General features: G+C 52.7%; 3 protein-coding genes across 7 annotated transcripts in view; 1 reads left to right on the top strand and 2 right to left on the bottom strand.

Moving 5' to 3' along the window:
- Positions 1-9,373, bottom strand: part of LOC147110911 (uncharacterized) — a 22,876-nt gene extending 13,503 nt beyond the window's left edge. Inside the window, exons 1-3 of one of the 3 annotated variants that reach the window (XM_086001317.1) lie at positions 9,327-9,373; positions 5,912-6,263; positions 5,057-5,113 (exon numbers count right to left, since the gene is read on the bottom strand). In XM_086001317.1, coding sequence (XP_085857443.1) covers positions 5,057-5,113; positions 5,912-6,159 — 305 coding nt within the window. In that variant the 5' untranslated portion in view covers positions 6,160-6,263; positions 9,327-9,373. The other 2 variants (XM_086001315.1, XM_086001316.1) reach the window with 2 other exon arrangements.
- A 4,870-nt stretch (positions 9,374-14,243) lies between these two features.
- thoc6 (THO complex 6) lies at positions 14,244-45,607 on the bottom strand. Of its 3 annotated transcripts, none has more exons than XM_086001311.1 (13): positions 45,501-45,607; positions 41,152-41,267; positions 40,778-40,842; positions 39,095-39,198; positions 38,397-38,434; positions 35,679-35,727; positions 34,863-34,934; positions 32,070-32,172; positions 28,681-28,730; positions 27,300-27,362; positions 18,722-18,832; positions 15,708-15,836; positions 14,244-14,745 (listed from the first exon to the last, which is right to left on the bottom strand). In XM_086001311.1, the coding sequence occupies exons 1-13, from the start codon at positions 45,513-45,515 to the stop codon at positions 14,662-14,664; spliced, it is 999 nt and encodes a 332-aa protein (XP_085857437.1). In that variant the 5' UTR covers positions 45,516-45,607; the 3' UTR covers positions 14,244-14,661. The 3 variants fall into 3 exon arrangements, with proteins under 3 accessions (XP_085857437.1, XP_085857438.1, XP_085857439.1); XM_086001312.1 differs by having other exon boundaries at positions 45,454-45,535; XM_086001313.1 differs by lacking the exons at positions 40,778-40,842; positions 41,152-41,267 and having other exon boundaries at positions 45,501-45,595.
- Positions 45,608-46,006: 399 nt separating this feature from the next.
- On the top strand, positions 46,007-60,462 carry mmgt1 (membrane magnesium transporter 1). The gene is made up of 5 exons (XM_086001314.1): positions 46,007-46,191; positions 52,067-52,193; positions 52,925-52,977; positions 57,882-57,985; positions 58,913-60,462. The coding sequence occupies exons 2-5, from the start codon at positions 52,115-52,117 to the stop codon at positions 59,064-59,066; spliced, it is 390 nt and encodes a 129-aa protein (XP_085857440.1). The 5' UTR covers positions 46,007-46,191; positions 52,067-52,114; the 3' UTR covers positions 59,067-60,462.
- The last annotated feature ends 10,497 nt before the right edge of the window (positions 60,463-70,959 follow it).

Below are 70,959 nucleotides of genomic sequence, written 5' to 3'. Positions count from 1 at the left end.
ATGCGGGATGGTTTCCTGGACCAATATGTCGAGGAACCAACTACAGATCAGGCCATCTTAGACTGGGTATTATGTAATGAGAAAGGGTTAATTAGCAATCTTGTTGCGCGAGGCCCCTTGGGGAAGAGCGATCATAATATGATAGAATTCTTCATTAAGATGGAGAGTGAAGTAGTTGACTCAGAGACTAGGGTCCTGAATTTAAATAAAGGAAACTACGACGGTATGAGGCGCGAGTTGGCTGGGATGGATTGGGGAACGTTACTTAAAGGGTAGACGGTAGATAGGCAATGGCAAAGGTTTAAAGATCGCATGGATGAACTACAGAATTTGTTCATCCCTGTTTGGCATAAAAATAAAACAAAAAAGGTGACTCAACCATGGCTAACAAGGGAAATTAGGGATAGCATAAGATCCAAGGAGAGGGCATATAAATTGGCCAGAAAAAGCAGCAAACCTGAGGATTGGGAGCAGTTTAGGATTCAGCAAAGGAGGACAAATGGATTAATTAAGAGGGGGAAAATAGAATATGAGAGTAAGCTTTCAGGGAACATAAAAACTGACTGTAAAAGCTTCTATAGATATGTGAAGAAAAAAAGATTGGTGAAGTCAAGCGTAGGTCCCTTGCAGTCAGAATCAGGGGAATTTATAATGGGGAACAAAGAAATGGCAGACCAATTAGATACATACTTTGGTTCTGTCTTCGCAAAGGAGGACACAAATAACCTCCCAGAGATGTCAGGGAGCATAATGAGAGGGAGGAATTGAATGAAATCAGTATTTGTAGGGAAATGGTGTTAGGGAAATTGACGGCATTGAAGGCCGATAAATCCCCAGGGCCTGATAATCTACATCCTAGGGTACTTAAGGAAGTGGCCCTAGAAATAGTAGATGCATTGCTGGTCATCTTCCAAAATTCTATAGACTCTGGAATAGTTCCCATGGATTGGAGGGTAGCTAATGTAACCCCACTATTTAAAAAGGTGGTAGAGGGAAAACGGGGAATTAAGCCTGACATCGGTAGTGGGGAAAATGCTAGAGTCCATTATAAAAGATTTAATAGCAGAGCACTTGGAAAACAGTGACAGGATTGGACAGGATTGGACAAAGTCAACATGGATTTACAAAAGGTAAATCGTGCTTGACTAATCTACTGGAATTTTTTGAGGATGTAACTGGTAGAATAGATAAGGGAGAACCAGTGGATGTGGTGTATTTGGACTTTCAGAAGGCTTTCGATAAGGTCCCGCATAAGAGATTGACGTGCAAAGTTAAAGCACATGGGATTGGGGGTAAGGTACTGACTTGGATAGAGAACTGGTTGGCAGACAGGAAGCAAAGAGTTGGAATAAATGGGTCTTTTTCCGAGTGGCAGGCAATGACTCGTGGGGTGCCGCATCCTGTCACTGTTTTCCAAGTGCTCTGCTATTACATCTTTTATAATGGATTCTAGCATTTTCCCCACTACCGATGTCAGGCTTACCGGTCTATAATTCCCTGTTTTCTCTCTACCACCTTTTTTGAATAGTGGGGTAACATTAGCTACCCTCCAATCCATGGGAACTGTTCGAGTCTATCGAATTTTGGAAGATGACTAGCAATGCATCTACTATTTCTAGGGCCACTTCCTTAGTGGATGTAGATTATCAGGCCCTGGGGATTTATCAGCCTTCAATCCCATCAATTTCCCTAACACCATTTCCCTACAAATATTGCTTTCTTTCAGTTCCTCTCTCATCATCCTTGTAAATCTTTATTGCAAATTCTCCAGTACCTTTTTTGTAATATGGAGACCAGAACTGTGCACAGTGCTCCAAGTGTGGTCTAACCAAGGTACAGGAAACTTTGTGCTATCCGGCACCGACGGGACCGAGCTGCTGCCGTTCCCTCAAAACTGCCGGACACTCCAGAGCTAATGTTCCGTATGAATCAACAAACCCTGTTGCTTAGCAACAGCCTCTAACAGTCGGCAAGCGTCTCTGTAGCGTCTCTAGCTGAAGCTGTGGCTTAGCTACAGACCTTGCAGAGCTTGACTGTTCAAAAAAAGCAAAGAAAAGAAACGAAAAGAATAAAAAACGGCTCCTGATGTTTGCCGGCGGCTCCAGCTTGCCAGACGGTTCGCCTCCGGATAACACAAAGTTTCCTGTATATGGAGACCAGAACTGTGCACAGTACTCCAAGTGTGATCTAACCAAGGTATTTGCAGACCAGAACTGTGCACAGTGCACCAAGTGTGGTCTAACCAAGGTATATGGAGACCAGAACTGTACACAGTACTCCAAGTGTGGTCTAACCAAGGTATATGGAGACCAGAACTGTACACAGTACTCCAAGCTTGGTCTAACCAAGGTATCTGGAGACCAGAACTGTGCACAGTACTCCACGAAAAGTTAGCATGCAGGTACAGCAAGTAATTAGGAAGGCTAATGGAATATTGGCCTTTATTGCAAGGGGTATGGAGTATAAAAGTAGGGAAGTTTTGATGCAACTGTACAGGGTATTGGTGAGACCGCACCTGGAGTACTGTGTACAGTTTTGGTCGCCATATTTAAGGAAGGATATACTTGCATTGGAGGCAGTGCAGAGAAGGTTCACGAGGTTGATTCCTGGGATGAAGGGGTTGACGTAAGACAAAAGGTTGAGCAGGTTGGGCCTATACTCATTGGAGTTTAGAAGAATGAGAGGTGATCTTATTGAAACATATAAGATTCTGAGGGGGTTGGACAGGGTAGATGCTGAGAGGATGTTTCCCCTCGTGGGGGAATCTAGAACTAGGGGGCATAGTTTCAGAATAAGGGGTCGCCCATTTAAGACGGAGATGAGGAGGAATTTCTTCTCTGAGGGTCGTGAATCTTTGGAATTCTCTGCCCCAGAGAGCTGTGGAGGCTGGGTCATTGAATATATTCAAGGAGGAGATTGACAGACATTTGAGCTACAGGGGAGTCGAGGGGTATGGGGAGCGAGCGGGAAAGTGGTGTTGAGGCCAAGATTGGATCAGCCATGATCTTATTGAATGGCGGAGCAGGCTCGAGGGGCCGATTGGCCTCCTCCTGCTTCTTATGTTCTTATGTAACCAAGGTATGCTCCAAGTGTGGTCTAACCAAGGTATCTGGAGACCAGAACTGTGCACAGTGCTCCAAGTGTGGTCTAACCAAGGTATATGGAGACCAGAACTGTGTACAGTGCTCCAAGTGTGGTCTAACCAAGGTATATGGAGACCAGAACTGTGCACAGTGCTTCAAGTGTGGTCTAACCAAGGTATATGGAGACCAGAACTGTGCACATTGCTCCAAGTGTGGTCTAACCAAGGTATATGGAGACCAGAACTGTGCACAGTGCTCCAAGTGTGGTCTAACCAAGGTATATGGAGACCAGAACTGTGCACAGTGCTTCAAGTGTGGTCTAACCAAGGTATATGGAGACCAGAACTGTGCACAATGCTCCAAGTGTGGTCTAACCAAGGTATATGGAGACCAGAACTGTGCACAGTGCGCCAAGTGTGGTCTAACCAAGGTATATGGAGACCAGAACTGTGCACAGTGCTCCAAGTGTGGTCTAACCAAGGTATATGGAGACCAGAACTGTGCACAATGCTCCAAGTGTGGTCTAACCAAGGTATATGGAGACCAGAACTGTGCACAGTGCGCCAAGTGTGGTCTAACCAAGGTATATGGAGACCAGAACTGTGCACAGTGCTCCAAGTGTGGTCTAACCAAGGTATATGGAGACCAGAACTGTGCATAATGCTCCAAGTGTGGTCTAACCAAGGTATATGGAGACCAGAACTGTGTACAGTGCGCCAAGTGTGGTCTAACCAAGGTATATGGAGACCAGAACTGTGCACAATGCTCCAAGTGTGGTCTAACCAAGGTATATGGAGACCAGAACTGTGCACAATGCTCCAAGTGTGGTCTAACCAAGGTATATGGAGACCAAAACTGTGCACAGTGCTCCAAGTGTGGTCTAACCAAGGTATCTGGAGACCAGAATGGTGCACAATGCTCCAAGTGTGGTCTAACCAAGGTATCTGGAGACCAGAACTGTGCACAGTGCGCCAAGCGTGGTCTAACCAAGGTATATGGAGACCAGAATGGTGCACAATGCTCCAAGTGTGGTCTAACCAAGGTATATGGAGACCAGAACTGTGCACAGTGCTCCAAGCGTGGTCTAACCAAGGTATCTGGAGACCAGAACTGTGCACAGTGCTCCAAGTGTGGTCTAACCAAGGTATATGGAGACCAGAACTGTGCACAGTGCTCCAAGTGTGGTCTAACCAAGGTTCTATACAAGTTTAACATAACTTCTCTACTTTTCAATTCTAGAAATGGACCCCAGTGTTTTGTTTGCTTTTTTATGCCCTTACTAACCCTGCATCGATACATTTAGTGATTTGTGTATCTGAACCCCTTAGATCTCTCGGGTCCTCTACCCAACTTGGATTCTTATTTTCCAAGGAATATGGGGCCGCCTTATTCTTCCTATCACACTGTGCCACCTTACACTTGCCTATATTGATAGGCCCCAGGGAGCGCTGGGTAGAACATGTCAAGGGAGACTGGTCACGTGGAAAGGAATACGAGGGGCTGAAGCAAGATCAGAAGTGAGTGAATCCATCGGGCCGGTTCATCGCTGCGGAGCCGAGGGGCAGGAATTCAGCTGGAGTAGTCACCCCCACGCCCGTGGGCCCCGAGCAGTCAACGGGAGACGGAGCGCGATCCCCACTGGTGCCAGCTCCCGCCAGGGTGTGTCTTTGACGGGGACTTCTGCCCGCCAATCAGCCCGGAGACGCCCTTGTTTCAGATCGCTCGCTCAACCCGTTCAGACATTTCACCGGGAGCAGGGGCTCTGGAAGGTCTCCGCGACACGCCCTCACGAACGCCACTCCAACCAGGGGCTCTGAGGCCAATTGTAGCACCCCCTCCACATCAGCTCCGATTAGAGAACTCAGCACAGGCCGGGGATGGAGCCCGGGCCTTTCCTGCAGTGCGTGTGGGGGCTCAGGTGGGGTATTTACTGAGAGCGACCCTGGGAAGCTGACTGAAGGCTCGATACTCACTCTCCCTCTTTCTCGTTGCGTCGCTTAACCTTCATCACTCCGGGGAGGTCACTCCTTCTGCAAGACAGTAACAGGGACTGATGTCAGAGCTGCTCCATGATACCATCTAAACCACTGTCCCATCAAACACTCCCAGGGCAGGTACAGCACGAGTTAGATACAGAGTAAAGCTCCCTCTACACTGTCCCATCAAACACTCCCAGGGCAGGTACAGCACGGGTTAGATACAGAGTAAAGCTCCCTCTACACTGTCCCATCAAACACTCCCAGGGCAGGTACAGCACGGGTTAGATACAGAGTAAAGCTCCCTCTACACTGTCCCCATCAAACACTCCCAGGGCAGGTACAGCACGGGTTAGATACAGAGTAAAGCTCCCTCTACACTGTCCCATCAAACACTCCCAGGGCAGGTACAGTACGGGTTAGATACAGAGTAAAGCTCCCTCTACACTGTCCCATCAAACACTCCCAGGGCAGGTACAGTACGGGTTAGATACAGGGTAAAGCTCCCTCGACACTGTCCCATCAAACACTCCCAGCGCAGGTACAGCATGGGTTAGATACAGAGTAAAGCTCCCTCTACACTGTCCCGTCAAACACTCCCAGGGCAGGTACAGCACGGGTTAGATACAGAGTAAAGCTCCCTCTACACTGTCCCATCAAACACTCCCAGGGCAGGTACAGCACGGGTTAGATACAGAGTAAAGCTCCCTCTACACTGTCCCATCAAACACTCCCAGGGCAGGTACAGCACGGGTTAGATACAGAGTAAAGCTCCCTCTACACTGACCAATCAAACACTCCCAGGGTCAGGAGATTGCAGCGTGATGGGACGTCCATCCCTGGGATACTCACTCTGCCGATGAGGGCATCACTAATCCCGTGAAGGTCACGAACCCTCCGCTGGAGCAGGACCAGGGCATGGACACGGGCACGTCCTGTCTCCAGGGCAATGAGGCGGCGTTCCACTCCGGAAGTCCCGCTCTTCCGCCGGGGTCCCGGGCAGGGGGGTCCGGGATGCCAGGAGTCCCCCGGAAGGAGAGCTCCGTCAGGGAGATCTGCATGGGCGGGTCCCCCAGGAAGGGCGGGCGGTCCTTCGTCATAATGCCCGTGCGACCGGGGCCGTCGCGCGCGGACCAGCTTCCCGTTCCCGCCGGTGGAGACGGCTTCCCGATCAGGCTGCTCTCGGAGTGAGGGTCTGTGCGTCCTGAACGGGGAGGAGAAGAGGGGGTTATAGAGTGAAAGGTCTGCGTCCCTCCGCCCCACTACTCCTCGGTCCCCCTCCCTCCGCACCCCCTCCGCCTCCCTCCCACTCTGCCCTCGGTTACCCACTCTCTCCTCGGTCACACTCCCTCCGCACCCCCCTCGGTCTCCCTCCCTCTCTGCCCTCGGTTCCCCACTCTCCCTTCGGTCACACTCCCTCCGCCTCCCCTCGGTCCCCCTCCCTCCCTGCCCTCGGTCTCCCCCCCCTGCCCTCGGTCCCCGACTCGCCCCCTCCCTCCGCCTCCCTCCCTGCCCTCGGTCCCCCACTCTCCCCTCGGTCTCCGCCCCTGCCCTCGGTCCCTGACTCTCCCCCTCCATCCACCTCCCCTCGGTCTCCCGCCCTGCCCTCGGTCCCCCATTCTCCCCTCGGTCTCCCTCCCTCCGCCTCCCCTCGGGCCCCAACTCTCCCCTCGGTCTCCCTCCCTCTGCCTCCCCTCGGGCCCCAACTCTCCCCTCGGTCCCACTCCCTCCGCACCCCCCCCCCCCTCGGTCTCCCTCCCTGCCCTCGGTCCCCCACTCTCCCCTCCTCTCCCCTCGGTCTCCTTCTCTCCGCCTCCCCTCGGTCTCCCCCACTCTCCTCTCTGCCTCCCCTCGGTCCCCCCCACTCTCCCCTCGGTCCCCCCCCCACTCTCCCCTCGGTCCCCCCCCCACTCTCCCCTCGGTCCCCCCCCCACTCTCCCCTCGGTCCCCCCCACTCTCCCCTCGGTCCCCCCCCCACTCTCCCCTCGGTCCCCCCCCCACTCTCCCCTCGGTCCCCCCCCCACTCTCCCCTCGGTCCCCCCCCCAACTCTCCCCTCGGCCCCCCCCCCCACTCTCCCCTCGGTCCCCCCCCCCACTCTCCCCTCGGTCCCCCCCTCGGTCCCCCCCCCCACTCTCCCCTCGGTCCCCCCCCCACTCTCCCCTCGGTCCCCCCCCCCACTCGCCCCTCGGTCCCCCCCCCCACTCGCCCCTCGGTCCCCCCCCCCCCACTCTCCCCTCGGTCCCCCCCCCCACTCTCCCCTCGGTCCCCCCCCCCACTCTCCGCCTCCCCTCGGTCCCCCACTCCTGGGTCAGTGACTGCACTTCAAACGTACTTCATTGGCTGGGAAGCACTTTGGGGCGTTCTGAGGCCGTGAAAGGCACTATAGAAATGCAAGTCTTTCTTTCTCTTGCAAGGCAGCTCATCTCATGACTTGCTGCTGCGACCACAGGGAGACGTGATTGTGAACAAGTAATAACTACTGACTAATAGACTAACAGTACACCTGAATACAGGAGGTCACATTCTAGGGGGTCACGCACGGAAAACAATCTTAAATTATAAAGTGCGTGGCGAGGAGCGACGGGACATTTCGGGGCGTCACAAGGTGCGACGAGGAGGGACAGGGAGTCACAAGGTGCGACGAGGAGGGACGGGGCGTCACAAGGTGCGACGAGGAGGGACGGGGCGTCACAAGGTGCGACGAGGAGGGACGGGGCGTCACAAGGTGCGACGAGGAGGGACGGGGTGCGATGAGGGGGGACGGGGCGTCACGAGGAGCGACGGGGCATCACAAGGTGCGACGAGGAGTGAAGGGGTGTCACAAGGTGCGACGGGGCGTCACAAGGTGCGACGAGGAGGGACAGGGAGTCACAAGGTGCGACGAGGAGGGACGGGGAGTCACAAGATGCGACGAGGAGGGACGGGGCGTCACAAGGTGCGACGAGGAGGGACGGGGAGTCACAAGGTGCGACGAGGAGGGACGGGGCGTCACAAGGTGCGACGAGGAGGGACGGGGCGTCACAAGGTGCGACGAGGAGGGACGGGGAGTCACAAGGTGCGACGAAGAGGGACAGGGAGTCACAAGGTGCGACGAGGAGGGACGGGGCGTCACAAGATGCGACAAGGAGGGACGGGGCGTCACAAGGTGCGGCGAGGAGGGACGGGGCGTCACAAGATGCGACGAGGAGGGACGGGGCGTCACAAGGTGCGACGAGGAGGGACGGGGCGTCACAAGGTGCGACGAGGAGGGACGGGGCGTCACAAGGTGCGACGAGGAGGGACGGGGCGTCACAAGGTGCGACGAGGAGGGACGGGGCGTCACAAGGTGCGACGAGGAGGGACGGGGCGTCACAAGGTGCGACGAGGAGGGACGGGGCGTCACAAGGTGCGACGAGGAGGGACGGGGCGTCACAAGGTGCGACGAGGAGGGACGGGGCGTCACAAGGTGCGACGAGGAGGGACGGGGCGTCACAAGGTGCGACGAGGAGGGACGGGGCGTCACAAGGTGCGACGAGGAGGGACGGGGCGTCACAAGGTGCGACGAGGAGGGACGGGGCGTCACAAGGTGCGACGAGGAGGGACGGGGCGTCACAAGGTGCGACGAGGAGGGACGGGGCGTCACAAGGTGCGACGAGGAGGGACGGGGCGTCACAAGGTGCGACGAGGAGGGACGGGGCGTCACAAGGTGCGACGAGGAGGGACGGGGCGTCACAAGGTGCGACGAGGAGGGACGGGGCGTCACAAGGTGCGACGAGGAGGGACGGGGCGTCACAAGGTGCGACGAGGAGTGACGGGGCGTCACAAGGTGCGACGAGGAGGGACGGGGTGTCATAAGGTGCGATGAGATGCGGCGTGGGGTGGTGACTAGACGCGGTGTGACTGCGAGTCTTTCGGGCGAGTCCAGGCGGTTGGGAGCCTGTTGGAAATAAAAGCCACAATAAATGTGAGAAGGGTTCAAAAACAATTCGCAGCAATGAATTGGCCCCAGGCCCAAACACCAGCCTCAGGCCCCCCGCCTCCGCCTCCTCCTCCTCCTCCTCCTCTCTCTCCCCCGGCCCAGCCCCTCACTCGAAACCCGAGGATGTGCGGCCCACCCCCGCGGGGGCCCGGTTCCCGCTCACCCCAGGCCCCGGATCCGGGGGTCTGGCTCCAATCGGGCCGCCGTTTGTTGATGGCCTCTCCGGAGGACCGAGTCCTACTCCTCCCGGCCGCCCATCTTGCCCCCCGCTGCCGCGCTAGACCCTCCTTGGCGCCGATCTTGCCCACCTGCTGCACCCTCCTTGGCACTCCCAAACAACACCAGACTGGCCTCCGGCTACAGCGTACGGGAGGACTCAGTGGCTGTACCCTGCAACTGCACCCAGCTGCCCATTGAGTAGATGCCAAGGGCTTCAGAAAGCATGGACATACATTTCTATAGCGCCTTTCATATCCGCAGGCCCAAATTCCAGCCAAAGAAGGACTTTTTTTTTCTTGAAATGCAGTCATTGCGTAATGCAGGAAAAGCACCCAACTAATTTGCGCACAGGAAGATCCCACAAACACCAAATAATATTGCCAGCTCATACTAGAATGATGCCGCACCGAAGGAGGCCATTCAGACCATCGTGCCTGTGCCGGCTCTTTGAGGGAACTGTCCAATTAGTCCCACTCTCCCTCCTGCGCTTTCCCCATAGCCCTGTACATTTTCTCCCCTATAAGTATTTATCCAATTCCCCTTTTGAAAGTTATTATTGAATCTGTTTCCACCACCCTTTCAGGCAGCACATTCCAGATCAAAACATTGTAGTTGGTGATGTTGGTCGAGGGATAAATATTTGCCCCAGGACACCAGGGAAAACGCTCCCTTCCCCAACTCTGCTTCCAATAGTGGCCATGGGGTCTTTTACGTCCACCTGAGAGGGCAGACGGGGCTCTCGGGTTTAATGTCTCATCCCGAAAGACGGCACCTCCACCACTGCGGCGCTCCCTCAGTACTGACCCTCCGACAGTGCAGTGCTCCCTCAGTACTGCCCCTCCGACAGTGCAGTGCTCCCTCAGTACTGACCCTCTGACAGTGCGGCGCTCCCTCAGTACTGACCCTCCGACAGTGCGGCGCTCCCTCAGTACTGACCCTCCGACAGTGCGGCGCTCCCTCAGTACTGACCCTCCGACAGTGCGGCGCTCCCTCAGTACTGTCCCTCCGACAGTGCGGTGCTCCCTCAGTACTGACCCTCCGACAGTGCGGCGCTCCCTCAGTACTGCCCCTCCGACAGTGCAGCGCTCCCTCAGTACTGCCCCTCCGACAGTGCAGTGCTTCCTTCGTACTGCCCCTCCGACAGTGCAGTGCTCCCTCAGTACTGCCCCTCCGACAGTGCGGTACTCCCTCAGTACTGCCCCTCCAACAGTGCAGCGCTCCCTCAGTACTGCCCCTCCGACAGTGCAGCGCTCCCTCTGCACTGCCCCTCCGACAGTGCGGTACTCCCTCAGTACTGCCCCTCCGACAGTGCGGCGCTCCCTCAGTAATGACCCTCCGACAGTGCAGTGCTACCTTGGTACTGCCCCTCCGACAGTGCAGTGCTTCCTCGGTACTGCCCCTCCGACAGTGCAGCGCTCCCTCAGTACTGCCCCTCCGACAGTGCATCGCTCCCTCAGTACTGCCCCTCCGACAGTGCAGCGCTCCCTCAGTACTGCCCCTCCGACAGTGCAGTGCTTCCTTGGTACTGCCCCTCCGACCGTGCAGTGCTCCCTCAGTACTGCCCCTCCGACAGTGCAGCACTCCCTCAGTACTGCCCCTCCGACAGTGCAGCGCTCCCTCTGCACTGCCCCTCCGACAGTGCGGTACTCCCTCACTACTGCCCCTCCGACAGTGCGGCGCTCCCTCAGTAATGACCCTCCGACAGTGCAGTGCTACCTTGGTACTGCCCCTCCGACAGTGCAGTGCTTCCTCGGTACTGCCCCTCCGACAGTGCAGCGCTCCCTCAGTACTGCCCCTCCGACAGTGCAGTGCTTCCTCGGTACTGCCCCTCCGACAGTGCAGCGCTCCCTCAGTACTGCCCCTCCGACAGTGCAGCGCTCCCTCAGTACTGCCCCTCCGACAGTGCAGCGCTCCCTCGGTACTGCCCCTCCGACAGTGCGGCGCTTCCTCTGCACTGCCCCTCCGACAGTGCAGCGCTCCCTCGGTACTGCCCCTCCGACAGTGCGGCGCTTCCTCTGCACTGCCCCTCCGACAGTGCAGTGCTCCCTTGGTACTGCCCCTCTAACAGTGCAGCGCTCCCTCGGTACTGCCCTCCGACATGCAGCGCTCCCTCAGTACTGCCCCTCCGACAGTGCAGCGCTCCCTCAGTACTGCCCCTCCGACAGTGCAGCGCTCCCTCAGTACTAACCCTCCAACAGTGCAGCACTCCCTCAGTACTAACCCTCCGACAGTGCAGCGCTCACTCAGTACTGCCCCTCCGACAGCGCAGCGCTCCCTCAGTACTGCCCTTCCAACTGTGCAGCTCGCCCTCAGTACTGCCCCTCCGACAATGCAGCGCTCCCTCAGCACTGCCCCTCTGACAGCGCAGCGTTCCCTCAGTACTGCCCCTCCGACAGTGCAGCTCGCCCTCAGTACTGCCCCTCCAACAGTGCGGCGCCCCCTCAGTACTGCCCCTCCGACAGCGCGGCGCTCCCTCAGTACTGGCAACTGGGGAGTGTCGGGCACCTGGATTATGGTGGATTGAAAGAGCGCAGACACCTGAGGGTTGCAGGGCTGAAGCAGGGAGTGGGGTGAGGCCATGGATGGATTTGAAATCAAGGATGACAATCTTAAATTTGAGGCGTTGCCGGACTGGGAGCCAATGTAGGTCAGGGGAGTTCTCCCCCCGGTGTCCTGGGAACCAATATTTATACCTCAACCAACATCACTAAAAATCTGATGATCTGGTCGTTATTGCATTGCCGTTTGTGGGAGCTTACTGTGCGCAAATTGGCTGCTGCTTTACCCTATATTACAACAGCGACGACACTTCAAAAGTAGTTCATGGGCTGTGATGCGCATTGGCAGGTCCCGAGGTTGTGAAAGGTGCTATAGAAATGCAAGTTCTTTCTTCCTCAGGGTTGTCACAGCTGCACCGATCCAGGTGAGTGGCGAGTCTTCCATCAGACTCCTGGCACATGCCCTTGGAGATGACGGAGAGGTATCACGAGGTCAGCCATTCATCGCAGAGTAACCCAGCCTCCATTCTGCTCTTGCAGTCTCGGTGTTGATCTGGCTGGTACAGTTGACCTTCTGGCCAATGGTGACCTTCCCGGGAGATTGATGGTAGGGGACCTCAGAGATGGAGGTGCCTTTGATGGTCAGGAGGAGTTAACTGGGATTCCTCCCATTCCAGATGGTCACGACCTGGCACTCGTGTGGTTCGAAGGTCACCCGCCCCCTTGTCAACCCAACTCTGGATCTTTCTCAAGGTTCTGGTGTAGGCCCCGGGGCAATGGGCTGCTTCGTTATCTGAGGAACTGTGAACGGAGTGGAACACTGTGCAATCGCCAATGACCTTATGACAGAGAGGTGGTCATTCATGAAGCATCTGGAAATAGTTGGGCCCATGACTGCGGCAACTATATCCTGGGAGTGTTTGATGGGACAGTGTAGAGGGACCTTTGCTCTGTATCTAACCCGTACTGTACCTGCCCTGGGAGTGTTTGATGGGACAGTGTAGAGGGAGCTTTACTCTGTATCTAACCCGTGCTGTACCTGCCCTGGGAGTGTTTGATGGGACAGTGTAGAGGGAGTTTTACTCTGTATCTAACCCGTGCTGTACCTGCCCTGGGAGTGTTTGATGGGACAATGTAGAAGGAGCTTTACTCTGTATCTAAACCGTGCTGTACCTGCCCTGGGAGTGTTTGATGGGACAGTGTAGAGGGAACTTTACTCTGTATCTAACCCGTGCTGTACCTGCCCTGGGAATGTTTGATGGGACAGTGTAGAGGGAGCTTTACTCTGTATCTAACCCATGCTGTACCTGCCCTGGGAGTGTTTGATGGGACAGTGTAGAGGGAGCTTTACTCTGTATCTAACCCGTACTGTACCTGCCCTGGGAGTGTTTGATGGGACAGTGTAGAGGGAGCTTTACTCTGTATCTAACCCGTGCTGTACCTGCCCTGGGAGAGTTTGATGAGGCGGTGTAGAGGGAGCTTTACTCTGTATCTAACCCGTACTGTACCTGCCCTGGGAATGTTTGATGGGACAGTGTAGAGGGAGCTTTACTCTGTATCTAACCCATGCTGTACCTGCCCTGGGAGTGTTTGATGGGACAGTGTAGAGGGAGCTTTACTCTGTATCTAACCTGTGCTGTACCTGCCCTGGGAGTGTTTGATGGGACAGTGTAGAGGGAGCTTTACTCTGTATCTAACCCGTACTGTACCTGCTCTGGGAGTGTTTGATGGGACAGTGTAGAGAGAGCTTTACTCTGTATCTAACCCGTACTGTACCTGCTCTGGGAGTGTTTGATGGGACAGTGTAGAGGGAGTTTTAATCTGTATCTAACCCGTCTGAGAAAAAGTTGATGCCTGCAGGGGATGTGGGAGGAAGCATTGGAGAGAAATTAATAAATGTGCTGATAACCCAAGGCAGTGCTCATGTTAAGAGCAATGAAGGACAGGATGTGCACTTTAAGTGCCGTAACCTACAAGGCAACGGACCAAGTGCTGGAAAGTGGGAAAAAGGCTCGGTAGCCTTTTGTTGGCCGGCACAGACAAGATGGGCCGAATGGCTTCCTTCTGTGCTGGAAGTTTCTATGATTCTCTGAGGACTGTTAGACCATGTCACGCACAATGTATTATCCCGCTGCCAAGGTGGAGCAGTGTGTAATCAGTCCTGCCCCTTCAAACACTCCAAGGCCTGGGACACAGCACGACGACAGTCAAGAGTTCAGCTGCGTCTGCTGAGGGTGAGTTTCACAGACGTGCAGCTCCGGGGAGGTATGGAAGAGTACCAAGACCGGCTTTCTTCCAGACCCAGCCACCCACCACCCTCGTATCGCTGAAACCGTGCCGGAAACTGCTTTCAGCAGGCGGTACGTTCCCTAAAGAGCTGCAAGGCAAAATGGAGGATAGTCCACTCCCCAGGATTGGATAACCCGAACCCCCCGCCGCCGGAACCTGCTCCCAAGTGAACACGACATCAATTTGTCACATCTGAAAGCAACGTCACCACACGGGATGTAGAAAAACAGCCTGACATTTATTCCTGAAACTAAGTTCTGCACAAAAGGTGATATCAGAAACGCTCGAGGACCCGTCAGTATCCCGAGGCGAGGCCGATGGGAGGCTCGGAGAAGGCCACTCGTTTCCTCGTTGCACGCGATTCAGGAAAGTCCCAGGCTCCTTCCCCGGCCTGTGCGGAGTTAGCTGATCGGGGCGGGACAAGGGGTTAAAACCGTGCCCCTACCGCCCCGCCCCCCCACCTTGCGTCAGGGAGTGGATGGTTTGAGCGATTCCTCCCCTGACCGAGTGGCCCAGCTGACACGCACCCTTGAGATTTCCAGCTGCAAGAGAAGGCCACTGGAGGGCGGGGACCAGAGGGCGTGCCAGGGAGGAGCAGACCCAGCTCACCACCTGTGGCCCCCATAGCCGGCACCAATCAGGAGAACTTGAGAGAGAAGGCCCTGTATCCAAAGTTGGTGAACACGTCGATGGAGCTGCTGCTTCCGGCAGCGGTCAGTACCTGCGGAGAGAGACGGAGAGTCAGGAGAGCGCACAACCGTTAATAACCAACTGCCCTTTCCCCCTCTGGGACCGGGTGTCACAGTGCGTTAGATACACTGTCCTTTCCCCCTCTGGGACCGGGTGTCACAGTGTGTTAGATACACTGTCCTTTCCCCCTCTGGGGCCGGATGTCACAGTGCGTTAGATACACTGTCCTTTCCCCCTCTGGGACCGGGTGTCACAGTGTGTTAGATACACTGTCCTTTCCCCCTCTGGGACCGGGTGTCACAGTGCGTTAGATACACTGTCCTTTCCCCCTCTGGGACCGGGTGTCACAGTGCGTTAGATACACTGTCCTTTCCCCCTCTGGGACCAGGTGTCACAGTGCGTTAGATACACTGTCCTTTCCCCCTCTGGGACCGGGTGTCACAGTGTGTTAGATACACTGTCCTTTCCCCCTCTGGGACCGGGTGTCACAGTGTGTTAGATACACTGTCCTTTCCCCCTCTGGGACCGGGTGTCACAGTGTGTTAGATACACTGTCCTTTCCCCCTCTGGGACCGGGTGTCACAGTGTGTTAGATACACTGTCCTTTCCCCCTCTGGGACCAGGTGTCACAGTGCATTAGATACACTGTCCTTTCCCCCTCTGGGACCGGGTGTCACAGTGTGTTAGATACACTGTCCTTTCCCCCTCTGGGACCAGGTGTCACAGTGTGTTAGATACACTGTCCATTCCCCCTCTGGGACCGGGTATCACAGTGTGTTAGATACACTGTCCATTCCCCCTCTGGGACCGGGTGTCACAGTGTGTTAGATACACTGTCATTCCCACTCTGGGACCGGGTGTCACAGTGTGTTAGATACACTGTCATTCCCACTCTGGGACCGGGTGTCACAGTGTGTTAGATACACTGTCCTTTCCCCCTCTGGGACCGGGTGTCACAGTGCGTTAGATACAATAACCTTCGCTCTCTCCTACCTTGTGCTCTGGGGAGCACTCGTTGATAAGTAAGGAGTAGACAGAGGGCGGGGTGCAGGGGATTTGCGTCTTCACGCCGCCGCTGATTTGGCAGTGACTGATGAGCGGACCATCGCCGGCCGCCAGGATCTGGGAACAAAGGGGGAGGGAGGGCGAAGAGAGAAACAGAGGATATCAATTGGTCAATCCCTCCCCTCCCCAGACACCCCCCCCACCCCGCTCGCTCCCTCACTTCCACCCTCCCCCGCCCCCGACCACCCCCCTCGCTCGGTCCCTCGCCTCCCTCGACGCCCCCCCCCCTCCTCGCTCGCTCCCTCGCCTTCCCCGCTCCCCCCCCTCGCTCGCTCATTCCCTCGCCTCCCCCGCTCCCCCCCCCTCGCTCGCTCCCTTCCTCGCCTCCCCCGCTCCCCCCCCTCGCTCACTCCCTCGCCTCCCCCCTCGCTCGCTCCCTCGCCTCCCCCGCCTCCCCCCTCGCTCGCTCCCTCGCCTCCCCCCTCGCTCGCTCCCTCGCCTCCCCCCCCCCTCGCTCGCCTCCCCACCTCGCTCATTCCCTCGCCTCCCCCGCTCCCCCCCTCGCTCGCTCCCTCGCCTCCCCCCTCGCTCGCTCCCTCGCCTCCCCCCTCGCTCGCTCCCTCGCCTCCCCACCTCGCTCGCTCCCTCGCCTCCCCCGCTCCCCCCTCGCTCGCTCCCTCGCCTCCCCCGCTCCCCCCCTCCCCCGCTCCCCCCCTCGCTCGCTCCCTCGCCTCCCCCGCTCGCTCCCTCGCCTCCCCCCTCGCTCGCCTCCCCCGCTCCCCCCTCGCTCGCTCCCTCGCCTCCCCCGCTCCCCCCTCCCCCCTCTCTCGCTCCCTCGCCTCCCCCGCTCCCCCCTCGCTCGCTCCCTCGCCTCCCCCGCTCCCCCCTCGCTCGCTCCCTCGCCTCCCCCGCTCCCCCCTCGCTCGCTCCCTCGCTCCCCCCTCGCTCGCTCCCTCGCCCCCCCCGCTCCCCCCCTCGCCTCCCCCGCTCCCCCCTCGCTCGCTCCCTCGCCTCCCCCGCTCCCCCCTCGCTCGCTCCCTCGCCTCCCCCCTCGCCCCCCCCTCGCCTCCCCCGCTCCCCCCTCGCTCGCTCCCTCGCCTCCCCCGCTCGCTCCCTCGCCTCCCCCCTCGCTCGCCTCCCCCGCTGCCCCCCTCGCTCGCTCCCTCGCCTCCCCCGCTCCCCCCTCCCCCCTCGCTCGCTCCCTCGCCTCCCCCGCTCCCCCCTCGCTCGCTCCCTCGCCTCCCCCGCTCCCCCCTCGCTCGCTCCCTCGCCTCCCCCGCTCCCCCCTCGCTCGCTCCCTCGCCTCCCCCGCTCCCCCCTCGCTCGCTCCCTCGCCTCCCCCGCTCCCCCCTCGCTCGCTCCCTCGCCCCCCCCCGCTCCCCCCCTCGCCTCCCCCGCTCCCCCCTCGCTCGCTCCCTCGCCTCCCCCGCTCCCCCCTCGCTCGCTCCCTCGCCTCCCCCCTCGCCCCCCCCCTCGCTCGCTCCCTCGCCTCCCCCGCTCCCCCCCCGCTCCCCCCCTCGCTCGCTCGCCTCCCCCGCTCGCTCCCTCCCTCGCCTCCCCCGCTCCCCCCTCGCTCGCTCCCTCCCTCGCCTCCCCCGCTCCCCCCCTCCCTCGCCTCCCCCGCTCGCTCGCTCCCTCCCTCGCCTCCCCCGCTCCCCCCTCGCCTCCCCCGCTCCCCCCCCTCGCCTCCCCCGCTCCCCCCCCGCCCGCTCCCTCGCCTCCCCCGCTCCCCCCCCCCCCGCTCCCCCCCCCTCGCTCGCTCCCTCGCCTCCCCCGCTCCCCCCCCCGCCCGCTCCCTCGCCTCCCCCGCTCCCCCCTCGCTCGCTCCCTCGCCTCCCCCCTCGCTCGCTCCCTCGCCTCCCCACCTCGCTCGCTCCCTCGCCTCCCCCGCTCCCCCCTCGCTCGCTCCCTCGCCTCCCCCGCTCCCCCCTCGCTCGCTCCCTCGCCTCCCCCGCTCGCTCCCTCGCCTCCCCCCTCGCTCGCCTCCCCCGCTCCCCCCTCGCTCGCTCCCTCGCCTCCCCCGCTCCCCCCTCCCCCCTCGCTCGCTCCCTCGCCTCCCCCGCTCCCCCCTCGCTCGCTCCCTCGCCTCCCCCGCTCCCCCCTCGCTCGCTCCCTCGCCTCCCCCGCTCCCCCCTCGCTCGCTCCCTCGCCTCCCCCGCTCCCCCCTCGCTCGCTCCCTCGCCTCCCCCGCTCCCCCCTCGCTCGCTCCCTCGCCCCCCCCGCTCCCCCCTCGCCTCCCCCGCTCCCCCCTCGCTCGCTCCCTCGCCTCCCCCGCTCCCCCCTCGCTCGCTCCCTCGCCTCCCCCCTCGCCCCCCCCCTCGCTCGCTCCCTCGCCTCCCCCGCTCCCCCCCCCGCTCCCCCCTCGCTCGCTCGCCTCCCCCGCTCCCCCCTCGCTCGCTCCCTCCCTCGCCTCCCCCGCTCCCCCCTCGCTCGCTCCCTCCCTCGCCTCCCCCGCTCCCCCCCTCCCTCGCCTCCCCCGCTCGCTCGCTCCCTCCCTCGCCTCCCCCGCTCCCCCCCTCGCCTCCCCCGCTCCCCCCCCTCGCCTCCCCCGCTCCCCCCCCTCGCTCGCTCCCTCGCCTCCCCCGCTCCCCCCCCCGCCCGCTCCCTCGCCTCCCCCGCTCCCCCCCGCCCGCTCCCTCGCCTCCCCCGCTTCCCCCCCGCCCGCTCCCTCGCCTCCCCCGCTTCCCCCCCTCGCTCGCTCGCCTCCCCCGCTTCCCCCCCTCGCTCGCTCCCGCGCCTCCCCCGCTCCCCCCCTCGCTCGCTCCCTCGCCTCCCCCCCTCGCTCGCCTCCCCCCCTCCCTCGCCTCCCTCGCCTCCCCCCGCTCGCTCCCTCGCCTCCCCCGCTCGCTCCCTCACCTCCCCTGCACCCCCCTGGCTCTGCCCCCCCTCACTCGGTCCCTCCCCCGGCCCCTCCCCCGATCCCCCTCCCCTCCCCCGATCAGCCCCTCCCCTCCCCCGATCAGTCCCTCCCGTTCTCGCTCCTCTCCTGATGGGGTACGTACCAGGTCCTGGTAGAACATGGCCTGTTGCTGGCAGCCGCGCAGTGGGTACACGGTTGTCGGAGTCACGGAGCGCAGGTGCCAGAGTGTCAGCGCTGGACCTCCCCCACACACCTGGGAGAGAGGGGGGAAATTACCAGAGTCTATAATTAAGGATAGGGAATCTGAACAATTCAAAAATTTTCAGTTGATCAGAGGGAGCCGGCATGGATTTGTGAAAGGCAGGTCATGCCTGACAAACCTGTTTGAAATTTTTTGAAGAAGTAACTCAAGTCGTGGACAGGGGAATGTCTATGGATGTTATTTACATGGACTTCCAGAAGTCCTAGAGAATGTTAACTAAGGTTGAAGCTTACGGAATTGAGGGCAAATTATTGACCTGGTTCAGAGATTGGCTGAGTGGCAGGAGACAGAGAGTAGGGATAATGGGCAGGTCCTCTAATGGGCAGGATGTGAGTAGTGGTGTCCCACAGGGATCTGTGTTGGGGCCTCAACTATTCACAGTATTTATTAACCACTTAGATGATGGCATAGAAAATCATATATCTAAATTTGTCGATGACAAAGATAGACAGCATTGTAAGCAGTGTAGATGGAAGCATAAAATTACAAAGAGATATTGATAGATTCAGTGAATGGGCAAAACTGTGGCAAATGGATTTCAATGTAGGCAAATGTGAGGTCATCCACTTTGGACCTAGAAAGGATCGAACAGGTGAAATGGTGAAAAGCTAAAAACAGTGGAGGTCTAAAGAGACTTGGGGGGTGCTGGTACACAGATCATTAAAATGTCATGGACAGATACAGAAAATAATCAAAAAGGCTAATGGAATGCTGGCCTTTATATCTAGAGGACTAGAGTACAGAGGGGTAGAAATTATGCTGCAGCGATACAAAGCCCTGGTTAGACCACACCTGGAGCACTGTGAGCAGTTCTGGGCACCACACCTTAGGAAGGATATATTGGACTTGGAGGGAGTGCAGCGTAGGTATAGCATAAGATCCAAGGAGAGGACATATAAATTGGCCAGAAAAAGCAGTAAACCTGAGGCTTGGGAGCAGTTTAGGATTCAACAAAAGAGGACAAAGGGATTAATTAAGAAAGGGAAAATAGAATGTGACAGTAAGCTTTCAGGGAAACATAGAAGATAGGAGCAGGAGGAGGCCATTCGGCCCCTCGAGCCTGCTCCGCCATTCAATGAGATCATGGCTGATCATCCAAATTCAGTACCCTGTTCCTGCCTTCTCCCCATATCCCTTGATCCTTTTAGCCTTAAGAAATATATCCAACTCCTCCTTGAATGTATTTAATGAACTGGCCTCCACCGCCTTCTGTGGTAGAGAATTCCACAGGTTCACCACTCTCTGGGTGAAGAAATTCCTCCTCATTTCTGTCCTAAATGGCCTACCCTTTATCCTTAGACTGTGTCCCCTGGTTCTGGAACATAAAAACTGACTGTAAAAGCTTTTATAGATATGTGAAGAGAAAAAGGTTGGTGAAGTCAAGCGTAGGTCCCTTGTAGTCAGAATCAGGGGAATTAATAATGGGGAACAAAGAAATGGCAGACCAACTAAATACATATTTTGGTTCTGTCTTCACAAAGGAAAACACAAATAACCTCCCAGAGATGTCAGGGAACATAGGATCTGATGAAAGGGAGGAACTGAAAGAAATCAGTATTTGTAGGGAAATGGTGTTAGGGAAATTGATGGGATTTAAGGCCGATAAATCCCCAGGGCCTGATAATCTACATCCTAGGTGTGGTAAACCACTGTTATACCTGTCTGTGTCTGTATGTGTATTCCACTAGGTACAGGTCTGGACATGCCTCGGCTGACTCCTCCCACTATTCCAGGTATATAAGTGACTATCTCCCAGTCCCTTAGTATTCTGGACGGGTCGACCACTCGAGACTAGGCCTTCATTCTTTAGTTAATAAAAGCCTGGTTGTTACTCGCTTAACCTCAGTCTTTTGAGTAATTGATGGCGCATCAATTTTATTAACTAAATTTTTATAATGGAGAAGATCCTCACACCAGCATGCCTGGACCTGGACAGTCGGGAAGCGGACGCTTCCACCAAGTTTGCTCACTAGCTCATGTGCTTCGAGGCATTCCTGACTGCCTCCACAGCGGTCGTAACGGATGCGAACAAACTGTCTGTCCTGATCTCCAAGGTGAACCACCGAGTGTACTCAGTCATCCGGGACGCGACCTCGTACACAGCCGCCCTCCAGCTCCTCAAGACCCAGTACACGCGCCCTGTGAACGAAGTTTACGCCAGGCACCTCCTGGGGAGTCGCAAGCAACAACCTGGGGAATCGACTGAGGAATACCTCCAAGCACTGTCCGTGCTTGGCCGGGCCTGTGGGTGTAAGGCGGTAACGTCCACTAAGTATACGGAGGAACTGATCCGGGATGCCTTCGTAGCGGGCCACAGGTCCAACTACACCCGACAGCGACTGCTGGAGCAGAGTGACCTCACCCTCGACAAAGCCTCCGAAATCGCACTAACGCTGGGCACAGCCTACCGGGGCATGGATGCCTACTCCTCTGCACCGTGGACGCCGCGGGGAACGACAACCTGGGACACGGTAGGACAGCCCCATAGCACCGTGCCACCCCAGCCACAGCCCAACAACGGCCCCACCACCGCAGCAGTGTCCCAAAGCCAGACAGCAGTATCCCAAGGCCAGAAATGCTACTTCTGTGGCCAGGCCAAACACCCCAGAGCGCGCTGCCCGGCGAAGAATGCGACCTGCTCGGGCTGCGGGAAAAAGGGACACTACGCTAGCGTCTGCAAGGCCAAAGCCACCCCGAACGCCAGCAGCGCCGCGTGTGGGCCGTGCGAGCCGCCATCTTGGGCCCCCAACAGCGCCGCGTGTGGGCCGCCATCTTGGGCCTCCCCAGCCATGTGCGAACCACCGCAGCAGCAGCCATCTTGGACGACTCCAGCCACACGGGAATCATGGACGCCGCCATCTTGGACACCAGCCGGGACGCAGCAGGCCGCCAACCCCCCCCCATCTGATACCCGCAGCGACACACCGACCCCTACGCTGGCCTCTGTTACGCTGGACCAAACGAGACCGCACCAACTAGCTCGGTCCAAAATGGACGTTAAGGTAAACGGCCATGCAATAAACTGCCTTTTTGACTCCGGGAGCACAGAGAGCTTCATCCACCCCGACACGGTGCGGCGTTGCTCTCTCCCAGTCCTGCCTGCGCACCAGCGGATTTCTATGGCCGCCGAGTCCCAGTCAGCGGACATTGGCGGCTACTGCGTGGTGACACTAGTAGTAGACGGGACTGTGTTCAATAATTTTAAACTCCTGGTCCTGCCCCAACTTTGCGCTGCCGTTCTACTGGGGTTGGATTTCCAGTGCCACCTCAAAAGCGTTACGATGGCGTACGGTGGCCCCCTCCCCCCACTCACAGTCCACAGCCAGCAGCCTCCAAATTGCCCGCCGCGCACCAGATGCAACCTCTCCACACTCAGAGTCCCACCCCCCCCACTGTTTGCTAACCTCACCCCCGACTGTAAGCCCATCACCACAAAGAGCAGGCGATACAGTGCCGGGGACAGGGTTTTCATCAAAACCGAAGTGGAGCGGCTCCTGAAGGAGGGGATTATTGAGGGCAGCTCCAGCCCCTGGCGAGCCCAGGTTGTGGTCGTTAAGACCGGCGAGAAACAACGCCTGGTCATCGACTACAGCCAAACAATAAACCGCTACACCCTGCTGGACGCCTACCCACTCCCCCGCATAGCTGACATGGTCAACCAGATCGCGCAGTACCGCGTCTTTTCGACCATTGACCTGAAATCAGCGTACCACCAGCTCCCCATCCGCCCCAAAGACCGCCAGTATACTGCTTTTGAGGCAAACGGCCGCCTCTATCACTTCCTTAGGGTTCCCTTTGGCGTTACCAACGGGGTCTCCGTCTTCCAAAGGGAGATGGACCGGATGGTCGATCAAAACGCGCTGCAGGCCACTTTCCCTTACCTAGACAATGTGACCATCTGCGGCCATGACTTGCAGGACCATGACGCAAACCTCGAGAAATTCCTCCGCACCGCCCAACTCCTGAACCTGACATATAACAAGGAGAAGTGCATATTCCGCACAGACCGCCTCGCCATCCTTGGCTGTGTTGTGGAACACGGGGTCATCGGTCCCGACCCGGACCGGATGCGTCCCCTTATGGAACTCCCACTGCCCCACTGCCTAAAAGCTCTGAAGAGGTGCCTAGGGTTTTTTTCCTACTACGCCCAGTGGGTCCCCTACTATGCAGACAAAGCCCGTCCGCTGATCAAATCCACCTCTTTTCCCCTGATGGCAGCGGCTCGCTCGGCCTTCCACCGTATCAAGGAGGACATTGCCAAAGCCACCATGCACGCAGTGGACGAATCCATCCCCTTCCAGGTGGAAAGCGATGCGTCCGACTTCGCTCTGGCCGCCACCCTTAATCAGGCGGGGAGACCTGTGGCATTCTTCTCACGAACCCTCCAGGGCCCGGAGACCAGACACTCCGCGGTCGAGAAGGAGGCCCAGGCTATTGTGGAGGCTGTGCGTCATTGGAGGCACTACCTGGCCGGAAAACGATTTACCCTGCTCACTGACCAGCGTTCAGTTGCTTTTATGTTCAACAACAAGCAGAGGGGCAAAATCAAAAATGACAAGATCTTGAGGTGGAGAATCGAACTTTCCACCTACAATTACGAGATCTTGTACCGGCCTGGGAAGCGCAATGAACCCCGAGATGCCCTATCGCGTGGCACCTGCGCCAGCGCGCAGATCGATAGGCTAAGGGCCCTCCACAATGACCTCTGCCACCCAGGGGTCACCAGGTTCTTCCACTTCATCAAGGCCCGCAACCTGCCTTACTCCATTGAGGAGGTCAGGACCATGACCAAGAACTGCCAAGTCTGCGCTGAGTGCAAACCGCACTTTTATAGACCAGACAGAGCCCACCTGATAAAAGCCACTCGCCCTTTCGAACACCTGAGCGTCGATTTTAAAGGGCCTCTCCCCTCCTCCAACCGCAATGTGTACTTCCTCAACATCATTGACGAGTACTCCCGTTTCCCGTTCGCTATCCCCTGCCCGGACATGACCAGTGCCACGGTCATTAAATCTCTGAACAGCCTCTTCACCCTGTTCGGTTTCCCCAGCTATATCCATAGCGACCGGGGCTCATCGTTTATGAGCGACGAACTCCGCCAGTACCTGCTCGCTAGGGGTATAGCCACAAGCAGGACCACCAGTTACAACCCCCGGGGGAACGGACAGGTGGAAAGAGAGAATGCAACAGTTTGGAAGGCCGCCCTACTAGCCTTAAAGTCTAGGGGCCTTCCGACCTCCCGCTGGCAGGAGGTGCTCCCCGATGCGCTCCACTCGATTCGGTCACTGCTCTGCACTGCCACCAATGCCACCCCTCACGAGAAAATGTTTGTCTTCCCAAGGAAGTCCACATCGGGGACAGCGTTACCGCCATGGCTGACGTCCCCAGGGCCGGTACTACTGAGAAGACACGTGAGGACCAATAAAACGGGCCCCCTGGTCGAGAGGGTCGACCTCCTCCACGCCAACCCCCAGTACGCTTACATTGCGTACCCGGACGGGCGGGAGGACACAGTCTCCATGAGACCTCGCACCCTCGGGGACCGCTGTAACCCACTACCCATTACCACCCCCCCCCACGACACCCTCGGGGACCGCTGTAACCCACTACCCATTACCACCACCACCCCCCCCCCACAACCTGATATCCAACCCCAGCAGCCGGCTCGCCTTGGACCGTCACCCACGAGGACTACACTCCAGTGCCCCAGCCTACACGGGATGTGACGCCGGAAGCTCCACCACCCCTGCCGTCGCCACGTCGATCACAGCGGCAGACAAGACCTCCGGAGAGACTCCAATACACGAACTTTTAAATACACTTCACCCCGCCGGACTCATTTTTAAACAAGGGGTGAATGTGGTAAACCACTGTTATACCTGTCTGTATGTGTATGTGTATTCCACTAGGTACAGGTCTGGACATGCCTCGGCTGACTCCTCCCACTATTCCAGGTATATAAGTGACTACCTCTGATGCGCCATCAATTACTCAAAAGACTGAGGTTGAGCGAGTAACAACCAGGCTTTTATTAACTAAAGAATGAAGGTCTTGTCTCGAGTGGTCGACCCGTCCAGAATACTAAGGGACTGGGAGGTAGTCACTTATATACCTGGAATAGTGGGAGGAGTCAGCCGAGGCATGTCCAGACCTGTACCTAGTGGAATACACATACAGACACAGACAGGTTATAACAGTGGTTTACCACAACCTCCCAGTCCCTTAGTATTCTGGACGGGTCAACCACTCGAGACTAGACCTTCATTCTTTAGTTAATAAAAGCCTGGTTGTTACTCGCTTAACCTCAGTCTTTGGAGTAATTGATGGCGCATCACTAGGGTACTTAAGGAAGTGGCCCTAGAAATAGTAGATGCATTGCTGATCATCTTCCAACATTCAATGGGATCTGGCACAGTTCCCATGGATTGGAGGGTAGCTAATGTTACCCCACTATTCAAAAAAGGTGAGAGAGAGAAAACGGGGAATTACAGACCAGTAAGCCTGACATCGGTGGTGGGGAAAATGCTAGAGTCCATTATAAAAGATGTAATAGCAGAGCACTTGGAAAACAGTGACAGGATCGGACAAAGTCAACATGGATTTACAAAAGGTAAATCGTGCTTGACTAATCTACTGGAATTTTTTTGAGGATGTAACTAGTAAAATAGATAAGGGAGAACCACTGGATGTGGTGTATTTGGACTTTCAAAAGGCTCTCGATAAGGTCCCGCATAAGAGATTAGCGTGTAAAGTAAAGGCACATTGGGATTGGGGGCAAGGTATTGACTTGGATAGAGAACAGGTTGGCAAACAGAAAGCAAAGAGTTGGAATAAACAGGTCTTTTTCCGAGTGGCAGGCAGTGACTAGTGGGGTACCGCAGGGATCGGTCCTTGGACCCCAGCTATTCACAATATATATTAATGATCTAGACAAGGGAACTAGATGTAATATCTCCAAATTTGCAGATGACACAAAGCTGGGTGGGCGTGTGTGCTGTGAGGAGGATGCCGAGAAACTACAGGATGATTTGGACAGGTTGGGTGATTGGGCAGAAGCATGGCAGATGCAATATAACGTGGATAAATGTGAGGTTATCCACTTTGGTGGCAAAAACAGGAAGACAGATTATTATCTGAATGGCAATAGATTAGGAGAAGGGGAAGTGCAACGAGACCTGGGTGTCCTTGTGCACCAGTCGCTGAAGGTAAGCATGCAGGTGCAGCAGGCGGTTAAGAAGGCAAATGGTATGTTGGCCTTCGTAGTGAGAGGGTTCGAGTACAGGAACAAGGATGTCTTGCTGCAGTTGTACAGGGCTTTGGCGAGACCACAGCTTGAGTAGTGTTTTCAGTTTTGGTCGCCTTAACTGAGGAAGGATGTTCTTGCCATGGAAGGAGTGCAGCGAAGAATCACCAGGCTGATACCTGAGATGGCAGGAATGACGTATGAGGAGAGATTGGGTCGATTGGGCATGTACTCACTGGAGTTTAGAAGAATGAGAGGGGCTCTCATCGAAACTTTTAAAATTCTGACAGGACTGGACAGACTAGATGCAGGAAGGATGTTCCCGATGGTCGGGGAGTCCAGAACCAGGGGTCATAGTCTAAGGATAAGGGGTAGGCCATTTAGGACAGAAATGAGGAGGAATTTCTTCACCCACAGAATTCTCTACCACAGAAGGCAGTAGAGGCCAATACATTAAATATATTCAAGAAGGAGTTGGATATATTTCTTAAGGCTAAAGGGATCAAGGGATATGGGGAGAAGGCAGGGACAGGATACTGAATTTGGATGATCAGCCATGATCTCATTGAATGGCGGAGCAGGCTCGAGGGGCCGAATGGCCTACTCCTGCTCCTATCTTCTATGTTTCTATGTTTCTATACTAGAATGATACCCGGACTCCAAGGGTTAAGTTACAAGGAGAGATTACACAAACTAGGGTTGTATTCCCTAGAATTTAGACAGTTAAGGGCTGATCTGATCGAAGTTTTCAGGATATTAAAAGGGGATCAGAAAGGGTAAATAGAGGGTAGAGAGAGAAAAACTATTTCCACTAGTTGAGGATTCTAGGACTGGGGGGCAGAGTCTAAAAATTAGAGCCAGACCTTTCAGGAGTGAAATTAGGAAACACTTCTACACACAGAGGGAGCATGGGGGACGAAGGGGGTCGGGGACAAGGGGAAGAGGGAGAGAGAAGAACAGGGATTTGGAGGAAGAGATAGTTTGGATATTCGCTGACGATTACAAAACTATATTACACAACAGAACTGCTAACAACAGCACTAATAGAGTCAGCGGCAGTCACAGTACAAACACAGGCCCAGGGCCCTGACCCGCTCCCGTTACATGGACGGACACCCTCCCCCACCCTGCACGCAGCATTGCGCCGACCCCACTCCCGTATTTCTCATTTGAAAACGGTTAGAAGTAATTTCTCAACTGACCGCAAACACTTACCATCCAATCACAATCAGTCGTGAGGCATCCAATCCATTTTCCATACTGCGGCCTTGCGCATTGCTGCAAAACAGACCAGGGTTATTGCATAGTACAGGGGGAGATCAGATGTCAGAGAGTGGGCGGGAGGGGGGTGGCGGGGGGGAGGAGAAAGCGAAAGGGCGTCAGAGAGGGAGATAGAGAGAGAGCGTGCGTGCGAGAGTTAGGAAAAGACTTGCATTTCTATAGCGCCTTTCAAGACCACTGGACGTCCCAACACGTGTTACAGCCAATGAGGTGCCTTTTGAAGGAAACGTGGCAGCCAATTTGCGCACAGCAAGCTCCCACAAACAGCAATGATGATCAGATCATCTGTTTTTTAGCGATATTGCCTGAGAGATAAATATTGGCCCCAGGACACCAGGGATAACTCCCCGGCTCCTCTTCGAAATGTTGCCATGTGATCTTTTCCGTCCACCTGAGAGAGCAGACGGGGCCTCGGTTTAACGTCACATCCGAAAAACGGCACCTCCGACAGTGCGGGGGAGGGGGGAGGGAGCGAGAGACAAAGGGCCTGAGAGAGATGGGCGAGAGAGAGACAACAACTTATATTTATATAGCACCTTTACCGTAATAAAATGTTCCAAGGTGCTTCACAGGAGCGTTTTCAAACAAAATTAGACACTGAGCCACAAGATCGAGGCACACAGGGCAGGTGAGCAAAAGCTTGGTCAAAGAGGTAGGTTTTAAGGAGAGTCTTAAAGGAGGAGAGAGGGGTAGCGAGGCGGAGAGGTTTAGGGAGGGAACTACAGAGCTTAGGTCTTGGCAGCTGAAGGCACGGTCACCAATGGTGGAACGATTAATTTCGGGGATTCTCAAGAGGCCAGAATGAGAGGAGCGCAGCTATCTCGAAGGGTTGTCGGGCTGGAGATTACAGATAGGGAGGGGGCGAGGCCATGGAGGGTGCGAGTTAGGACATGGGCAGTGGAGTTTTGGATGACCGCAAGTTTACGGAGGGTAGAAAGTGGGAGGCTGGCCAGGAGTGAGTTGGAATAGTCAAGCCTAGAGGTAACAAAGGCATGGACGAGGGTTTCAGTAGCTGAGCTAAGGAAGGGGCGGAGTCGGGCGACGTTACGGAGGTGGAAATATGTGGACTAAGTGATGGCGCAGTATGTGGTCGGAAGCTTATCTCGGGGTCAGATATGGCACCAAGGTTGCAAACAGTCTGGTCCAGCCCCAGACAGTTGCCAGGGAGAGGGATAGAGCCAGTGATGAGGGAACAGAGTTCGAGGCAGGGACCAAAGACTATGGCTTCTGTCACCCAATATTTAGTCGGAGACACGGGGGAGAAGGGAAGGAGAGACCCTCGTGAGGTGAGCAGGTCAGAAATACAGACACGTACCTCATATTTGTGAACTTCAATCATCTGTACCTGACTCGCGGTCCGTAGGTCTACAGCAAGAGGGGGAAGAGAGGCTCAGGGATCAGCTTATGCAGAGGGGTGAAGATAGACTCACCAACCCCTTCCCTTTCACTCACATTGTACACAATCCTAACCCCTGCCCATTCACTCCCATTGTACAGAATCCCAATGGACACAACCCCTTCCCATTCACTCCCATTGTACAGAATCCCAATGGACACAACCCCTTCCCATTCATTCCCATTATAAAGAATCCCAATGGACCCAACCCCTTCCCATTCACTCCCATTATAAAGAATCCCAATGGACCCAACCCCTTCCCATTCACTCCCATTGTACAGAATCCCAATGGACCCAACCCCTGCTCATTCACTCCCATTATAAAGAATCCCAATGGACCCAACCCCTGCTCATTCACTCCCATTATAAAAAATCCCAATGGACCCAACCCCTGCCCATTCACTCCCATTATAAAGAATCCCAATGGACCCAACCCCTGCTCATTCACTCCCATTATAAAGAATCCCAATGGACCCAACCCCTTCCCATTCACTCCCATTGTACAGAATCCCAATGGACCCAACCCCTTCCCATTCACTCCCATTGTACAGAATCCCAATGGACCCAACCCCTTCCCATTCACTCCCATTGTACAGAATCCCAATGGACCCAACCCCTGCTCATTCACTCCCATTATAAAGAATCCCAATGGACCCAACCCCTTCCCATTCACTCCCATTGTACAGAATCCCAATGGACCCAACCCCTGCCCATTCACTCCCATTATAAAGAATCCCAATGGACCCAACCCCTGCCCATTCACTCCCATTATAAAGAATCCTAATGGACCCAACCCCTGCTCATTCACTCCCATTATAAAAAATCCCAATGGACCCAACCCCTGCCCATTCACTCCCATTATAAAGAATCCCAATGGACCCGACCCCTTCCCATTCACTCCCATTATAAAGAATCCTAATGGACCCAACCCCTTCCCATTCACTCCCATTATAAAGAATCCTAATGGACCCAACCCCTGCTCATTCACTCCCATTATAAAGAATCCCAATGGACCCGACCCCTTCCCATTCACTCCCATTATAAAGAATCCTAATGGACCCAACCCCTTCCCATTCACTCCCATTATAAAGAATCCTAATGGACCCAACCCCTGCCCATTCACTCCCATTATAAAAAATCCCAATGGACCCAACCCCTGCTCATTCACTCCCATTATAAAGAATCCCAATGGACCCGACCCCTTCCCATTCACTCCCATTATAAAGAATCCTAATGGACCCAACCCCTTCCCATTCACTCCCATTATAAAGAATCCTAATGGACCCAACCCCTGCCCATTCACTCCCATTATAAAAAATCCCAATGGACCCAACCCCTTCCCATTCACTCCCATTATAAAGAATCCTAATGGACCCAACCCCTGCTCATTCACTCCCATTATAAAGAATCCCAATGGACCCGACCCCTTCCCATTCACTCCCATTATAAAGAATCCTAATGGACCCAACCCCTGCCCATTCACTCCCATTATAAAGAATCCTAATGGACCCAACCCCTGCCCATTCACTCCCATTATAAAAAATCCCAATGGACCCAACCCCTGCTCATTCACTCCCATTATACAGAATCCCAATGGACCCAACCCCTTCCCATTCACTCCCATTATAAAGAATCCCAATGGACCCAACCCCTGCCCATTCACTCCCATTGTACAGAATCCCAATGGACCCAACCCCTGCTCATTCACTCCCATTATAAAGAATCCCAGTGGACCCAACCCCTGCCCATTCACTCCCATTGTACAGAATCCCAATGGGCCCAACCCCTGCTCATTCACTCCCATTATAAAGAATCCCAATGGGCCCAACCCCTGCCCATTCACTCCCATTATAAAGAATCCCAATGGACCCAACCCCTGCTCATTCACTCCCATTATAAAGAATCCCAATGGACCCAACCCCTTCCCATTCACTCCCATTATAAAGAATCCCAATGGACCCGACCCCTGCCCATTCACTCCCATTATAAAGAATCCCAATGGACCCAACCCCTGCTCATTCACTCCCATTATAAAGAATCCCAATGGACCCAACCCCTGCCCATTCACTCCCATTATAAAGAATCCCAATGGACACAACCCCTTCCCATTCACTCCCATTGTACAGAATCCCAATGGACTCAACCCCTGCTCATTCACTCCCATTATAAAGAATCCCAATGGACCCAACCCCTGCTCATTCACTCCCATTATAAAGAATCCCAATGGACACAACCCCTGCTCATTCACTCCCATTATAAAGAATCCCAATGGACACAACCCCTTCCCATTCACTCCCATTGTACAGAATCCCAATGGACTCAACCCCTGCTCATTCACTCCCATTATAAAGAATCCCAATGGACTCAACCCCTGCTCATTCACTCCCATTATAAAGAATCCCAATGGACACAACCCCTGCTCATTCACTCCCATTATAAAGAATCCCAATGGACCCAACCCCTGCTCATTCACTCCCATTATAAAGAATCCCAATGGACCCAACCCCTGCCCATTCACTCCCATTGTACAGAATCCTAATGGACCCAACCCCTGCCCATTCACTCCCATTGTACAGAATCCTAATGGACCCAACCCCTGCCCATTCACTCCCATTATAAAGAATCCCAATGGGCCCAACCCCTGCCCATTCACTCCCATTATAAAGAATCCCAATGGACCCAACCCCTGCCCATTCACTCCCATTATAAAGAATCCTAATGGACCCAACCCCTTCCCATTCATTCCCATTATAAAGAATCCTAATGGACCCAACCCCTTCCCATTCATTCCCATTATAAAGAATCCTAATGGACCCAACCCCTGCCCATTCACTCCCATTATAAAAAATCCCAATGGACCCAACCCCTGCCCATTCACTCCCATTATAAAGAATCCTAATGGACCCGACCCCTTCCCATTCACTCCCATTGTACAGAATCCCAATGGACTCAACCCCTGCCCATTCACTCCCATTATAAAGAATCCTAATGGACCCGACCCCTGCCCATTCACTCCCATTATAAAGAATCCTAATGGACCCAACCCCTTCCCATTCACTCCCATTGTACAAAATCCCAATGGACCCGACCCCTTCCCATTCACTCCCATTGTACAAAATCCCAATGGACCCGACCCCTTCCCATTCACTCCCATTGTACAGCATCCCAATGGACCCAACCCCTTAATATTTACTCCCATTACACAGAATCCAAATTGACCTGACGTTTCCCCATTCCCACTGTACAGAATCCCAATGCCGCTCGGCCGAGGATGTGTCTCACGACCCCTGACCCGGTGGAATGCTTACCCCAGAGCCTGACGGAGCCGTCCTCACTCCCCGAGATGCACTCCTTGAGCTGGTCCCTCAGCGTCAGGCAGTGCACGTAATCCGTGTGGCCCTTCAGGGTGTGCTGTGGGACGGAGACGGGGAAAGGCACGGGTTTTTAACACCGCTGACGCTGGCTCCCCACACATCCGCCCGTGCCCCCCCCCCCCGTCGGCGCTCGCTGTTCGGTGCCCCTCATCTCCTGAGGGCGCCGCCTTGTCAACGGGTACGGCTACCTCACTCACCACGTCGCTCCTTCCCCCCGTAACCTGGGCGGCGATCGGGAGCAGCTCACTCCGCACTCAATGGAGCCTGGGCCTTCCCTGCTGGGGGTGTTGGGGGGGGGGGGGGGGGGCTGGTGGTTGGGTGCTCGGTCCTGCGCTCGACCATTCCACAGTGCTGACATGCAATTCCCTCTACCCAAAAACCTATTACAGTAAACTCTTGTTTAAACGGCACTTAATCATCCGGAATACTTCAATAACCAGCAAAATAGATAACTGGTAATCTTGCCAAATCCATCCAGCACTCGTTTTGCCGAGTCCGAGTCTCCCGCGGTGGCCGAGTTAGTCAGTGGTTTTTATTTTTGTTTGTGTTAAAAATTGCCTTGGTAGGTATACCCCCGTTACCCAGAATTTTTCATCAACTGGCACCATCCTGGTCCCCTAGGTGCCGGATAAACAAGTTCACTGTACAGGAAACTCTTTGGTATCTGGCACCGAGGGGACCGGGATGGTGCCAGTTGATTAAAAATTCCGGATGACGGAGGAAGTTATCGACCGAGGCTATTTTTAACAAACAAAAATTAAAAAAATGAAGAAATGTGCAGTATAATTGGGTACTCACCCATTGAATGTTGTGTTAAATGGATGGTGGAAGATGCTTGATTAAGTACAGTTCTGCCAGTTGAGGGTAATCCATAACTCTTTAATTACTTAACAGTAAAACAAAACTTATACAGTAAACGACTGTATACGGCGCGGGAGAGTCAGACTCCTGTTATTGAGGTGTTCGGACTTCCGACAGTGCCAAGAAGCCGAGTAGTGGCAGTTTGGAGAACTACCCCCACTGACTAACTCGGCCACCACGGGAGACTCGGACTCGGCAACATTTCCGGTTATTGTGGTGTTGTTTTCAGAGTATGAATTTTGCCGGTTAGTAGAGAATTCCGGATATTTAGGTGCCGTTTAAACGAGAGTTTCCTGTTAGTTTTTAACATAATCACACTGAATGATAATTGAAGACAGGGATGTTCAGAATGACATTATTTTTCCTTGTTCTCCCTACACTTCCCGTTATACTGGAACATCTGATCGACACCCACCCCCACCCCCAGCAGAGAGGAGTCCTGTTCACAAGGGGGGGGGGGGGGGGGGGGGGGAAGATCGCCAAGTGACTCATCTGTCTCCACTTAGGAACAGGAGGAGGCCATTCAGCCCCTCGAGCCTGTTCTGCCATTCAATGAGATCATTTGAATGGGGAGAGGACAGATAAACTAAATGGTACAACCCTAAAGGGGGTGCACAAACAGAGACACCTGTGGATATGTGTGCACAAATTGTTGAAGATGGCAGGGCAGGTTGACAAAGCAGTTAAAAAGGCTTACAGGATCCTGGGCTTCATAAATAGAGGTATAGAGTGCAAAAGTGTGGAAATTACCTTTATAAAACACTGGTTCGGCCCCAACTGGAGTACTGTGTCCAATTCTGGGCATCGCACTTTAGGAAGGATGTGAAGGCCTTAGAGAGAAGGCGCAGAAAAGATTTCCGAGAATGGTTCCAGGAATGAGGGACTTCAGTTGCGTGGATAGACTGGAGAAGCTGGGGTTGTTTTCCTTGGAGCAGAGACGATTGAGAGGAGATTTGATAGCGGCGTTCAAAATCATGAGGGGTCTGGACAGAGTAGATAGAGAGAGAGAGAAACTGTTCCCATTGGCAGAAGGGTCGAGAACCAGAGGACACAGATTTAAGGTGATTGGCAAAAGAACCAAAGGCGACAGGAGGATAAACCTTTTTATGCAGCGAGTGATTAGGATCTGGAATGCACTGCCTGAGAGGGTGATGGAGGCAGATTCAATCGTGGCTTTCAAAAGGAAATTGGATAAGTACCTGAAGGGAAAGATTTGCAGGGCTACGGGGAAAGGGTGGGGGAGTGGGACTAGCCGAGAGTTGACACGGGCTCGACAGGCTGAATGGCCTTCTTCCCCGCTGTAACCCTTCTATGATCATGGCTGATCTGTACCAAACGTCATCTACCCGCCTTGGTTCCGTAACCCTCGATACCCTTACGTAACAAAAATCTATCAATCGCAGGTTTGAAAGCTCCAATTGACCCCCCAGCCTCAACAGCCTTTTGGGGGAGAGTTTTCCAGATTCCCCCCCACCCCCCCCCCCCCCCGTATCTCTTGCCCAAAACCTTAAATCTGTGTCCCCTAGTCCTTGTACCATCAACTAGTGGGAACAGCCTTTCCCCGTCTGGCCTATCCAAACCCGTCATTATCTTGAACACCTCGATCAAATCACCCCTCAACCTCCTTTGCTCTAATGAAAATAAATCCAGCTTCTCCAACCTGTCCTTGTAGCTAAGAGCCCCCATCCCCGGAACCATTCTGGTAAATCTCCTCTGCACCCTCTCAAGGGCCTTCACATCCTTCCTAAAGTGTAGTGACCAGAACTGGACTCAATACTCCAGTTGTGGCCTAACCAGCACTTCATAAAGGTTCAGCGTAACATGTCTGTCGCAGTACTGAACCCAGTCAGGGCACATGACACTCACTGTGAAAACTCCATTCTCCAGGTCCATCACTTGAATGGTGTTGTCACCACAAGCCATCAGCAGGCTGTTATCCTGAGGGAGAGAGAACATCAGTGAACAGGAGGGAGGGAGGTGAGAGAGAGAGAGAGAGAGAGAGACACACTCAGAGATAGAGACAGAAAGGGAGATAGACAGATAGATAAATGGAGTGAGAGTGATGCACAGAGAGACAGAAACAGTCAGTGAGGGTGGTAGGATAATTGAAAGAGAGAGAGAGAGAGACAGAGAGAGAAAAAGTATTACACTGCGTTACATACTATAACCTTTCATCTCTGGGTGATATACTGGGAGTGTTTGATGGGACAGTATAGAGGGAGCTTTACTCTGTATCTAACCCGTGCTGTACCTGCCCTGGGAGTGTTTGATGCGACACTGCAGAGAGAGCTTTACTCTGTATCTAACCCGTGCTGTACCTGCCCTGGGAGTGTTTGATGGGACTGTGTAGAGGATGCTTTACTCTGTATCTAAACCGTGCTGTACCTGCCCTGGGAGTGTTTGATGGGACAGTGTAGAGGGAGCTTTACTCTGTATCTAACCCGTGCTGTACCTGCCCTGGGAGTGTTTGATGGGACAGTGTAGAGGCAGCTTTACTCTATATCTAACCCATGTTGTACCTGCCCTGGGAGTGTTTGATTGGACAGTGTAGAGGGAGCTTTACTCTGTATCTAACCCATGCTGTACCTGTCCTGGGAGTGTTTGATGGGACAGTGTCGAGGGAGCTTTACTCTGTATCTAACCCGTGCTGTACCTGACCTGGGAGTGTCTGAAGAGACTTACCTTCTGGTTCAGAACTAAACTGTTTATTTCTGGGATGTCCAGACAGGTCCTGCAGACATAAAATAATAATTAACAGCTGTGAGAGTTAAGTGGGGTGAGGGACGATATTCAGGTGACAAAAACGAACCGGGATCGTTTCGTTTAGGCTTGGTGGCTGCCCATTTAAATCCAGGCAACTAATGGAGTGTCGATACTGCTCTCCCTCAGGTGACAGGAGGAGGGCCGGAGGTACAAGAGGGACAATCCCCGTCATCACAGCTTGTCTAATGGGGCTAAAAGGGTTAAATTACGAGGACAGGTTGCACAGACTAGGTTTGGATTCCCTCGAGTGTAGACGATTAAGGGGTGAGCTAATCGAGGTGTTTAAGCTGATTAAAGGATTCGATCGGGTGGATCGAAACTATTTCTCTGGTGCAGGGAGCCCAGAACAAGGGGGCGTAACCTTCAAATTAGAGCCAGGACGTTCAGGGATGATGTCAGGAAGCACTTCTTCACACAAAGGGTGGTGGAAATCTGGAACTCTCTCCCCCAAAAAGCTGTGGAGGCCGAGGGCCAATTGGAGCTTTCAAAACTGAGATGGACAGATTTTTGTTAGGCAAGGGTATTAAGGGTTACGAAACCAAGGCGGGAAGATGGAGTTAAGATACAGATCAGCCATGATCTGATCGAATGGTCTCCTCCTGTTCCTTACCTTCCTACATCACCTATGCAAGTAGATGGTGATTAGGCCCCTTGCGCCTCTAGGGCTCGTGGTTCGGAGGGTCCCCGGGCAGCTGGGGGGAAGGAGTAGCGCTGAGTACCGCAGGTAGAGTTGTCCGTTTTCAGGCCTGGAGATCCTTGCGATTCCGACCACAGTTCCCAGTGGAAGACTCGGTCGGGTCAGGGCCTGTGCGACTGGCTCACATTAACTGGCCGAGCACAATAATCTGGACACACATCACCCTGGACGGGAGTAACACACTTGCGATACGGTCCTCCCTGTCTGGTGCCTTTAAACATAGACACACTTACCAACAGCGCTAAAACAGATTAGTTGCTCATTTTCACATTGCTGTTTGTGGGAGCTTGCTGTGCGCAAATTGGCTGTCGCGATTCCCACATTACAACAGTGACTACACTTCAAAAGCACTGCATTGGCTGTGAAGCACTTTGGGGCGTCCCGAGGTCATGAAAAGCGCTATAGAAATGCAAATTCTCTCTTTAGGTAAATATATTAATGTAGGAATGGCTAGATTCCTAACTAAAGGACTGAGGTCGAGTCAGTCTATCAAACAAACGATGTTTAATACTAATCAACAGAGTTTAAAACAAAAACACAGGAGAACTACATTACAGGTCTGTACTCTTTGCTGGCTCCACGAGGACTGGCTAGGGCGGCTCCCCAGCCTGACGTCATGACGTCATCACGCCACTGGAGGATCATGTGATCAACGTGATGACGTCATCGCGTTTGGTCTCATTCTTAAAGGGACCGCGCTATGTACTTGCAATGATATGAACAAAGATACAGATTCATTCTGTAGCTAATAATTTGTTAAAGATAATTATGTACATTAGATCAGAGTCCCCCTGGTGGCTCCGCCACATGAAACTAAATAATATAGACCACACTTGGAGCACTGTGCACAGTTCTGGTTTCGATATACCTTGGTTAGACCACACTTGGAGCACTGTGCACAGTTCTGGTTTCGATATACCTTGGTTAGACCACACTTGGAGCACTGTGCACAGTTCTGGTCTCCATATACCTTGGTTAGACCACACTTGGAGCACTGTGCACAGTTCTGGTCTCCATATACCTTGGTTAGACCACACTTGGAGCACTGTGCACAGTTCTGGTCTCCATATACCTTGGTTAGACCACACTTGGAGCACTGTGCACAGTTCTGGTCTCCATATTACAAAAAGTATATAGAGACACTGGAGAAGGAGTAAAAAAAAGATTTAAAGGACAATAGTAGAATTGAGAGGTTATAACTATGAGGAAAGATTGAACACGCTGAGGTTCTTTTCTCTAGAAAAGAGAAGGCCGAGGGGTGACCTGATAGAGGTCTTTAAAATTATGAAGGGATTCGTTAGGGTAGATGTAGAGAAGATGTTTCCACTTGTGGGGGAGACCAGAACTATCAATATAACATAGTCACTAATAAATCCAGTAAGGAATTCAAGAGAAACTTCTTTACCCAGAGAGTGGTGAGAGTGTGGAACTTGCTGCCACAGGGAGTGGTTGAGGTGAATAGTATAGTCAAGGGGAAGCTAGATAAGCACATGAGGGAGAAAGGAATAGAAGGTTATGGTGATAGGGCGAGATGAAGAGGGGTGGGAGGAGGCTCGTGTGGAGCATGAACACCCGCATGGACCAGTGGGCTGAATGGCCTGTTAATGTGTTGTATATTCTTGGTTAATGCTGTAACCATTCTCTGATTCTCAGAAAGGGGACGGTCAGGGACTCGCTCTCTCTGTAATATACATCCAAGAGAATTCGGTGATTGAAAGCCGTGTCAAACAGCCATGGTCACTCCTGCAGAGACAACAATGAACAGAGCATGGTAGGAGTACGCATCAGTCTATAGTACTGCACAGTGGGAGTGAATGGGAAGGTGTCGGGTCCATGGGGATTCTGTACAATGGCAGTGAATAGGAATGGGCTGGGTCCATTGAGATTCTGTACAATGGGAAGCAGTGCGGGAAGAAATATATTAAATAATTTACAGTTACCCAAAGGCCGGTCGACGACTCCAAACTTCTTTGCATCCCTGAAATAAAACAGAAGAAAGCATCGTCACAGTGTGTTAGATACACTGTCCTTTCCCCCTCTGGGACCGGGTGTCACAGTGCGTTAGATACACTGTCCTTTCCCCCTCTGGGACCAGGTGTCACATTGCGTTAGATACACTGTCCTTTCCCCCTCTGGGACCGGGTGTCACATTGCGTTAGATACACTGTCCTTTCCCCCTCTGGGACCGGGTGCCACAGTGCGTTAGATACACTGTCCTTTCCCCCTCTGGGACCAGGTGTCACAGTGTGTTAGATACACAGTCCTTTCCCCCTCTGGGACCGGGTGTCACATTGCGTTAGATACACTGTCCTTTCCCCCTCTGGGACCGGGTGTCACAGTGCGTTAGATACACTGTCCTTTCCCCCTCTGGGACCGGGTGTCACAGTGCGTTAGATACACTGTCCTTTCCCCCTCTGGGACCGGGTGTCACAGTGCGTTAGATACACTGTCCTTTCCCCCTCTGGGACCGAGTGTCACAGTGTGTTAGATACACTGTCCTTTCCCCCTCTGGGACAGTGCAGCGCTCCCTCAGTACCGGCAACCCGGGAGTGTCAGCCTGGGATTATGGGGCTCAAACCCACAACCTTCTGACAGAGGTGAAAGTGAGACTACCTGAACGAAAGCAATGTCCACTTACCTTTTTAATCAGTTCATTCCAATTCCAGGCTTTGACATCTCCCGTCCCGGAGCTCATCAGCTGTCGGCTGGTGGAGACCAGGCTGTAGACGGGACCGTCATGAGCTGTGGAGCACAACAGGGCTCGTTAAAGGTGCAGCACAGGTTAGATACAGAGTAAAGCTCCCTCTACCCTGTCCCATCAAACACTCCCAGGGCAGGTACAGCACGGGTTAGATACAGAGTAAAGCTCCCTCTACACTGTCCCATCAAACACTCCCAGGGCAGGTACAGCACGGGTTAGACACAGAGTAAAGCTCCCTCTACACTGTCCCATCAAACACTCCCAGGGCAGGTACAGCACGGGTTAGACACAGAGTAAAGCTCCCTCTACACTGTCCCATCAAACACTCCCAGGGCAGGTACAGCACGGGTTAGATACAGAGTAAAGCTCCTTCTACACTGTCCCATCAAACACTCCCAGGGCAGGTACAGCACAGGTTAGACACAGAGTAAAGCTCCCTCTACACTGTCCCATCAAACACTCCCAGGGCAGGTACAGCACGGGTTAGACACAGAGTAAAGCTCCTTCTACACTGTCCCATCAAACACTCCCAGGGCAGGTACAGCACGGGATAGATACAGAGTAAAGCTCCCTCTACACTGTCCCATCAAACACTCCCAGGGAAGGTACAGCACGGGTTAGATACAGAGTAAAGCTCCCTCTACACTGTCCCCATCAAACACTCCCAGGGCAGGTACAGCACGGGTTAGATACAGAGTAAAGCTCCCTCTACAGTGTCCCATCAAACACTCCCAGGGCAGGTACAGCACGGGTTAGATACAGAGTAAAGCTCCCTCTACACTGTCCCATCAAACACTCCCAGGGCAGGTACAGCACGGGTTAGATACAGAGTAAAGCTCCCTCTACACTGTCCCATCAAACACTCCCAGGGCAGGTACAGCACGGGTTAGATACAGAGTAAAGCTCCCTCTACACTGTCCCATCAAACACTCCCAGGGCAGGTACAGCATGGGTTAGATACAGAGTAAAGCTCCCTCTACACTGTCCCATCAAACACTCCCAGGGCAGGTACAGCATGGGTTAGATACAGAGTAAAGCTCCCTCTACACTGTCTCATCAAACACTCCCAGGGCAGGTACAGCACGGGTTAGACACAGAGTAAAGCTCCTTCTACACTGTCCCATCAAACACTCCCAGGGCAGGTACAGCACGGGATAGATACAGAGTAAAGCTCCCTCTACACTGTCCCATCAAACACTCCCAGGGAAGGTACAGCACGGGTTAGATACAGAGTAAAGCTCCCTCTACACTGTCCCCATCAAACACTCCCAGGGCAGGTACAGCACGGGTTAGATACAGAGTAAAGCTCCCTCTACACTGTCCCATCAAACACTCCCAGGGCAGGTACAGCACGGGTTAGATACAGAGTAAAGCTCCCTCTACACTGTCCCATCAAACACTCCCAGGGCAGGTACAGCACGGGTTAGATACAGAGTAAAGCTCCCTCTACACTGTCCCATCAAACACTCCCAGGGCAGGTACAGCACGGGTTAGATACAGAGTAAAGCTCCCTCTACACTGCCCCAGCAAACACTCCCAGGGCAGGTACAGTTGGGAGTCGGATACAGTTTCGGAGAAATACGCAGTGAATTTCCTTGTCTGGTTTTTATTATGTCTTACCTTTGAAGGTGAAAATGGGCTTTTGATTCTCTTCAGTTGCTTCTATACTGAGAGCAGCCGCGAGACTGTAGGAAGAATAGACAGTGTGTTACTACTGGGGTGATATGTCGCGTAGGGTCGGGTTGGGGGGTCAGTTCTGGTTGCAGGGGGTTTGGATGGGAGAGATGGAACCTTGGGGGTGTGGGGGGGTCCGTGGCACAGAGTCTGTGAGATGGGGGGTGGGGTCCGTGGGGGTAGCATCTGTGTGGGGGGAGGGTAGGTGTTCGGCTCGGAGGGGGTGGGAACAGGTCAGGGAGGCAGAGGGCTGGGGCAGGGTCTGGGAGGCAGGCTCGGGGTCTTGGGGGGGGGGGGGGGGGGGCGGTCGGCACCAGTACCTGAAGATGGCGATCTCCCCGTAGTTGTTCCCAGCGGCCAGGTACTTCCCACAGGGAGAGAAGCTCTGGGAGAACACGGTCATGTGAAGCAGCTCCAGCTTGTGCTGCACCTCCGCCTGGGGCAAATCAACACAACAAAAACCGCTTTAACCAACACAGTACAGCGAACGACTAACGGTAGCCACACCCCCCGTGGCCGAGCATCTCAGGGCGGAGGGCGAGGACAAAAGGGAGGTGGGACGATGGGCGACATAACCCGGGGGCCCCAGCTGGAGTATTGTTTCCAAAGATGAGGGACTTCAGTTATGTGGAGAGACTGGAGAAGCTGGGATTGTTCTCCTTAGAGCAGAGAAGGTTAAGGGGAGATTGACCAGAATGGTACCAGGGATGTGGGACTTCAGTTATGTGGCGAGACTGGAGAAGCTGGGATTGTTCCCCTTGGAGCAGAGGTCAAGGGTGCCTAAGCTGCGGGGCCGCACAGTCATCTGCGCGGTCCTGCGTTGGCCGCTCACCGGCTTTACCGTTGTAGATACAGCGTGTGCGCAGGAATTTGAATGGGCCACGCGTTGGGGGGAGGCAGGCCCGGAGGGAGGCCGTGCAGCTTATGGGTGACATTGGTTGAGGGGAGTTTTACATAGAAAAATAGGAGGAGGAGTTGGCCATTCGGTCCTTCGAGCCTGCTCCGCCATTCAATATGATCATGGCTGATCCTCTATCTCAATACCATATTCCCACTCTCTCCCCATACCCCTTGATGCCTTTTGTGTCTAGAAATCTATCTATCTCCTTAAATATATTCAGTGACTTGGCCTCCGCAGCCTTCTGTGGCAGAGAATTCCACAGGTTCACCACCCTCTGAGTGAAGAAATTTCTCCTCATCTCAGTCCAAAATGTCCTACCCTGTATCCTGAGACTGTGACCCCTCGTTCTAGACCCCCCAAGCCAGGGGAAACATCCTCCCTGCATCCAGTCTGTCTAGCCTTGTCAGAATTTTATACGTTTCAATGAGATCCCCTCTCATTCTTCTAAACTCTAGTGAATACAGGCCTAGTCGACCCAATCTCTCCTCATATGACAGTCCTGCCATCCCAGGAATCAGTCTGGTGAACCTTCGCTGCACTCCCTCTATGGCAAGTCTATCCTTTCTTAGGTAAGGAGACCAAAACTGCACACAGTACTCCAGGTGTGGTCTCACCAAGGCCCTGTATAACTGTAGTAAGACATCCTTGCTCCTGTACTCAAATCCTCTTGCAATGGAGGCCAACATACCATTTGCCTTCCTAACTGCTTGTTGGCCGCATTTCCTGGAGGTTACATCACATGAACTGCCGCCCCACCCAGTCGAACAGCCTTCCTTCCCCCCGAAGAGTCCTGGACAATCCAGGAGGGTTGGGAACCCTACGAAGACTCCACGTGCTTCTGACTCCCCGCTCAACGGTACGAAATACATCAAAAAAGTAGAACAATAAATTTGCATTACAGAATCACACAGGAGGCCATTCCACCCATCATACTATGCTGGCTCTTTGACAGACCTATCCAATTAGTCCCACTCCCCTGCTCTTCCACCATAGCCCTGTAAACATTTTCCCCTTTAAGTATTTATCCAATTCCCTTTCGAAAGTTACTACTGAATCTGCTTACGCCGCCCTTTCAGGCAGCGCATTCCAGATCACAAGATGACTGCAGTGTCATTCACAACTCCTCAGATAATGAAGCAGTCCATGCCCGCATGCAACAAGACCTGGACAACGCTCAGGCTTGGGCTGATAAGTGGCAGGTAACATTTGCGTCACAGAAGTGCCAGGCAATGACTATCTCCAACAAGCGAGAGTCTAACCACCGCCCCTTGACATTCAACTGCATTACCATCACTGAATCCCCCACCATCAACATCCTGGGGATCACCATTGACCAGAAACTTAACTGGACCAGCCACATAAATACTGTGGCAACAAGAGCAGGTCAGAGGCTGGGTATTCTGCAACAAGTGTCTCACCTCCTGACTCCCTAAAGCCTTTCCACCATCTACAAGGCACAAGTAAGGAGTGTGATGGAATACTGTCCACTTGCCTGGATGAGTGTAGCTCCAACAACACTCGAGAAGCTCGACACCATTCAGGACAAAACAGCCCGCTTGATTGGTACCCCATCCACCACCTCAAACATTCACTCCCTCCACCACCGGCGTACCGTGGCTGCAGTGTGTACCATCTACAAGATGCACTGCAACAACTCACCAAGGCTTCTTCAGCAGCACCTCCCAAACCCGTGACCTCTTCCACCTAGAAGGACAAGGGCAGCAGGCGCATGGGAACACCACCACCTCCAAGTTCCCCTCCAAGTCACACACCATCCTGACTTAGAAGTATATCGCCGATCCTTCATCGTCGCTGGGTCAAAATCCTGGAACTCCCTCCCTAACAGCACTGTGGGAGTACCTTCACCACACGGACTGCAGCGGTTCAAGGCGGGGCTCACCACCACCTTCTCAAGGGCAACTAGGGATGGGCAATAAATGCTGGCCTTGCCAACAACACCCACATCCCATAAACGAATTTTTAAAAACTCACTGCATAAAAATATTTTCATTTCCTCCGGGCCTTTCGCCGATTACCTTCAATCTCTGTCCGCCAGTGGCAACAGTTTCTCCTTATTCTCCCTATCAAAACCCCTTGTCGTTTTGAATTAAATCTCCCCTTAACCTTCTCGGCTCTAAGGAGAACAATCCCAGCTTCTCCAGTCTCTCCACATAACTGAAGTCCCTCAATCCGGGTACTGATGTGGTCATCTCCCCTTAACCTTCTCTGCTCCAAGGAGAACAATCCCAGCTGCTCCAGTCTCTCCGCATAAATATATTTAACCAATATTCATCCCTCAATCGACATAACATAAAAACAGATTATCTGGTCATTATCACATTGCTGTTTGTGGAAGCTTGCTGTGCGCAAATTGGCTGGCACATTTCCTACATTACTTCAAAAAGTACTTCATTGGCTGTAAAGCGTTTTGGGACGTCCGGTGGTCGTGAAAGGCGCTACATAAATGCAAGTCTTTCTTTCTTTAACTGAAGCCCCACATCCCTGGTGCCATTCTGGTCAATCTCCCCTTAACCTTCTCTGCTCTAAGGAGAACAATCCCAGCTTCTCCAGTCTCTCCACATAACTGAAGTCCCTCATCCCTGGTACCATTCTGGTCAATCTCTTCTGCACCCTCTCCAAGACCTTGCCATCCTTCCTAAAGTGTGGGTCCCAAGAACAGAAAGAAAGACCTGCATTTCTATAGCGCCTTTCATAACCACCAGACATCTCAAAGCGCTTCACAGCCAATTAATTTGAGTGCAATCACTATTGTAATGTGGGAAACACGGCAGCCAATTTGCACACAGCAAGCTCCCACAAACAGCAATGTGATAATGACCAGATAATCTATTTTAGTGATGTTGATTGAGGGATAAATATTGGCCCAGGACACCAGGAATAACTCACCTGCTCTTCTTCGAAATAGTGGCCATGGGATCTTTTTTGTCCACCCGAGGGCAGATGGGGCCTCGGTTTAACGCTCATCCGAAAGACGGCACCTCTGACTGTGCAGCAATCCCTCAGCACTGCACTGGGAGTGTCAGCCTAGATTTTTGTGCTCAGGTCCCTGGAGTGGGGTTCAAACCCACAACTTTCTGACTCAGAGGCAAGGGTGCTACCCACTGAGCCATGGCGGACACTGACACGGAATAAGTACACAATACTGCATAGGATTACATAGGATATACGGCTCAGAAACAGGCCATTCGGCCCAACAGGTCCATGCCGGTGTTTATGCTCCACACGAGTCTCCTCCCACCCCTCTTCATCTCACCCTATCACCATATCCCTCTATTCCTTTCTCCCCCATGTGTTTATCTAGCTTCCCCTTAAATGCATCTATACTATTCACTTCAACCACTCCCTGTGGTAGCAAGTTCCACATTCTCACCACTCTTTGGGTAAAGAAGTTTCTTCTGAATTCCCTATTGGACTTCTTGGTGACTATCTTCTATTGATGGCCTCTAGTTATGCTCAAGTGGAAACATTCTCTCTGTATCCACTCTATCAAAGTTTTTCATAATTTTAAAGACCTCTATTAGGTCACCCCTCAGCCTTCTTTTTTCAAGAGTTCGCCCTTTCCTTATATTGTATACCCTCGCATTTCTGGTATCATCCTTGGAAAAAATACCAGCATGGAATATTATTTTTTTTTTAAAGTAAATCACATTGATTATGATAAACAACAGTAAATTGAGTGGGAAGAGGGCTGACTGCAGACCTCAAGCTCAATCTCCTCAGTCTACCAGTCAAACCGACAATATTTACCACGGTCGCCGCCATCTTCGGTGCGCATGCGTGTTTCCCTAATCCGCGCAAGGGCCTTCTGGGTACAGGCTAAACCCTCCCTCTCTCAATAAAGAAAAGAAAAATAATTTGAGAATCCGCCTGTGACCAACGCGCCGCACAGAAAAAGCACACCAAGATCAGGGCAGAAATTAAAAAAACATAAACTAAAAAAAAACGTTGGGAGTTGGGCCAGGCGCGCGTGGTGTCTTCTGGGAAATGGGGGGGGACGCTGAATGTTTTAAAAATATAATTTCCAAACCGCCTTTCCGGGGGAGCAAATGTGTTTTTTTCAATAAAGAAGTCTACTTGCTTGTTTTAAATTTTAAAAAAAGAAGCTAATTGAGTTAATGGCTGTAACGGTAACCATGGAGATGGTGGAGGCGGGCCGTGACCGCCTGACCCCAACGGCTGAACGGCGGAGGCGTTTCTCCCACCTCCGCCCCCACGTGGCATTCTGGGAGTTGTAGTCCAGTCAGGGCGGAAGTTCCGGTGGCACGGACGGCGGGCGGGAGCGAAAAGAACTACAATCCCCCCCGTGACGCCGCGTGCGGCGAGTGCGGGCCGCGCCTCCATCTTAGAGTGGTGCTGAAGGAGAAGCTGAAGCCGCCCGGTTGGGTTTTGTTGGCGGAGCGGAGGAGTGTCATCCACTCTCCCTCGTAACAGATACTCGGTGAGTTTTTGGGTCGCGCAAACCGCGGCTGTTTATGTTGTTGGTTGTTGACCGTTTGTTCGAGCGCCCAGCCTGGGTGCGGAGCCTGAGGCCATTAGGCCGCAAATCAGCTGGGCCACTCTGTCTGTCTATGAGAGCATTAATGTGATTTATTCATGGAGGCGATAGTCCATTGCAAAGGATGATTCTATTATAAAGGGCTGTTATAAATATGTGTGTGTGTGTGTGTGTGTGTGTGTGTGAACATTAATGTGATGTCTTGATAATGCAAAGGACTCTGCCATGGCAAAGGGCTATTATAAATATCGGTGTGTGAGCATTATAATAGCCTTTTGCAATGGCATATCACATTCCTCAGATAAAGAAGCAGTCTGTGCCCGCATGCAACAAGACCTGGATGACGTTCAGGCTTGGGCTGATGAGGGGCAGGTAACACTCGCGCCACACAAGTGCCAGGAAATTACAATCTCCAACAATGAAGCGTCTAACCACCGCCCATGACATTCAACGGCACTACCATCGCCGAATCCCCCACCATAAATATCCTGGGGGGGTCACCATTGACCAGAAACTTAACTGGACCAACCACATAAATACTGTGGCGACAAGAGCAGGTCAGAGGCTAGGAATTCTGCAGCGAGTGTCTCACCTCCTGACTCCCCAAAGCCTTTCCACCATCTACAAGGCACAAGTCAGGAGTGTGATGGAATATTCTCCACTTGCCTGGATGAGTGCAGCTCCAACAACGCTCGAGAAGCTCGACACCATCCAGGACAAAGCAGCTCGCTTGATTGGCACTCCCTCTACCACCTTAAACATTCACTCCCTCCACCACCGGCGTCCCATGGCTGCAGTGTGTACCATCTACAAGATGCACTGCAGCAACTCGCCAAGGCTTCTTCGGCAGCACCTCCCAAACCCACGAGCTCTTCCACTTAGAAGGACAAAGGCAGCAGGCGCATGGGAACACCATCACCTCCAAGTTACACCATCCTGACTTAGAAGTATATCGCCAATTCTTCATCATCACTCGGTCAAAATCCTGGAGCTCCCTACCTAACAGCACTGTGGGAGTACCTTCACCACACGGACTGCAGCGGTTCAAGAAGGCAACTCACCACCACCTTCTCGAGGGTAATTAGGGATGGGCAATAAATGCTGGCCTTGCCAGCGATGCCCACAATCCCATAAACGAATAAAAAAAAAAATTAAAAAAAATTAATGTGATGTACTAATGTGTGTGATATTCCATTGCAAAGGAATCTGCCATGGCAAAGGGCTATAATAAATATCAGTGTGCGTGAGCAGTAATGTGATGTATTAATGTGAGTGATATTCCATTGCAAAGAGCTATTCCATCTCCAAGTGCTATTATTGCAAAGTGCTATTCCATTGCAAAGGGCTATTATAAATATCAGTGTATGAGCATTAATGTGATATAAATATCAGTGTGTGTGTAACCATTACTATAATGAGTGTCTCTAAATATAAGCATTGTTCAGTGGTGTGCCTTGGTATATAATGCTGATTGGGCTCAAAATAAACATAAATTTCAGTAGTTTCAATGTATTTATATTAGGGAAGTATATCTTTCAAAATATGTGTAAATTAAAAAAACTTTCATTTGGACCGCCAGGTCTAATGCGCCCCTAATTAATAGTCTATAAGTCGCAGCTTGCCAAGAGAGTTGATTAGTTAATGGCTGATGTTTATTCACTCGTGGTCTCCCTGTAGTGTTGTGTATAGGGAAACTAGACTGACTAGTTGTTTTCGGTTGAAGTAGGTTTACGGCGTGTACAATTGCGAGTGGTATGTTCTGTTTATTTTATATTTCCCATGTAAATTCCTGTGTTCATCCTTTGCAGTGCAAGCTGCCTATCCACTGTAATTACACCCTCCAGCCAGTGGTGGCGCTGCACTACCCACATTTACAATGGAAGCAGTCTATGTAAACTGGTCACGCTGTAATTACACCCTCCAGCCAGTGGTGGTGCTGCACTACCCACATTTACAATGGAAGCAGTCTATGTAAACTGGTCACGCTGTAATTACACCCTCCAGCCAGTGGTGGCGCTGCACTACCCACATTTACAATGGAAGCAGTCTATGTAAACTGGTCACGCTGTAATTACACCCTCCAGCCAGTGGTGGTGCTGCACTACCCACATTTACAATGGAAGCAGTCTATGTAAACTGGTCACGCTGTAATTACACCCTCCAGCCAGTGGTGGTGCTGCACTACCCACATTTACAATGGAAGCAGTCTATGTAAACTGGTCACGCTGTAATTACACCCTCCAGCCAGTGGTGGTGCTGCACTACCCACATTTACAATGGAAGCAGTCTATGTAAACTGGTCACACTAATTACATCCTCCAGCCAGTGGTGGCGCTGCACTGCCCACATTTACAATGGAAGCTGTCTATGTAAACTAGTCACACTGTCATTACACCCTCCAGCTAGTGGTGGCGCTGCACTGCCCACTGCCCATGGAAGCTTCCTGTGTCCTAACTCGCACCAAGTCCCGTTCGTCCATCACCCATGTACTCGTTGGCTCCCAGTTAAGATTTTAAAATTCTTATCCTCGTTTTCAAATCCCTCCATGGCCTCCTCACCCCCTCCATATCTCTGTAACCTCCTCCAGCTCCACAACCCCTCGAGATATCTGCGCTCCTCTAATTCTGCCCTCTTGAGCGTCCCTGATCTTAAGCACTCCACCATTGACGACTGTGCCGTCAGCTGCCAGGGCCCTACGCTCTGGAATTCCCTCCCTAAACCTCTCCGCCTCTCTGCTTGTCTTTCCTCCTTTTAAGATGCTCCTTAAAACCTACCTCTGCTACCCTAATATCTCCTTACGTGGCTCGGTGTCAAATTTGGTTTGATAATCGCTCTTGTGTGACGCCTTGGGACTTTTAGTACGCTGAGGGTGCTGTATAAATGCAAGTTGTTGATGATACGCTGTAATTGCACCCTCTTGCCAATGGTGGTGCTTCACTGACTACACGCACAGGAGAGTGTGATTGTAGCCTTGACAATTGGCAGGTTCTGTTGTTAATGGGGACACCGGAATCTCTAATAGAAAATATGTGCGTGTAGATGTAAGGTTTTTAAAATAGGAATATTTGTGTCTTGGTAATCTTTTAAATTTGAATCCATTTGAGAATTTCAGAAAGGATAAAAGCAAGTTCTTCCTCGTCAGCATGCTCCAAAGCACGTCACGTGCAGTGAATTCGTTTTTTTTATTCTCTGGATGTGGGCGTCGCTGGCAAGACCGGCAATTTTTGCCCATCCCAAGTTGCCCCTTCAGAAAGTGGCGGTGGGCTGCTGCCGCCTTGAACTGCTGCATGCTCGATACAACTGAGGGGCTCGCTAGGCCACTTCAGAGGGCAGCTCAGAGTCCCCACCTTGGGTGTGGGACTGCAGTCACCCGCCCGTAGGCCAGACCGGGTCAGGACGGCAGGTGCCCTTCCCTAAAGGGACATCAGTGAAAGCAGTTGGGGTTTTTACGACAGTCCAACAGCTTCAGGGTCACTTTTACTGATCCAAGCTTTTTATTTCCAGATTCTTAAAACCAAATTCAAATTCACACACAGCTGTGGTGGGATTTAAACTGCTGTTCTCCAGGTTATTAGTCCAGGCCTTCAAATTACTAGTCCAGTAGCACAACCACTGCACAACTGTACCCCTCTGAGGGTGGGGGGAGAGAGAGACAGATACACACTGAGGGGGGGGGAGAGAGAGAGAGACACAGATAGAGAGAGATGCTCACTGAGGGAGAGAGACCCACACATGGGATGGGGGATCTTGGCTACAAGGACAGGTTGGAGAAGCTGGATTTGTTTTCATTGGAGCAAAGGAGGTCGAGGGGTGATTTGATAGATGTGTACAAGATTATGACAGGTTTGGATAAGCTAGATGGGGAAAGGCTGTTCCCACTAGTTGATAGTACAAGGACTAAGGGACACAGATTTAAAGTTTTGGGAAAGAGATACAAGGGGGATGTGAGGGAAAACTTTTTTACGCAGAGCGGCGAGGACCTGGAACTCGCTGCCGACGGAAGTGGTGGAAGCGGAGACACTCAATGTTTTCAAGGGGAGGCTGGATAGGCACTTGAGGGAAATAAACTTGCAGGGCTACGGGGATAGAGCGGGGGAATGGGACTGACTGGACTGCTCTACAGAGAGCCGGTGCGGACTCGATGGGCTGAATGGCCTCCTTCTGTGCCGTTATGACTCTCTGGAGGGAGGGAGACAGGATGGGAGAAACCAAAATGGGGGAGAGAGAGAAACCTAGACTGGGGGGAACAAGAGTTCCTGTCCGCCTGTGATTTGCGCTGTTGTGAAATATGTTTTGTGCCGGGAGTCGGGCAACTTTGGTGCTTCTCCCCGAGGGCTGGCCTTCCGAGCTGTGGCAGTCGGTGAATTTAATTTAGAAACATAGAAAAAATTGGAGCAGGAGTAGGCCATTCGGCCCTTCGAGCCTGCTCCGCCATTCAGTATGATCATGGCTGATCCTCTATCTCAATACCATATTCCCGCTCTCTCCCCATACCCCTTGATGCCTTTTGTGTCTAGAAATCTATCTACTTCTTAAATATATTCAGTGACTTGGCCTCCACAGCCTTCTGTGGTAGAGAATTCCACAGGTTCACCACCCTCTGAGTGAAGACATTTCTCCTCATCTCAGTCCTAAATGTCCTACCCCGTATCCTGAGACTGTGACCCCTCGTTCTAGACCCCCAGCCAGGGGAAACGTCCTCCCTGCATCCAGTCTGTCTAGCCTTGTCAGGATTTTATATGTTTCAATGAGATCCCCTCTCATACATCTAAACTCTAGTGAATACAGGCCTAGTCGACCCAATCTCTCCTCATACGACAGTCCTGCCATCCCAGGAATCAGTCTGGTGAACCTTCGCTGCACTCCCTCTATGGCAAATATATCTTTTCTTAGGTAAGGAGACCAAAACTGCACACAGTACTCCAGGTGTGGTCTCACCAAGGCCCTGTATAACTGTAGTAAGACATCCTTGCTCCTGTACTCAAATCCTCTTGCAATGAAGGCCAACATACCATTTGCCTTCCTAACTGCTTGCTGCACCTGCATGTTTGCTTTCAGTGACTGGTGTACAAGGACACCCAGGTCCCTTTGTACATCAACATTTCTCAATCTAGAACGATTTTGTGCAAAGATTAGGTCTGAAGTTAGTTCCCCTTCTGCACCCAAGAGCCCGACCCCACCTCGAGGAGACCACTCCCCAGCGACACAATTTAAATAACGCCCTAATCGCGGGGAGACTGACCCCCCCCCCCCCCCCGGCCAACCTTCACCTCCTAGAAGGACAAGGGCAGCGGGCGCATGGGAGCACCACCGCCTCCCAAGTTCCCCTCCCAAGACGCACACGCCATCCTGACTTGGAAGTATATCGTCGATCCTTCCTCGTCGTTAGGGCAGCAGCTCCAGGATTTTGACCCAACAGCAATGTGGGAGTACCTTCACCACACGGACCGCAGCGGTTCAAGATGGCGGCCCAGCACCTTCTCAAAGAAAGAACTTGTGTTGATATAGTGCCTTGCAGAGCGTTCCCAATGATGTGCTTTTTAAAGTGTCGTCACTGCTGTAACGCCGAGCACATTTTTGTAACCAAGGGACTAAATTAGATAGCTCTTTCAAAGAGCCGGCACTGGCACGACGGGCCGAATGGCCTCCTTCTGTGCTGTCCGATTCTATGATTCTAACTCTGGGTGAGTCATTAGTGATGGCCCCAAGAATGAATATTTTTTTAAAGCTTGTGTGGTGACAGATGGAAGACAGGAGATGTCCAGGGCCTAGTTAGTTCACTCTGGAGGTTAAACTGTTCCTTTCTTGTACCCGGCAGGCCCGAAGCATCGCGCCAGCGCGCCCGGGAGGCTCGCAGGGGAAAGCCATGCCGTCGTCCGTCTGGAAGGGCCTGGTGGGAGTCGGACTCTTCGCCCTCGCGCACGCTGCCTTCTCCGCAGCCCAGCGTAAGTACAAGCGGACCCGTGCTCCGATTTATTTTTCTCCGCCCGCCTGCCCGGGCAACCTCTGCCCCCTTCACCAGTCGAGCATCAGCCTAGACGGGTGGGCATCTTGGCTGGAAACAAGTGTGCACTTGTAGACGGTATACAAGCGGGGGGGACGACAGCGATCAGGAGCCCGGAACCCTGCTATTATTTCACCCCCATCCTGGGACCCTAGCACTCGGCTGGTGGATGTGGTCTGTACGTGTGTGTGTGTGTGTGTGTGTGTGTGTGTGTGTGTGTGTGTGTGTGTGTGTCCTCTCCTCTCCCAAAGAGGCCGGGCTCTCTTGGAGCAGCAGGCCTGCGCTGAGGAGTTGAGAATCGCCCCGGGGCTGCCGCTCAAAGCTGCCGATCAGCCTTGCTACAGGGTGGGCACGTGGGAACGGGGCCACAGCCCGATCACCGTGCTGACCGAGACCATCCACGTTCACCGGTCTGGAGGGGGCGGGGTGGTGGGTTTGTACTTGAACGGCCAGCGTCGGTCACCCGTGGGACTGTATTGGGCTGATTGCCTCTCGGTTTTTCAGAGGGCTCCACTTCGCACAGGCCCGAAAGTGCTGGGGGCCGAGGTGGGAAAGGCCGCGACTCACGTACCCAATCTGCGGCCCCTCCACGCCCCCGACTCGCGCTTAACCGTGTAACCGAAGGCGGGAGTGCAGCCGCGACCTTCGCTCTGACCTTCTCTGCTTTTACAGATCGATCGTACATGAGGTTAACCGAGAAAGAGAACGAGACACTGCCTGTAGATGTAAGTACACTGTCACAGAGTCGTAGTAATATACGGCACAGAAGGAGGCCATTCGGCCCATCGTGTCTGTGCCGGCCGACAAAGAGCGATCCAGCCTAACCCCACTTTCCAGCTCTTGGTCCGTAGCCCTGTAGGTTGCGGCACTTCAAGTGCACATCCAAGTACTTTTTAAATGTGATGAGGGTTTCTGCCTCTACCACCCTTTCAGGCAGTGAGTTCCAGACCCCCACCACCCTCTGGGTGAAAAGCTTTCTCCTCAACTCCCCTCTAATCCTTCAACCAATTACTTTAAATCTATGCCCCCTGGTTATTGACACCTCTGCTAAGAGAACTAGGTCCTTCCTAGCCACACTATCTAGGCCCCTCATAATTTTATACACCTCAATTAAATCTTCCCCTCACCCTCTTCTGTTCCAAAGGAAACAGCCCCAGCCTATCCAATCATTCCTGATAGCTAAAATTCTCCAGTCATAGAAACATAGAAGATAGGAGCAGGAGTAGGCCATCCGGCCCCTCGAGCCTGCTCCGCCATTCAATTAGATCATGGCTGATCATCCAAATTCAGTACCCTGTCCCTGACTTCTCCCCATATCCCTTGATCCCTTTAGCCTTAAGAAACATATCCAACTCTTTCTTGAATATATTTAATGAACTGGCCTCCACTGCCCTCTGTGGCAGAGAATTCCACAGGTTCACCACTCTGGGTGAAGAAATTCCTCCTCATTTCAGTCCTAAATGGCTTACCCCTTATCCTTAGACTGTGACCCCTGGTTCTGGACTCCCCGGCCATCAGAAACATCCTTCCTGCATCTAGTCTGTCCAGGCCTGACAATCTTATAGGTTTCGATGAGATCCCCCCTCAATCTTCTAAACTCCAGTGAGTATAAGCCCAATCGACACAATCTCTCCTCATACGTCATTCCTGCCATCCCAGGTATCAGCCTGGTGAATCTTCGCTGCACTCCTTCCATGGCAAGAACGTCCTTCCTCAGGTAAGGCGACCAAAACTGCACACAATACTCAAGGTGCGGTCTCACCAAGGCCTTGTACAACTGCAGCAAGACATTCTTGTTCCTGTACTCGAACCCTCTTGCTACGAAGGCCAACATACCATTTGCCTTCTTAACCGCCTGCTGCACCTGCATGCTTACCTTCAGCAACTGGTGCACAAGAACACCCAGGTCTCTCTGCACTTCCCCTTCTCCCAATCTATTGCCATTCAAATAATAATCTGCCTTCCTGTTTTTGCCACCAAAGTGGATAACCTCACATTTATCCACATTATAGTGCATTTGCCATGTTTCTGCCCAATCACCCAACCTGTCCAAATCATACTGGAGTTTCACGACATCCTCCTCACAGCATACCCTCCCACCCAGCTTTGTGTCGTCTGCAAATTTGGAGATATTACATCCAATTCCCTCGTCCAGATCATTAATGTATATTGTGAACAGCTGGGGTCCTAGGACCGATCCTTGCGGTACCCCACTAGTCACTGCCTGCCACTCAGAAAACGACCCGTTTATTCCAACTCTTTGCTTTCTGTCCGCCAACCAGTTCTCTATCCAAGTCAATACCTTGCCCCCAATCCCATGTGCCTTAATTTTGCACGCTAATCTCTTATGCGGGACCTTATCGAAAGCCTTCTGAAAGTCCAAATACACCACATCCACTGGTTCTCCCTTATCTATTTTACCAGTTACATCCTCAAAAAATTCCAGTAGATTAGTCCGGGCAACATCCTTGTAAATCTCCTCTGTACCCTCTCTAGTGAAATCACATCTTTCCTGTTCTATATATAACGCCTCGGTTAGATTCCAGCCTGTAACTCACTCCTGGGTATCTGTTATTCTATATATAAACCCCCCCGAACCCCTCGATTAGATTCCAGCCTGTAACTCACTCCCGGGTATCTGTTATTCTGTGTATAAACCCCACGAGCCCCTCGATTAGATTCCAGCCTGTAACTCACTCCCGGGTATCACAGAAACCCCACAGTGTAGATAGAGGCCATTTCGGCCCATCGAGCCTGCACCGACACATATCCCACCCGATCCCCGTAACCCCTATACCAACACATATCCCACCCGATCCCCGTAACCCCACGTGTTTAATCCCCCTAACACTAAGGGTCAATTTATCATAGCCAATCAACCTAACCCGCACATCTTTGGACTGTGGGTGGAAACCGGAGCACCCGGAGAAAACCCACGCAAACATGGGGAGAATGTCTGTGTGGTGTTTGCACATTCACCCGAGGCCGGATTGGAACCTGGGTCCCTGGCGCTGTGAGGCAACAGTGCTAACCACTATGCCACCGTGCTGTTCTATATATAAACCACCCGAACACCGTCGCTCCTCCTCTCCCCCTAAACACTGCCTGTAGATCTAAGTACAGTCGCTCCTCCTCTCCCCCTAAACACTGCCTGTAGATCTAAGTACAGTCACTCCTCCTCTCCCCCTAAACATTGTACTTAGATCTACAGGCAGTGTTTAGGGGGAGAGGAGGAGCGACTGTACTTAGATCTACAGGCAGTGTTTAGGGGGAGAGGAGGAGCGACTGTACTTAGATCTACAGGCAGTGTTTAGGGGGAGAGGAGGAGTGACTGTACTTAGATCTACAGGCAATGTTTAGGGGGAGAGGAGGAGTGACTGTACTTAGATCTACAGGCAGTCACTCCTCCTCTCCCCCTAAACATTGCCTGTAGATCTAAGTACAGTCACTCCTCCTCTCCCCCTAAACACTGCCTGTAGATCTAAGTACAGTCGCTCCTCCTCTCCCCCTAAACACTGCCTGTAGATCTAAGTACAGTCGCTCCTCCTCTCCCCCTAAACACTGCCTGTAGATCTAAGTACAGTCACTCCTCCTCTCCCCCTAAACACTGCCTGTAGATCTAAGTACAGTCACTCCTCCTCTCCCCCTAAACATTGCCTGTAGATCGAAGTACAGTCACTCCTCCTCTCCCCCTAAACATTGCCTGTAGATCTAAGTACAGTCGCTCCTCCTCTCCCCCTAAACACTGCCTGTAGATCTAAGTACAGTCGCTCCTCCTCTCCCCCTAAACACTGCCTGTAGATCTAAGTACAGTCACTCCTCCTCTCCCCCTAAACACTGCCTGTAGATCTAAGTACAGTCACTCCTCCTCTCCCCCTAAACACTGCCTGTAGATCTAAGTACAGTCACTCCTCCTCTCCCCCTAAACACTGCCTGTAGATCTAAGTACAGTCACTCCTCCTCTCCCCCTAAACACTGCCTGTAGATCTAAGTACAGTCGCTCCTCCTCTCCCCTTAAAAAAAGAAAGACTTGCCTTTCTACAGCGCCTTTCACCACCTCGGGAGGTCCCAGAGCGCTTTACAGCCAATAAAGTACTTTTGAAGTTATAATGTATGTAACGCGGCAGCCAATTTGCACACAGCAAGCTCCCACAAATAGTAATAGTTAATGGCCAGATAATCTGTTGTTGGTGATGTTGATTGACGATGACGACAACAACAACTTGTATTTATATAGCGCCTTTAACATAGTAAAACATCCCAAGGTGCTGCATAGGAGTATTTTTAAGACAAAAAATTTGACACCGAGCCACATGCGGATAAATTAGGGCAGGTGACCAAAAGCTTGGTCAAAGAAGTAGGATTTAAGGAGCGTCTTAAAGTTGGAAAGAGAGATAGCAAGGCGGAGAGGTTTAGGCAGGGAATTCCAGAGCTTAGGGCCGAGGCAACAGAAGGCACGGCCACCAATGGTTGAGCGATTAAAATCAGGGATGCTCAAGAGGGCAGAATTAGAGGAGCGCAGATATCTCGGGGGATTGTGGAGCTGGAGGAGATCACCAGAGATAGGGAGGAGCGAGGCCATGGAGGGATTTGAAACAAGGATGAGAATTTTGAAATCGAGGCGCTGCTTAACCGAGAGCCCATGTGGGTCAGCGAGCACAGGGGGTGATGGGCGAGCGGGACTTGGTGCGAGTTAGGACACGGGCAGCCGAGTTTTGGAATGACCTCAAGTTTACGTAGGGTGAAATGAGGGATAAATATTGGCCCCAGGACACCAGGGGGAGCCCCCCCCCCCCCCCCCCCAACTCCTCTTCGAAATAGTGCCGTGAGATCTTTTATGTCCACCCGAAAGGGCAGACTGGTGCTTTCGGGTTAACGTAGAATCCAAAAGACGGCACTGCAGCACTCCCTCAGTACTGCACTGGAGTGTCAGCCGAGGTTTTTGTGCTCAAGTCCCAGGAATGGGGCTTGGAGCCATAAGCTGCTGACTCAAGAGGCAAGAGTGCTACGCACTGAGCCAGAGCTGACACGAAAGACTGCCTGTAGGTGCAAGTAGACAGTCACTCCTTCAACGTCCTCAGGAAGGGAACCTGGGCCTGTGTGTGGGGTTCAGTTCCACACCAGGTGAGATCAGCTAACTCAGGCCGGTACCAGCACTGAGGGAGCGCCGCACTGTCGGAGGGGCAGTACTGAGGGAGGGCTGCACTGTCGGAGGGTCAGTACTGAGTCGCTGCACTGTCGGAGGGGCAGTACTGAGGGAGCGCGGCACTGTCGGAGGTGCTGTCTTTCAGATGAGACGTTAAACAAGAGGGCCTCGTCTGCCCCCCTCCGGTGGGGGTAAAAGAGCCTATGATTACTATTGGCAGAAGAGCAGGGGGAGTTCTCCCTGGTGTCCTGGGGCCAATATGTCCCTCAACCAACATCACTAAAAAAACAGATTATGGTCATTGGTCCCATTTACTGTTGGGATCCTGCTTTGTGCAAAATGGCTGCCACGTCTGTCGACAGAACAGGGGCTGCACTTAAGAAGGAATTCCTTGCATGCAGAGCAATAAGGAGCATTCAGAACCGTTCTGAAACGACAGGCCATGTTATTAATCATCACCGGTCCTCCTTTCTGCCTTCACAGATAGTCCTTCAAACCGTTTTGGCATTTGTAGTTACCTGTTACGGGATAGTTCACATAGCGGGGGAGTTCAAAGATATGGACGCTACCTCCGAGCTTAAAAACAAGTAGGTGGATTTGTTTTAATCTGTCTCTCTTTTCAAATTGTGTCCACATGTGCCCTGGGAGTGTTTGATGGGACAGTGTAGAGGGACCTTTACTCTGTATCTAACCCGTGCTGTACCTGCCCTGGGAGTGTTTGATGGGACAGTGTAGAGGGAGCTTTACTCTGTATCTAACCCGTGCTGTACCTGCCCTGGGAGTGTTTGATAGGACTGTGTAGAGGGAGCTTTACTCTGTATCTAACCTGTGCTGTACCTGTCCTGGGAGTGTTTGATGGGACAGTGTAGAGGGAGCTTTACTCTGTATCTAACCCGTGCTGTACCTGCCCTGGGAGTGTTTGATGGGACAGTGTAGAGGGAGCTTTACTCTGTATCTAACCCGTGCTGTACCTGCCCTGGGAGTGTTTGATGGGACAGTGCAGAGGGAGCTTTACTCTGTATCTAACCCGTGCTGTCCCTGCCCTGGGAGCGTTTGATGGGACAGTATAGAGGGAGCTTTACTCTGTATCTAACCCGTACTGTCCCTGCCCTGGGAGTGTTTGATGGGACAGTGTAGAGGGAGCTTTACTCTGTATCTAACCCGTACTGTCCCTGCCCTGGGAGTGTTTGATGGGACAGTGTAGAGGGAGCTTTACTCTGTATCTAACCCGTGCTGTACTTGATTGGACAGTGTAGTGGCTAAAGTTGATTGTCTTGAGTTGACCACTTATCTTTCTTTCTGTTTCTTTCTCCCTCCCTCACTCACATTCTTTCTTGCCTCCCTCCTCCCCACTCTCTCACCTACCCACCTTGCTCTCGCCCTTCCTCTCCACTCATCATTCCTTCCACCCCTGCCCAATTTTCGCACCTTTCTGCCTTCTCTCTGTCTGTCTGCCTCTCTATCCATCCCCCTTCGCCCCCCCCCTTTCTCTTGCACCTCTCTCATTTTCCCAGAACGTTTGAGACGCTGAGGAACCACCCGTCGTTCTACCTGTTCAATCACCGAGGGCGGATGCTGTTCCGCCCGGCGGAGGCAGAGAGCATGCCCGCGCCCCAGCCTGTGCCGTCCACCTTGAAGCTGCGGAAGTTGGAGCCCAGCTGGCGTTAGCCGCCGAGGGCTCTTTGTACACCTGTCGAACGTTTAATACTTGAAATGGTGGGGGGGGACTGTCGGGCGTGCACTGGTTATTTTTAATACAAAATCCATCGGATCCTATTTATACAAGCCCGGGCTTCGTCTCCTGAAGTGCCAGGCCGATTTCTTTCTCAGTCGAAGAGGCCAGCTCTCCTGAACCGCTTTAGTGAGATCTTTTTACACGTACCAACACCTTTCGTTCTCGCCTGTCTCCCATGTGGCGAGGTGGGTCCCCCTGTTGTACAGCTTTCCCCCCTCAATAGTTGGTAAGTGTGCAATACCAAGTAAAGGCCCTGGTTCCATCCTCGGCCTAGCGATGAGTTCGAGCCGATCGCACCCCAGTGTGGGTCTGAACCCCACACACACACAGCAGGAAAGGCCCAGGCTCCATCCTCGGCCTAGCGCTGAGTTCTAGCTGATCTCGCCTGGTGAGGGACTGAGCCTGGGTTCCCTTATCACGATTCCTATGCACTTCCTGCTTGAAAGTGCCTGCAATTGTGATAGTGGACGGTGTCAGTGTCGAGTGCGGCCCCTGTGGTCGAATATCCTGCCGCTATTTGCCACTGCTGGAGTGGCCCCAGAGGAACGCCTGGCGCCCATGCAGCAGGAGTCAGCGCCTCCTGGGAGTGCAGTGGGGATGGGGGGGAGCGGTTTCTGCTGGGTCACGAGTCCCTGTGTAGCCATAAGACAGGAATGAGGGGCACACGTCAAGGGATTGAGAGGGAGGAGGGGGTTACAAGGATTCAGAAGCGCCTTTACAGGCACACGTGCTTCCTTATTCCACCCGCCCCCTCAACTCTAAATCTGAGTTGAATTAAACAGGCCTGGACAGTGATGTTACTCCCACACCTCCCCTGTCGGGGACAGTGTCGAATGCGTTAGACGCACCCCAACTTCTGTCCCGATCTGCAACGCTCCCTACCGAAAGGTAATTGTTTGTTTTGGGGGAGTGGGGATGGCAGCTAATTTCTCTCGGGCACTCGATTTTCCTGTGAAATTAGATTCACCGCTGATTTGCTGCTGTGATGTCACGGTGGGCAAAATGGCTGCTTCTGAGCGGCCATTTTGAAATGCTCAGTAAAGGCCCCCAGAGAGAGACGGGGACAACAGAAAGACACTGGCGAGCGTAGGGATATTTCTTGGTCGAACACGCGGGATGATCTGGAACATTTGAAGGTATGTGTCTTCCTGAGATTGCACTTGCTGCAGTGTTGTGTCTTGGTTATGGTTGTTGAATTATTTGAGGAGGGCGGGGCAAGGTTCTTTGGTTTGGGTTCCAATCTTGTTGCATGTGTTGGGACGGGCTGAGGACAAAGAGAAGAAAAAAATCATATATAACCTAATAAACAGTCCACTGCTTTTCATAAAATGTCTGCGTTTCCTTACTGTCTCCCACTCGCCTCTTCACCTCCCACCAAAGCTTTCCTCGACTCTTCAAGGCTTCTCTGCTTGGTTCAGTCAACAGCCCTCTCCTCTTGAGCCAGCAGGCCGTGGATTCCATCCCACTACCCGAGACCTGAGCCCATAGCTGGCGGTCCCAGTGCATTACTGAAGGAGTGCTCCCTCCATCGATTCATAAGAACACAGACAGGAGTGGGCCATACGGACCATCGAGCCTGTTCTGCCATTCAATAAGATCATGGCAGATCTTCTACCTCCGCTCCACTGTCCCACCCAATCCCCATATCCCTTAATTCCCTTCGTGCCCAAAAATCTATCGATCTCAGTCTTGAATATACTCACCGACTGAGCATGCACAGCTCTCTGGGGTAGAGAATTATAAGACTCTCAATCCTCTGAGTGAAGAAATTTCTCATCTAAGTCGTAAATGGCCGACCCCCTTATCCTGAGACTATGCCCCCTGGTTCTAGACTCCCCAGCCAGGGGAAACAACCTCTCTGCATCTACTCTGTCAAACCTCATTGAAATACATCATTTTTTTTTAATGAGATCACCTCTCATCTAAATTCCACAGAGAATATAGGCCCAGTCTACTCAATTTCTCCTCATAGGACAGCTCTCTCATCCCAGGAATCAATTCAGTAAACCTCTTGGCAAGTATATCCTTCCTTAGGTATGGCGATTCAGGTGGGTGTTAGCGATGCCACTGCACTCTTGGAAGAAGAGCAAGGTGGCAGCACGGTGGCATAGTGGTTAGCACTGTTGCCTCACAGCGCCAGGGACCCGGGTTCGAATCCGGCCTCGGGCGACTGTCTGTGTGGAGTTTGCACATTCTCCCCGTGTCTGCGTGGGTTTCCTCCGGGTGCTCCGGTTTCCTCCCACAGTCCAAAGATGTGCGGGTTAGGTTGATTGGCTATGATAAATTGACCCTTAGTGTTAGGGGGATTAAATACGTGGGGTTACGGGGATAGTGTGGAATATGTGTTGGTGTAGGGGTTACTGGGATCGGGTGGGATATGTGTCGGTGCAGGCTCGATGGGCCGAAATGGCCTCTATCTGCACTGTGGGATTTCTGTGTTATCTGGGAGTGTCTCATAATTGAGGATTGATCTCCCAGGCACAGGTACCTCTTAGAGAAATTTACCATTCACCACCGGCGTCCCATGGCTGCAGTGTGTGCTATCGACAGGATGCACTGCAGCAACTCGCCATGCCGCCTTCAACAGCACCTCCCAAACCTGTGACCTCAACATGCCTAGAAGGACGAGGGCAGCAGGTGCAGGGAAACACCACCATCACCTCCAAGATCACACACACCGTCCTGACTTGGAAATATATCGACGTTCCCTCATCGTCACCCGGTAAAAATCCTGGAACTCCCTCCCTAACAGCTCTGTGGGAGCACCTTCACCACACGGACTGCAGCTGTTCAAGAAGGCGGCTCACCACCACCTTCCCAAGGGCAACATAGGAACAGGAGGGGGCCATTCAGCCCCTCGAGCCTGTTCCACCATTAAATAAGATCATTGCTGATCTGTATCTTTAACTCCATCTACCCGTCTTGGTTCCCTTAATACCCTTACCCAACATCTCAGTTTGGAAATTTTCAATTGTCCCCCAGCATCCACAGCTATTTTTGGGGGGGGGGGGGCATGAGTTTCAGATTTCCACTATCCTTTGTGAAGAGGTGCTTCCTGACATCACCCCTGAACGGCCTGGCTCTAATTTTAAGGTTATGCCTCCTTGTTATGGACTCCCCCACCACAGGAAATAGTTTCTCTCCATCTACCCGATCGAATCCTTTAATCGTCTTGAACACCTCAATTAGATCACCCCTCAATCTGGTAATCTCAAGGGTGCCTAAGATTGGTCTGTGCAACCTGTCCCCTTTTAGCCTCCGGTATTATTGTGGTGAAATGTGCGCTGCTCCCCCTCCAAGGCCAATATATCCTTCCTGAGGTGCGGTGCCCAGAACTGAACGCAGTGCTCCAGGTGGGTGTCTAACCAGAGCTCTGTACAGCTGTAATTGGGGATGGAGCAATAATTGCCGGCGACTCCCACATCCCGAGAATTAACCTTTTGAAAAGTCGGCACGTTCTCCTGGCAGCAGCTGCTGCTGTATCTCAAACGAGAACAAGTCAAGAATGGATCCATCTTGGCTTTCCCCATATAGTTATGGTGCCCTATGCATCACGCTACGGACAACCTCCCAGTCCCTACCCACCCAGAGCCACGTAACCGCCTGGGAGAGGGGCAAAATTTTGGAAAATTCCTCTCCAGCGTGCACCCGCCCCCCACCACCACCATCCCCTGTTTTCGGCATCAAGACGAGTCCAGGAGACCACTCTGGCCCTGATTAATGTTATGCAGATACCTACCTACCTTTTGCAAGAGTTGATGTCCTCTGCCCCAGCCAGAAACGGGTCCAGCTCTTCTTCAAAGGAATTCAGCGAATCGACGTCCACCGCACGAGCTGGTAGCCTGTTCCAGAGGTGCACTATTCTGTGGGGAAAGATGAAGTGCCAAACGTCCAATCTAGTTCTGTCCTTGCATAACCTGTAAGTATGACCCTGCCCACCCCTCTCCCCGACCCATCCAGTTGAAATAATTGATCCACATAAACACTATAGTTTCTTTATCAACCAGGGCTCAGTGGCTCGTGTTTTCGCCTCTGAATCAGAAGGTTGTGGGTACGAGCTCCACCTCAGAGACTTCAGCTCAAAATCTAATCTGCCATCCCAGTGCAGTACCGAATGAGTGCTGCACTGTCGGAGGGGCGGTACTGAGGGAGCGCTGCACTGTTGGAGGGGCGGTACTGAGGGAGCGCGGTACTGAGGGAGCGCTGCACTGGCGGAGGGGCGGTACTGAGGGAGCGCTGCACTGTTGGAGGGGCGGTACTGAGGGAGCGCTGCACTGGCGGAGGGGCGGTACTGAAGGAATGCCACACTGTAGGCGGGGTGGTACTGAGGGAGTGTCGGAGGGGCGGTATTGAGGGAGCACTGCACTGTCAGAGGTGCCATCTTTCGGATGAGACGTGAAACCGAGGGCCCCTTCTGTCCTCACAGGTGGACATAAAAGATCCCCGGCACTATTTCAAAGAAGAGCAGTGGAGTTCTCCCCAGTGTCCTTGGATCAATATTTATCCCTCAACCAACATAAATAAAACACATAATCTGGTCAGTATCACACTGCTGTTTGTGGGACCTTGCTGTGTGCAAATTGGCTTCTGGTTTTCCTACATTGTAACAGTGACTAAACTTCAAAAAGTCTTCAATTAGCTATAAAGTGCTTTTGGGATTCCTACGGTCGTGAAAGATGCTGTAAAATATAATTATTTTTCAGTACTGTATTTCGTAAACTGCAATGAAATGAACTCTGAGTCTATGCATTTCTAAAGTATACAGACCCAGCTTTTTGAGCCCAACTGGGTAACTATGGTGTTTTAAATGAGTAAACAATCTTGTGGTCCTTCTCTGCACCCATTCCAAATTATCAGTATCACTCACCGTGCAAGGAAACCAGAACTAGACAATTGGGCCGAACCAAGTTCTTGTACAGGGACAAAATGGTGTGTTTTGTTTTATAGTGAATTGTCCTGTGACAACAATCTAGAACCCTGATTGCTTTAGATATAACCTCATGGCATTGGTCATGGTGCACCATAACACCCAGATCTCCTCCTTTCACTGCTGGCTTCAGTTCCGTTCGCTGTAGGGTGTATGTATATTGAGCAGTCGATCTGCCCAGGAGCCTAACACTGCACTTTTCTAAATCAAACATCACTGGCCAAACACTGGTCCAAATTTGCCAGCTCATCGGAGATCATAGGGTCATGGTGCTCTCCACTGGCTGGAGTCATACCGAGCACAAAGGAAGGTGGTTGTTGGAGGCCAATCATCTCAGCCCCGCGACGTCGCTGCAGGAGTTTCTAAGGGCAGTGTCCTAGGCTCAACCATCTTCAGCTGCTTCATCAATGACTTTCCCCCACCATAAGGCCAGAAGGGGGAATGTTTGCTGATGACTGCACAGTGTTCAGTTCCATTCACAACTCCTCAGATAATGACGCAGTCTGTGTCCGCATGCAGCAAGACCTGAACAACATTCAGGCTTGGGCTGATAAGTGGCAAGTAACATTTGTGCCACATAAGTGCCAGGCAATGACTATCTCCCAATAAGAGAAAGTCTAACCACATCCTCATGACATTCAATGGCATTACCATCATCAAATCCCCTCTATCAACATCCTGGGGGTCACCATTGAGCAGAAACTTAACTGGACCAGCCACACACATACAGTGGCTACAAGAACAGGCTGGATATTCTGCGGCGAGTGACTCACCTCCTGACTCCCCAAAGCCTTTCCATCTACAAGGTACAAGTCAGGAGTGTGATGGAATACTCTCCACTTGCCTGGATGAGTGCAGCTCCAACAACACTGAAGAAGCTCGACATCATCCAGGACAAAGCAGCCCGCTTGATTGGCACCCCATCCACCACCTTAAACATTCACTCCCTCCACCACCGGCGTACCGTGGCTGCAGTGTGTACCAACTACAAGATGCACTGCAGCAACTCGCCAAGGCTTCTTCGGCAGCACCTCCCAAACCCGCGACCTCTTCCACCTAGAAGGACAAGGGCAGCAGGCGCATGGGAACACCACCAGCTCCAAGTTCCACTCCAAGTCACACACCATCCTGACTTGGAAATATATCGCCGATCCTTCATCGTCGCTGGGTCAAAATCCTGGAACTCCCTCCCTAATAGCACTGGGAGTACCTTCACCATACGGATTGCAGCTGTTCAAGAAGGCGGCTCACCACCACCTTCTCAAGGGCAATTAGGGATGGGCAATAAATGCTGGCCTTGCCAGCGACGCCCACATACTTGAATGAATAAAATAAAGTTGAACGTCCTCGACAGTCCTAACTCGCACACATATCTTGATTTCGTCCTCAAACATGCAGATCATTTCTGCAACATCGAGATCTTCAATGAAAATAGCACAGATCCTGACACCGATCCCTTGGGACACCACTGTGGACCGGTCTCCAAGCAGATCATAATATACTTGACTACCACTTTCTGCCCGCAGGCATTCGGGCAATTCTCAATCCACTATAATTCCACAAGCTTTGATTTTGTAGAGAAGCCTTATAAAAAGTACTCCATCCCTTTCCCCATCCACTGTCAGAGGCTGAGCCAGATAATTCGCAACCTCAGCATCCAATTTGACCCTGAGCTGAGCTTCCGACCCCATATCCAGTCCATCACCAAGTCCGCTTACTTCCACCTCCGTAACATTGCCCAACTCCGCCCCTGCTTCAGCTCATCTGCTGCTGAAACCTTCATTCGTGCCTTTGTTACCTCCAGACTCGACTATTCCAATTCTCTCCTGGCTGGCCACCCACCTTCCACCCTCCGTGAACTTGATCTCATCCAAAACTCTGCTGCCCGTGTCTGAACTCGCACAAAGTCCCGTTCACTTGTCACCCTGTTGAGCTTGTTGACCTACATTGGCTCCCGGATAAGCAACACCTCGATTTAAAAATTCTCAACCTTGTGTTCAAATCTCTCCATGGCCTCGCCCCCTCCCTATCTCTGTAACCTCCTCCAGCCCGACAACCCTCCAAGATCTTTGCACTCCACTCTTCTGCATGCCTGACTTCGATTGCACCACCATTGGCAGCCGTGCCTTCAGCTGCCGAGGCCCTAAACGATGGAATACCCTCCTTAAACAGCTCCCTCTCCTTCGTTGAGATGCTCCTTAAAGCCTACCTCTTTGACCAAGTGTTTGGTCATATGCCCTAATATCTCCTTAGGTGGCTCAACATCAAATTTTATTTGACAATGCTCCTGTACAGTGCTTGGGATATTTTATCACTTAAAACGCGGGATGTAAATGCAAGTTGTTCTTATCAAAAGAGAGTCCAGGTGGGCAATGTCTGCCTGGGTCCCACTCCTTCAGTAACCTGGTGACTTCCCCAAATCGCTCAATCACATTGGTAACAAACAAATAGGTCTTTTCCACAAGGGATGTTGAGAGTGCCTGATGAGGTCATCTCTATTTAAAATGTCAAATTGTGCACCTCTAATCATACCTTACATGATCTTCCCTATCACTGATAGCAAATCCTTCCCAGTCTAATCCCACTCTCCCCATGATTTCAAAATACACCCAGTCTAATCCCACTCTCCCCACACCCTTCAATATCTACCCAGTCTAATCCCACTCTCCCCACACCCTTCAATATCTACCCAAACTAATCCCACTCTCCCCAAACCCTTCAATATCCACCCAGTCTAATCCCACACTCCGCACACCCTTCAATATCTAACCAGTCTAAACCCACTCTCCCCAGACTCTTCAATATACAGCCAGTCTACTCCTGCTCTCCCCACACCCTTCAATATCCCACACAGTGTAATCCCACTCTCCCCACATCCTTCAATATTCCACCCCGTCTAATCCCACTCTCCCCACACCCATCAATATCCCTCCAGTCAAATCCAACTCTCCCCAGACCCTTCAATATCCCACCAAGTCTAATCCCACTCTCCCCAAATCATTCAATATCCCACCCAGTCTAATCTCACTCTCCCCACACCCTTCAATATCCACCCAGTCTAATCCCACCCCCCCACACCCTTCAATATCCACCCAATCTAATCCCACACTCCCCACACCCTTCAATATCCATCCAGTCTAATCCCACTCTCCACACACCCTTCAATATCCACCCAGTCTAATCCCACTGTCCCCATACCCTTCAATATCCACCCAGTCTAATCTCACTGTCCCCACACTCTCCAATATTCACCCAGTCTAATCCCACTCTCCACACACCCTTCAATATCCACCCAGTCTAATCCCACTGTCCCCACACTCTCCAATATTCACCCAGTCTAATCCCACTCTCCACACACCCTTCCTTATCCACCCAGTCTAATCTCACTCTTCCCACAGCCTTCAATATTCCACCCAGTCTAATCCCACTCTCCGCATACCCTTCAATATCCAGCCAGTCTAATCCCAGTCTCCCCACAGCCTTCAATACACCACCCAGTCTCATCCCACTCGCCGCACAACCTTCATTATCCACCCAGTCTAATCCCACATTCTTCAATATTCACCAGTCTAATTCCACCCTCACCACACCCTTCAATATTCCACCCAGTCTAATCCCACGCTTCCCACACCCTTCAATATCCACCTAGTCTAATACCACTCAACCCACACCCGTCAATATCCCACCCAGTCTATTCCCACTCTCCCCACACCCTTCAATGTTCCACCCAGTCTAATCCCACTCTCCCCACACCCTTCAATATCCACGCAGTCTAATCCCACGCTCCCCACACCATTCAATATCCACCCAGTCTAATCCCACTCTCCCCACACACTTCAATATCCACCCAGTCTAATCCAACACTCCCCACAAACTTCAAAACCCACCCAATCTAATCCCACTCTCCCCGCACGCTTAAATATCCACCCTGTCTTATCCCACGCGCTTCAATATCCAGCCAGTCTAAACCACTCTCCTCAACCCTTCAATATCCAGCCAGTCCAATCCCGCTCAACCCACACCCTTCAATATCCCAGCAATTCTAATCCCACTCTACCCACACCCTTCAATATCCATCCAGGCTAATCCCACTCTTCCCACTCCCTTCAATATCCACCCAGTATAATCCCACTCTCCCAACACCCTTCAATATCCCACCCAGCCTAATCCCACTCTCCCCATACACTTCAATATCTCACCCAGTATAATCACACTCTCACCAGACCCATCAATATTCAGCCGCTCTATTCAAACTCACCCCACACCCTTCAATATCCACTCAGTCTCATTCCACTCACCCCACACCCTTCAATATCCACCCAGTCCAGTCACACTCTCGCCAGACCCATCAGTATCCACCCGGTCTAATCCCACTCTCCCCACACCCTTCAATATCCCACCCAGTCTAATCCCACTATCCCCACACCCTTCAATGTCCTCCCAGTCTAATCCCACTCTCCCCGCATCCTTCAATATCCCACCCAGTCTAATCACACTATCCCCACACCCTTCAATATCATCCGAGTCTAATCCCACTATCCCCACACCCTTCAATGTCCTCCCAGTCTAATCCCACTCTCCCCGCAACCTTCAATATCCCACCCAGTCTAATCACACTATCCCCACACCCTTCAATATCCACCCAGTCTAATCCCACTCTCACCACAAACTTCAATAGACACCCAGGTAAATTCCACTCTCCCCACACCCTTCAATATCCACCCAGTCTAATCCCACTCTCCCCGCATCCTTCATTATCCCAGCCAGTGTAATCACATTATCCCCACACCCTTCAATATCATCCCAGTCTAATCCCACTCACCCTACACCCGTCAATATCCACCCGGTCTAATCCCACTCTCACCACAACCTTCAATATCCACGCAGGTAAATTCCACTCTCCACACCCGTCAATATCCACCATGTCTAATCCCACTCTCCCCACACCCTTCAATAGGCACCCAGTCTAATCCCGCTCTCCCCACACCCTTCAATATCCACCCAGTCTAATCCAACTCTCCCCACAAAATTCAATAACCCACCCATTCATTCCCACTCTCCCCACGTCCTTTAATATCCACCGAGTCTAATCCCACTCTCCCCACAGCCTTCAATATTCACAGAATTTCATCGCACTCTCCACATAACCTTCAATATCCACCCAGTCTGATCCCATTCTCCCCATAAACTTCAATAACCCACCCAGTCTAATCCTACTCTCCACAGACGCTTCCATATCCACCTAGTCTAATCCCACTCTCCCCGCACCCTTCAATATCCACCATGTCTAATCCCACTCTCCCCCCCCACCCCCTTCAATATCCACCATGTCTAATCCCACGCTCCCCACATCCTTCAATATCCACCATGTCTAATCCCACTCTCCCCCCCCACCCTCTTCAATATCCACCCAGTCTAAACCCACTGTCCCCACACCCTTCAATGTCCGACACAGTCTAATCCCGCTATAAGCATAACCATCAATATCCACCCAGCCTGATCCCACTCTCCCCACACAATGCAATAACCCAACCAGTCTAATCCCACTCTCCCCACACAATGCAATAACCCAACCAGTCTAATCCCACTCTCCCCACACCCTTCAATATCCCACCCAGTCTAATCCCACTCTCCCCACACCTTTCAATATCCACCAAGTCTATCCCAATCTCCCAACACACTTCAATATCCACCCAGTCTTATCCTACTCTCCCTTCACCCTTCAATATCCACCCAGTCTAATCCCACTCTCCCCACACCCTTCAAATCCCACCCAGTCTAATCCCACTCTCCCCAAACCATTCAATGTCCATCCAGTCTAATCCCACTCTCCCCACACCCATCAATATCCTCCCAGACTACACCCACTCTCCCCAACGCATTCAATAACCACCCAGTCTAAATCCACTCTCCCCACACCCTTTAAAATCCAACCAGAATAATCCCACTTTCCCCACACCCTTCAATATCCACCCATTCTAATCCCACGCCCTTCAATATTAAGGCAGTCTAATCCTACACTCCCCACACCATTTAATATCCAGCCAGTGTAATCCCGCTCTCCTCAACCCTTCAATATCCAGCCAGTCCAATCCCACTCAACTCACACCCTTCAATATACCACCCAGTTTAATCCCACTCTATGCACACTCTTCAATATCCATCCAGTGTAATCCCACTCTACACACTCCCTTCAATATCCATCCAGTCTAATCCCACACATCCCATATCCTTCAATATCCCACACAGTCTAATCCAACTCTACCCAACCATTCAATATCCACCCAGTCTAATCCCACTCTCCCCACACCCTTCAATATCCCACCCAGTCTATTCCCACTCTCCCCACACCCTTCAATATCCAGCCAGTCTAAGCCCACGCTCCCCATTCACTTCAATATCCACACAGTCTAATCCCAGTCTCCCCACACCTTTCAATATCCACCCAGTCTAATCCCACTTTCCCCACACCCTTCAATATCCACACAGTCTAATCCCAGTCTCCTCACACCCTTCTATATCCACCCAGTCCAATCACACTCTAACCAGACCCATCAATATTCACCCGGTCTATTCAAACTCATCCCACACCCTTCAATATCCACACAGTCTAATCCCACTCACCCCACACCCTTCAATATCCACCCAGTCGAATCCCAGTCTCCCCTCACCCTTCAATATCCACCCAGTCCAATCACACTCTCACCAGACCCATCAGTATCCACCTGGTCTAATCCCACTCTCCGCACACACTTCAATAGCCACCCAGGTAAATTCCACTCTCCCCACACCCTTCAATATCCTCCCAGTCTAATCCCACTCTCCCCGCATCCTTCATTATCCCAGCCAGTGTAATCACATTATCCCCACACCCTTCAATATCATCCCAGTCTAATCCC

This window comes from Somniosus microcephalus, chromosome 11, assembly GCF_052327205.1.
Source record: "Somniosus microcephalus isolate GS21.2 chromosome 11, FLI_Smic_1.0, whole genome shotgun sequence".
NCBI lineage: Eukaryota > Metazoa > Chordata > Chondrichthyes > Squaliformes > Somniosidae > Somniosus > Somniosus microcephalus.
The sequence above is the reverse complement of the archived record's forward strand: the minus strand, read 5'-3'. Positions and strand labels throughout refer to the sequence as shown.

Coding starts and splice junctions, on each gene's coding strand:
- thoc6 (XM_086001311.1), bottom strand. Junction 38,435..39,094: donor GGAATGAACTGATTAAAAAG/GTAAGTGGACAT, acceptor GTTTTATTTCAG/GGATGCAAAGAAGTTTGGAG. Junction 18,833..27,299: donor CGACTGATTGTGATTGGATG/GTAAGTGTTTGC, acceptor CCTCTCTCCCAG/GTGTGTGGGGGAGGTCCAGC.
- mmgt1 (XM_086001314.1), top strand. CDS start 52,115: ATGCCGTCGTCCGTCTGGAAGGGCCTGGTGGGAGTCGGACTCTTCGCC. Junction 52,194..52,924: donor TGCCTTCTCCGCAGCCCAGC/GTAAGTACAAGC, acceptor CTGCTTTTACAG/ATCGATCGTACATGAGGTTA. Junction 52,978..57,881: donor ACGAGACACTGCCTGTAGAT/GTAAGTACACTG, acceptor CTGCCTTCACAG/ATAGTCCTTCAAACCGTTTT.